At 47.3% G+C, this 71,821-nt stretch overlaps 2 long non-coding RNA genes across 6 annotated transcripts; one reads left to right on the top strand and one right to left on the bottom strand.

The window, feature by feature from the left end:
* Positions 1-12,067: 12,067 nt before the first annotated feature.
* On the bottom strand, positions 12,068-52,003 carry LOC112660795 (uncharacterized). 4 transcript variants are annotated; one of them, XR_007410090.1, is made up of 7 exons: positions 51,762-52,003; positions 51,381-51,428; positions 34,912-35,012; positions 31,900-32,187; positions 31,639-31,809; positions 12,295-12,477; positions 12,068-12,222 (listed from the first exon to the last, which is right to left on the bottom strand). It is a non-coding gene; the product is annotated as an uncharacterized LOC112660795 (long non-coding RNA). The 4 variants fall into 4 exon arrangements; XR_007410089.1 differs by having other exon boundaries at positions 31,900-32,141; XR_003137218.3 differs by lacking the exons at positions 31,639-31,809; positions 31,900-32,187 and having other exon boundaries at positions 51,762-52,000.
* Positions 52,004-52,035: 32 nt separating this feature from the next.
* LOC112660796 (uncharacterized) lies at positions 52,036-68,460 on the top strand. 2 transcript variants are annotated; one of them, XR_004815351.2, is made up of 4 exons: positions 52,036-52,141; positions 61,352-64,114; positions 64,463-64,595; positions 67,669-68,460. It is a non-coding gene; the product is annotated as an uncharacterized LOC112660796 (long non-coding RNA). The 2 variants fall into 2 exon arrangements; XR_003137225.3 differs by lacking the exon at positions 67,669-68,460 and adding an exon at positions 65,881-66,567.
* Positions 68,461-71,821: the final 3,361 nt, after the last annotated feature.

Genomic DNA, 71,821 nt, shown 5'->3' with positions numbered 1-71,821 from the left:
CCAGTGGCAGACAATCCTACAGTACAGTAATCCTACAGCAGTAGCCACAGCAGCAATACCACAAACTCTTGAGAATTCTTCTAGATGCCGAGAGCTGAGTGTCTCAGCTCATCAGGGCTTCATCACAATGGCCACAGCCTTGCACTGAGGTAAGTTAGTCTAGAAAAGAACGATGGTCCACAAAGAAAGAGATTGTATGTGCCTCTCTGGGCCAATCCAAAAACCTAAGGGAGCTTAAATGAAGGCCAGGGAAGGTCCTGGTTAGCCTAGCTCCAGGGGAAAGGAGCCTAGCTCCTGGTTTCCCCTAGCTGAATGGGGAAAGTGCCATGCATTCTGGCTCTTTTTGGACACAACTCTCTTCCCCTCTTCACAGAACTTCCTGCCTAGTTCCACAGAAAAGTTGTTTAGGATGATGGGGGAGTACAGGTTGGGGGGCAGGTGCCCACCCCCACATTCCTTGGTTCTGCTCCAAAGCAGGCCCCCACCCCTTCACTTCTCAGCTGCCATTTTGCCTGTGGGGCCAAGGTCTTTCCTCAAATGGGTGCCTAGGGTGGGGGTGGGGGTCAGGGGGGAATGATTCACCCAAAAGATATGGGAGGGCCTTCAGTAGGAGGGCACTTGGCTCCCCTGTAAACGCTTGAGCAAGGAGTGCTGTCATGAGGCCATAGCCGAGGGCTAACCCTTCTCTGTTCGGGAAAGTCTCTGTTTGATGAAGGTGTTTTCCTCATTGTTGCTGAGGTACCAGCAGTTCCTACAAGATTCCACTTGATAAGGCAGGACTGGAAGTGTGGGGTGGGAAGGGAAACACAGGGATTCTGGTTGGCAGGTGGCAAGTGGCAGCCTGCACAAGATTTTGGTGCCCCAGGCCCTCTGGCTGCCATGCGTGAGTGGCTTTCCTCCCAGAGCAGGTCTCAATGAGCACATCCAGAGAACGTGTGTCTGGCCCCATGACAAATCCTCCTCCTCAGTAGGGGAACAGAGAGCTCTGTGCGGTCAGCAGAGCCCAGCTTAACCTCAGAAGCTTCTCCAGGTGCTCCCTAAAATGACTGGCCATTCTGAGATGCACGGCCTCTGGAACCCGAACCCAGGGCGCCCAGTTACACCTGGGGCCAGGTCTGCCTTCACCAGCACTGAGCTCCCTTCCGCACCAGGAAATGCACCTCCAGAAAATGTTTGGGGGGCCCTTGTAGGCTGGGGGCCAGGAGCTGTCGCGCAGATCCACCATCCACACAGTGGTAAGAGTCCGGGTTTGGGTTGCACGTAGACAGCACTCGGCTCTCAGCAGCTGCTGGGGATGGGATGAGTGACTGCACTTCCCTGAGACTCATCTGAAAGCACAGGGGTGCTGACAGCGAGGTGACAGTGCTGTGGCGAGAACGAAGGAGTGGGGCTGTGTCCAGCTGTTCACATAGTGGCGGGCACTGGGAAAGTGCTGGAGAAACCGTGGCCGCCACCCTCACTGGTGTGAGGACACAGCGAGGCGGCATGAGGCTAGTCCCCAACCACCCAGAGCCCTGAAGTGCGGAGAACCTTCGCCCTTGCTGCTCCTGTCCAGAATGTGCTTTGCGACTTCTTCAGCCTCCCAAACTCCAGCATCTTCAAGGTCTCCCCTGGGTTCCCCAGAATTCCACAGGCAGAGCTGGTGGCGCCTCACTTCTAGTGCAGCACAGAGCTCTAGCTCTGCATTCGGGCCTCTGCCTCTGCCTCTGCCTCTGCCTCTGCCTCTGCCTCTGCCATGTGCCTCCATCCCTTGGGCTCTAGGGCCTCTGAGTCTTTCAGCGTTGCCTCCCCGGGTCCTACCCCTTCCCTGGCCCGGAGGCTCCCAACTCCACCCCGAGCGTCAGCTCCGCCTCGGGAGACGCCAGCAGCCCCAGGAGCCAGGCGAGCAGCCTCGGACGTGGCTCCTCAGCGGAGGGCGCAGGAGGCTGATGGGGGCAGAACGAAGATGAAGATCCGCCTCAGGGCCAGGCTGAACCCGCACCACACTTTTTCTGTCACCACGCGACAACCTCAGACCAGGCCAGAAAAACGGTGGGCATCGTGAAAGCTCAAACCAGGCCACCTCCTTGTCCAGGGAACGTTTGTGTCTTCGAGAGCGGAACCAAGAGAAGGGACGTCTTGTCCTCATTCCAGCTGTGCATCTCCCCATGGCTCTGCCTGCCCCCGAGGCTCAGCTAGGTCCCCGTTCTCCTCTGTCATCACTCCCTGGACTTCTAATGCCATAGCACCCACTGTAGGACCCGGTTATGCTTCGCTGTGTGAAGTGTCTGTTTAGTGCCCAGCTCTCCTCCACTCCCATAGGTAGGGACTGGCGGCGATCGAAGAGGCTCGGGTACTACGCGGTCTATAATAAGCTCTCAGTGTACTCACGTCTTCCACATGCAACATCCTATTCTAGATGTTAATCAACAGAAACAATAGACAAATGGATACTTCGTTAAATTAATACAAGACAGGGAACTGGGCTGTGTGACTGCATTAGCTTCCTGTTGCTGCTGTGACAAATTCCTACAAACTTCGTGGCTTAAGTCAAGATAAATGTATTTATCAGAAGTGAAAAATCAGTCTTGCTGGGGTAGGATCGAGGCATCAGCAAGGCAGGTTCCTTCTGGAGGCTCTGAGGGGAGAATCCACTTCCTTGCATTTTCAGTTTCTGAAGGCTGACCCCATTCCGGGCTATTTGTCCCTCTCTCCATCTTCCAAGCCCCTCTGTCTCTAAACTCTGCACATGACCCGTGGTCATGTCTCCTTGGATTCTGAACTCCCTCTTATAAGGACCCTCGTGATGACATTGGGCTCACTTGGATAATCCAGGATAATTGCCTCATTTCAAAATCCTTAACTTAATCGCATCTGCAAAGTCCCTTTCACCATGTCAAGTGACATATTCTCAGGTTCCAGGGATTAGGACGTAGACATGTCGTGAGGGGCCATTATTCAACCTGCCACAGGGACGTGTATAACATGTATTTGGAAATCTTTGAAGGAAGGAGTCTTCCTAAATTCCAGCAGGCTGTCACTCCAAACCTCAAAATGCTTTTGTAAATTGTGTGTCCCATACTTGGAAGTCCCGTCATACTCAAGCTAGAGGTGATGCTTTCTCACCAGCTCTGCATGTTTGTGAAATGTGCATGTGATATGACTACCCACAGAGGAGCAAGAGGACCCCTCCTGCATGGGTTGAATTGTGTCCCCCAGAGAGGTGGAAGTCCTTACCCCACTACCTATGAATGAGATCTTATGTGGCAATGGGGTCTTTGCAGATGTGAGCAAGTTAAGATGAGCTGCTCCTGCTGGAGTAGGGTGGGGCCCTAAACCCAGGGACTGGGATCTTTATGAAGCAGTGAGATTTGGACACAGAGACTGGGACAGAGGGACAAATGCCATGTGACGGTGAAGGCAGAGATTGGACAGGTGGAGCGACAAGCCAAGGAATGTGGAGATCTCCAGCCACCTCTATAAGCTGAAAGAGACAAGGAAAGATTCCCCCCTAGAGCTTATGCAAGGAGCGTGGCTCTGTAACACTGATTTCAGATTGCTGGGCTCCAGAACTGTCAGAGAAGGTGTTTCCACTGTTTTAAGCCACACGGTGTGTGGTCATTTGTTACGGCAGCTGTGGAAACGGAACGCACCCCTTCCCCAGCCCTCCCTTAGGGCCCAATAAGTACTCCCCGAAGACCCTGCTAGAACAACTGCAAATCACTTCTACCCCCCAGACTATGGCCCATTTCTTCACTGCCCATATACTGGGCAGCAAGGAAAGGCTCTGCAGTTAGGAATGAACCACTGACTGCCCCTCAGCAGACTCAAAGTCATCACTTCAAGTTCATTTTTTTTTTTCTTGTTTCTTGGAAAGCACCTCTCAGGACCATTTCAAGAAAAACAAATTGTGAGTTATGCTTCGGATCTGTCTAACGTGAATCATCAGTGCTAGTTCCAATAACAAACCAGAGGCTGGTTGGAGCTTTAGGACAAGACTGGAGCGTCTGGGAGTGTGCATGGCTTGAGCAGGGCTCCTGCACCCCCATCGTCCTACACACCCCCTCTTCACTGGCCTCCTTCCTAGGTTTCTGCCCAAATGGACACAGAACTGCATAGTCAGCAAGCAAGAATTTTCAAGCAGTATTGCTGTAAGGTTTACGTTTGCAAATTTGACGGGAACATTTTGAACTCAGATGGTTCCTTTCACCCAGAAATCCCACACTGTTTGGTTCTCTCCAGTTCTGTGTGCAAAGCCTCTTGCTAGCCCTTCAGAGGTTCCATCAGGTGAACAAGAACTCTCCTTCTAAGAAGAATGCACCCAAGTTGAGACCTAAAGGAAATAGAGGAGCCATGGGTTGACTCAGGAAATAGTCCCGGAAGCAGGAAGAGTGTATGCAAAGGTCCTGAGGCAGCATAAAGATTGGCCAGTGTTTAAGAAACTGAAAGAAGACCAGTGTGGCAAGAGTGATGTGAGCATGCAGGAGCATGGAGCAAGAGGGGCTGGAGAAGGGGGCAGGGGCCAGGTCATGCACAGCTTTGCTCTAAGTACAATGGGAAGCTATTGAAGGGTTTTGATGAGGCCCAGAGAGGGATGACATAATAAATTTTCCTTCTCCTTTTTGCCCTCCTCCTTCTCTTCTTCCTCTTTTCCCCTCCCCCTCCCCTTCCCCCTCCTCCACCTCCTCATCCCCTCTCTTCCTCCTCTTCCTCCTCTTTCTCTTCCTCTTCTTCTCCTACTCCTCCTTCCTCTCCTCCTTCTTCTCCTCCTCTTTCTTCTTCTCCTCCTCTTCCTCTTCTCCTCTGCCTCTTCTTCCCCTTCTCCTCCTCCCCCTCCTCCTCCTCCTCCTCCTCTTGCCCTCATCACTTTTTCTGCTGTGCTGAGGGTAACTAGAAGTGGGCAAGAATGCAGGAAAGGGGACATCTTAGGGGAGATGGCACAGGGCCCTGCACTTGGGCAGTGGCCCCAGTAAGCAGCAGAGAGCACAGTCAGGTGTGGGCCAGCGATGGATTGATAGCATTTGCTGTGTCCCGGGCAGAGTGGCACATCCAGCACACCAGCTAGTAGGTGACCCTGGGTAAGCTGTCCTGAGCCGGCTGTCAGAGTCCCACCCAAGCCTCACTGTCATTCATCAGGTCGGATAGCTCTACTATTCTAGAGTTCCAGTCTGGTACAGGACGCATCAGGAATATTTATGTCCCACAGGATAGACACTAGCTCTTCAGATGAGATGGACTCCTTGTACACAATAGAGCCACCTTCCATTGTTTTAATTGGCACTAAAAATCTTGCCTGAGAGTAGCTCCCCGCCCTGAGCAGGGTCCTACCTCCAAATCAGTGGTGAGCTGCTGAACCAGCTAATTGGTGAGGGAAAATGAATCCCTGGTTTGTAGATTTACCAATTTCTGTGGTGCAAATACTCTTACTGGGGCCACTTTCATGCTATCAACAGTTAAGGGACTCATAGGATGCCTGAATAGTTGACAGTTGGTTCTGGCCAGCCTGCAGCAGCTGGCTCTGTGCAATACTGCATGACTCCTGGTCCAGAAGACTCCACCAAGCAATCTCCTCTGCTCTCAGCATGCATGGCTACCCAGACCAGAAGCAGAGTTTCCAGGAAACATGGTGACATGCAGTCCATGCAGGCCAGGGAACACCCAGTAACTCCTCTCATGCTCAAGTGTGTCTGTATAAGTTCGCTACAAAACCACACCTGTTACTCAAGGTGACGTCTTTCCACTGACAGTGAAGAGATTGGCCTAGGAGAACATCCCCCATGGGTAAGTTTAGGGCAGTACACAGAGTCAGGAAATCTGGGTGCTGGCTCTGGCTCTACTGCCAGTTGGCTAAACAACTCCAGACAAGTCACTTAACCTAGGTGAGTCTCAGCCTCCATGACTGCAAAATGAGAGGTAGAAGATGTCTGTGGACTCCACATTGCCAGGTTTCCTGGAGAATCTGCTCCTGACCCAGGCATCTGGGGCCTGAGAGGCTGGAGAAGATTGATAAGCACAACCTTCTGGGCCAGTGGCCATGAGTATTGACTAGAGCTGGCTCCTACAGGTGTCCCTTCCCCCTTGACATGTACTCTGGGACCCAGGGAAGGGCTATGGGGACGGGAAGGGAGAAAAGATAGCCAGCTTAGGGAAGGATAGCCAGGTTTGGTGACCAGGTGAGCCTGGGAAATGGAGACAAGTAAGCACTCTAAGGTGGCTCTCAAGGTTGAGCCAGCAAAATAGTTTCCCGTGTAGACTGTGTGAGCACCTTTTGGATTTCTCTGGACAGTGAAACTGTCAATGACTGTCAGAGGCGATGAAGAACCTCCTAGAATGTCTTCCAGTACCCCTCCTATGAGATAGACCAACACGGCTCTGTGACCTCTGTGACCTCCAGGTCACTGGACCTGTCTGCCCCCACAGATGACTCCCCACCCCCCCCCCATTCCTTTCTCCTCCCCAAGTGCACCCTGAGCGCTCCCTCCACAACCTGCACACCCACTGTCCTCTTTCCTCTACAACCTGTGTCCTCTGCCTTCAAAACCACAGAAGTGAAAGCCAGTAAAGGTCAGAGGAGGGGACTGAAGGTGTTTAAACACCTAGGGGGCAAGGACTGAGCTTTCCCCTTCCTTCCTTGCTCTCAAACTCGTCTATGTATACTGGGAAGACTGGCTGTTGACACATGAAATATTAAGGCCACCTTGTTTATGCTCTTGGCACCTTATGTGGCTGAATGCGCCTTTTCAAAAATCAAGATGTTCTGGGCTTTTTAAATAAGAAAATATCCCCAAACAGAAAGGAGTAGTGAGGGTAACCATATAAAAACAACTTAAACTGAAAAAAAATAGCACACTCCCACCCAGTCCCAAAGAGAACCTTGGTTTCCAGGAGATGTTAACAAAGTGTCAAGCTCCTAGCAGTGGGTGGGACGGGACACTAACCCTCTGTCCAAATAAGCAAACTTCCTCCCTGAACCCAGAATCCTTGTCCCACATGCCTGGTTCCAATTTGCTTCCTGTTTTTGGCCCTCCCAGAAATACATCTTACGGCTCTTTTTACTTGCAGCTCCTCACCTTGAAAAGCACAGATTTGCAAGTGTGAGTAGCTTAGCAGGGAGACTAATCCAGCAGGCATTCAAGACACTCAGGCGCGAAGAAATTCATCTCCTCGGAAAATTTCCATCGCTAGCACTTTTTTAAAAAGTTTCCAAGATAAATGAGTTTTTACTTATAAGACTAAGGGCTCCATTATTTTTCACTTTGCTGCTTCCAAGGAGCCAAGAAAATTGGTCATGCACCTGGCCAGCTGATCCAACCTCAAAAATCTTCTGACCTTAATGAAAAGGGCCCGATTTTTCCTCCCCTTTAATGAATGTTGCTTCTCTTCTTCCCGGCAGCATTCAGCGTGTGGGGCGGACAGGCCCGGTGGCCAGGTCATGCAAATGGGCAGGAACACCTGATTCTCCAGGATTCCTCTTACTGCCTTCAATCCAGGGGTCCCCCGCTCTGGAGGGCTTGGGAAGGGGAGCAGATGACTCAGCACCCATCTCCAGGGGGCCAAACAACAAGTACATTCTGATGTGGATTTGAATGTTTATATAGGTATGTGTGCGTATGTGCGTGTGCGTGTGTTAAAAGGCCAAAATCTTAGAGACTGCTTGAAGGTGTCATAAAAGCTAATTCAGGTGGGAAACTCCCTGGAAAAGAATTCTCCTGCTCTACAGATGCCTCCATCCTGTCTTTCAGAACCTGGGAGAGCATAGCGAGGATTTGGGTTGTGGCCTACAGGCAGAATTTGCAATTTCCCAAAGAATAAATCACAGCCCCCCAGGCTAGAACAGGCAGGTGCTATGAAATCTGTCTGATAGGTCAACTTCAAGGTGATCTGCCTGCCACATCTTCCCTCTGCTCAGCTAATCTCCCAGCACACCTTTGGTGCCTGGTAAAGGTAAATCATTATGACTAAGTGTATGAAGCAGGAGGGTCTTTGCACACCTGTAATTACTACCCGACAAGTCTCTGCACAACCTGGGAGTTTCCCAGAGGTACAGCGGGGCTGTTTCTGGAAATGGGAAGTCAAGGTGGGTCCTCCAGGCAACATCTGGCTGCAGGTACCAGAATTCAAACTTACAGAACTGGATGTATGTTTTGTTACATGGCTGGAAGACTCAGCGTCGAAGTTCCCAGGCTTGTAAGCTGTGATAAACCTGACTGAGATGCTCACCTCTACCTGTAAATATCTCAAAATAAATAATGCATAATTCCCTTAAAGCAGCACTGTCCCACAGAAATATAATGTAAGCCACAGAAGTCATTTTAAATTTTCTGGTACCTATGTTAAAAAAAAAAAAAAAAAAGGAACAAGCCAGGGACACCTGGGTGGCTCAGTAGTTGAACATCTGCCTTTGGCTCAGGCCTTGATCACGGGGTCCTGGGATCGAGTCCCGCATTGGGCTCCATGCAAGGAGCCTGCTTCTCCCTCTGCCTGTGTCTCTGCCTCTCTCGTGAATAAGTAAGTAAGTAAAGTAAATAAATAAATAAATATCTTTTTAAAAAAAGGAACAAGACTAATTTGAAATGATGTAACTCTATCGACAAAACATAAAAATATTTAATATAAATATTTAAAAATCATTTGTGAGATATTTTTATCCTTTTTTTATTCCTTTTTTTTTTGTTTAAATCCAAGGGCATGTTATATTTATGTCACATCTGAATTTGGGCTAGCCACATATCAAGTTCAAATAGCCAGCCACAAGGGACACATGTACTGTGTCACACAATAGTCTCACACGGTGATATTTCTACCTTACAAAATTTTGACTTCCTGTGAATGTTTCATATAGAAAAAAGAAATTGTGATCACATGACATTTTATTTGATTTAAAGTCCTAGTGCTCAGGATGCCCAGGTGGCTCTGTGGTTGACTGTCTGCCATGGGCTCAGGTCATGATCCCAGGTCCTGGGATGGAGTCCCACATCCGGCTGCCTGCAGGGAGCCTGCTTCTCCCTCTGCCTGTGTCTCTGCCTCTCTCTGTGAGTCTCTTGTAAATAAATAAACAAAGTCTTTCTAAAAAATAAATATATAAATAAAATCCTAGTGCTCTTAATAAAATAAGAATTGTGAAGCTTCTTTTGACTAGTACCAAGTAGGTCTGAAGCCCAGACTTGGTGAGCACTTTCTTTCAAGTGCTGATAATTGCAGTCAAATCATCATGACTTAAGCTAATCATTGTGTGTCTCTTGCAATAGTGAAATAAATAAAACCAGGTTCCAACTGCGTGATCCCTTAGGGCTGTTCACCCGCGTTTGGTTGAGTACATGTGCTGTCTGCCTGGGACCCTGGGCACGGAGACTGCGCTCAAGGAGGTGAGAGTCTGCAGGGATATAAGACTCTGGGTCTGGATCCTTTTTTTTTTTTTTTTTTAATTTTTATTTATTTATGATAGTCACACAGAGAGAGAGAGAGAGAGAGGCAGAGACATAGGCAGAGGGAGAAGCAGGCTCCATGCACCAGGAGCCCGATATGGGATTCGATCCCGGGTCTCCAGGATCGCGCCCTGGGCCAAAGGCAGGCGCTAAACCGCTGCACCACCCAGGGATCCCTGGGTCTGGATCCTAAAGCGTGACTTAGAAGTTCTGCCAGGAGGAAGGCAGGAAGGAGGAGGACAGGAAGGTAGGAGGAGATACTGAGCCTGGAGCCACCCTGCAGTCAGGAAAGTGCAGGACTAGGAAGCACAGACAGAGCAGTTTGTAGAAGGGACAGTCTAGAGCCTCGCTGTCTCACTGCAACACAGCACAAGCCACACGTGACAATTTATAGTAGTTACCTTAAACACTAAAAAGAAATGGGTATGTGAATTTTAATAACATTTTATCTAACCACTTTATAGAAATTATTGTTTCCACACGTGTCATATTCTACCTTAAAAAAAAAAGAGTTTATTTTTTATTCATGAGAGAGAGAGAGAGAGAGAGAGGCAGACACACAGGCAGAGGAAGAAGCAGGCCCCATGCAGGGAGCCGGATGTGGGACTCGATCCCAGGACCCCGGGATGACGCCCTGAGCTGAAGGCAGACGCTCAACCACTGAGCCCCCGGGTGGCCTCTACCTTCTTTGTTAGGTAAGCCCCAATGCTCTGGCCTAATGTAACTTACAGCCCCTCCCGGTTTGGAGCAGCCCTTTGTCGGCGCCCGCGCCACTGGCGGCTGGTGGTACCTTCTGTGGCTGCGCCCCTGCGCGTGGGTGTGTGTGTAAGGAATACGAGCTTCTGCTGCGAGTTTTGGGTCCACAAGGGAAGTCAGGGCAGCTTCAAAGGAGGGAGCTGGGGCTGAGAGGGAGTTGAAGTCACGCGTGTTTTCCGGGAGGGCGAGCCTCGGCCGGGCGCTGTCACTGGTGCGGCCTGCGAGCAGCGAGCTCCTCTCCCACGTTCCCGGGCGGCTGTGCAAAGAGCGTAGAGGCGAAACCGAGCGCCCAGGAACGTTTGCTACATTTTGCCAAGTGCCTGGACACCGGATCACAAGGGTGACCCAGAAAACAGCCAGTGCACCTGTGGGGGCGGCTTGGCCGGGAGCCGGCCGCCGAGGTCACCCGAGGTCACTGCCAGGCCGCGGAGCGAGCGCCGGGGCTGCCTAATGTGGAAATGCTTGGATGCGGAGCGGCGCGGCGCGGGCGGGGCGGGGGCCGGGGGCCGGGGGGCGGGGGCCGGGGGGCGGCGGGGCGGGGCCCAGCACAGGCCGCGCAGGGCCGGGAGCGCAGCGCCTGACTAAGCAGACGGGGCTGGGCGCCGGGGGGCGCCGCTGGGAGCCCCTGGGAGCCCCTGGGAGCCCCTGGGAGCTTGCCAAGACCCCGCTACATCTTTCCTAATAAGTCTGGCCCGGCCCGTGTCCTCTCGCTGCAGCTCGGCCTCTCCCTCGCCCTGATTTAAGAAGAGGGGGTGGGGTGCCGAGGAGAGGGAGAGCAGCCAAGCCGGCGAGAACTTGGAGCATGGCCCTCCTTTCCCCTGGCCTCCCCTCTCTGCAGCAGATCGGCTTTGTGAATGAAGGGAGCGTTTTCTCCAAGGTGGCTCTCTAACCCTTGGGCACGCGGGGCACGCTCCAGATGTTAAGCTGGGCTCAGCTGCTTCAGCCCGTGGGTTGGGGGTGGGCCTCCCCACATCCTTCTTCCTCCTCCTCTCCTCCAGTTCCTGCCTACCCCAGCCCGGGAAGGGCGCCACCCACCTAATTTCAGAAGGAGGTCACCCCCACCCCCACCCCCACCCCCAGCCAGTGGGTCTGGCTGGCGGATCCTGGGGACCCGAGCTGCGGCGGGGAGGTGCTTCCTAGCGGCTGTCTCAACCCCACACAAGGGAGGGCAGGGTTACAACACGTGTGTGTTTGGGTCAGGAGCACTTTTGAACTATGGCTCCAAGAAGGAACAGCCTGTACAGCCACTCTGGGTCTCCCAGCAACAAGGAATGTGCAATAGATTAGTCCTGGCTTGCAAAACAGTTTTTTTTTTTTTTTTAAAGAGGTGCAGCCTGGTCTCTTTATAGGGTCCTGGAGCAAGGGTGGCTGGATTGAAAGCACCCTGACGGCCTGGACAGCAGAACACCAGCGTCACTCCCACTCTGGGCCTTGTGACCTTGGCTAACAGCCCTAGTAACACCATCGCAGTCTGGGTTCTGCCAACCTCTAGACCGGGGTTGGTCTGAAGGTCAGCTCCCAGGGGACAAGGGCTCTCCCGCCTTTGGGAGAAGGTTACAAAGAATCATTTTCCTGCCCAAGGGCTTGTAGATGATTAACATGTTTCTGTTAACCAGAGAGTTAATAGTTATTCAAGCGCTCTTTGATAATGAGGGTGGAGGGGAGAAAATGAATGTGTTAGCCATTAATCGAGGGAAATGTCATAAAAGTTAGGATGGAAAACACAAAGTCTGGGAGAAGAATTCACAGGCAACCCTGGTGGGAAGGAGGAGGACAGAGAGCAGAGTGAGGCCATAAAGTTCATGCATACTTAGAGCGGGGCTCTTTCTTTTTTTTCTTTTCTTTTCCTTGTTTCATTGCTCCAAAGAAGCAGAGTAGAGGCTAACAAAATAACAAGCACAGGCACATTACAAATAAAGCTGGGTTTATTGGCTTTGCTGCTCCAGCCTCCCACAGCTGAGGCCTTCCCCTGTGTGATTTCTTCTTTAAGTCCCTTCGGGAGGAAGGAGCGGAACCCAGGCTCTCGTGCTGGAAGAAAGTAAGGGTGTCCAGGAGGCCCAGGCTGAAAGGGGCCATTGGCCAGTGCCGTGGTCCCTGACCCAAATCACCCCACTGGGCCCTAGAGTGACCTCACCTGGAGGAGAGGCTGCCCATTCCCTGCCCTGGAGATGAGCAGCAGTAGCCTCAGCTTCTTGCAGCGATGTCCCAGCATCCATGAATGCTTTCACAGCCAGCTTGCCTGGGAATCGGGAAGACATAGGGACAAAATTCTGCTTTGCACAGACAGCTTCCAGGCACCGCTGACAGCGGGGTGACTCTGTGAGGGATGAAGAGGAGCTTTAGAGATATGGTGTTCTTCTGGGACCACCATGCAGAATGGACCCTTCTCTCTGTGCAAAGCTAGCATAAGGTACTTGCATGATAAAAGCCAGATCCTGCCCTCAAAGGGCTTATAGTCCATTAAGGTGAGAAAATCTTTGGCAAGTCTTGGAAGAGCAGGACACACTGCTATGCTGCAGAACAAATTCAAAGAGAGGAGCCCCCCCCCCCTTTATTGCTAGGCTGGTCCTGGAGCTCATGGAGCTGCATTGAGCTGAGCTCTGAGGCTGGATGAGACTTTGACAGGGAAAAAATGGGAGAGACAGAAGAATGGCAGGACATTTTTAGGGAAGAGATCTAACTGGAGCAGAGAGGCGAGAAGAAAAGAGATGATGTTTTAAAGTGAAGTTGAGGCCTCATCTGTGAGAAAGCTCGCATGCTCCACTCCATCTACCTTGCTCACTGGAACGTTGGAGAAGGGTATGGAATCACCAAAGTGGACATGGTGAGGGAGGCAAGGCTGAAAGATGAGAACAAGCGGGTCAGCTGGGAGGCCACCAGGGTGGCCCAGACCATGATCGAGGGGCCTGGAAGGCAGATGCATTCGGTGTCAGGTGATGGCTGGGAAGTCAGAAAGGAGAGAGCGCACAGGTTTCCAAGACAGCAAGTGATGGAGGGTGCCAGCTGGGAATTGGGACTATGTCATCTCGGGGACTCAGGCTGGGGAGGGGAGCCCAAGGCTTCTGCCTTCTGTCCCCTTGAAGGGAAAGGATCAAAGAGTGAAGATCACAGACCTTTGGGAGCAACAGGGGCAGGGGGGACGCCAGCCAGGAGATCTTGAGAGTGTGATGGTGGTGTCAGGAGCACGGGGGCCAGGCCATCTGCCAGGAGTGTGGCAGGGAAGGGAGAGGGCTCACAGGTCAGGAAAAAACTTCCACAACTCCTGGGAAGGAGTCAAGTCACAAGAGGGGCCAAGGACAGCAGCTGTGGACCTATGGGCCCAGTGGGCCAGATTATCTGGCTCTTTCTAGCATCCCAGAAGTCCAGACAGCCCAGAGTAAAAGCCATTTATTTACTTCACTTCTTGAAGGGTTGACTGTGGGCCGAGGGCTATTCTAGGAAGTGCAGGGAACTGGCGAGTCAGAGATAATGTTCCCTGTCCTTGCTGAGCTCATGGCAGACCCGAGACAACAAAACAGGTGGCTGCCATCTCGGTTCTGCGCGTCAGACTGACCCCTGGAGACTTGCAGCATGACAGACTCCTGCCAACTGCCCAACAACCCGCCACCCATGCCACCAAAGGAACCTCTTAGGACAGGGCACGAGCAAGTGTGTTTTTTGCAGGCTGATTCGAATGTGCAGCCAGACTTGAGCATCCCTACAGCATAGCATCATCATGAGTCCAACTGCCTCGATTTCTGTTCCTGCCCCTTACAAAGTATATGTGTGTGGCCACTCTTGACTCCATTTCCTCATCTGCAAAATGGGATAATAACAGCATCTTTTTCATAGGGTTATAGTGACAATTGAACATAATCATTCATATAAAACCTTGAAAAGCAGCCTAACACAGAGCAAGTGCTTAGTACATGTTGGCTGTCAGCTAGATGGCAATGCTGCGGTGATGGTTGTGGGTGACACAGTGCTGGGGAAACTCAGATGGGGAATCTGCCCAAGGCCTGACAGTCAGGAAAGACTTTCTGGGGAAGGTGACTTTTGGGCTGAGACACTCCGAGAGTAAGAGGTTAGCCAAGCCAGAGTGGATGAGGGTGAGATGGGGAAGGGGGTCACATTTCAGGCAGAGGGAACAGCATGTACAGAGTTTCCAGGAAGCAAAGCCAAAAGCACAGAAGGGACAGGAAGTAGTTTGGTGAGACCAGAGTCCAGGGAGAGGCCGGACTGCAGAGGGAGCGGGAGGAGGACGGGGACCAGCAACATGTGAATTTTATCCTGAGGCCGCCAGGGAGCATCTGCATGGTTTGAGCAGGAGAATGATCTATGTTTTAGAAGCATCTCTCTTGCCGCAGTTTGAATGTGGAGTTAGAAGGGAAAAGCCTAGAGAATGAGGCGAGCTTGGGGGGCGGGGGGGGAGGTTGACATGATCCCAGTGAGGGAGACCAGTGGCCTGGACCCTGAAAAACCACAGAAGACAGTGGGGGGGACAAAAATGGGCAAACTGAGATGTCCCTGGACAGCTGATTGGACGTAGGAATGAGAGAGACAAGCTGACCAAGGTTGATGCCCAGGCTGGGCATCCTGATGGCAGTACCATCACGGTGAGAAAGGGAACATGGAAGAAGAGCAAGTATGGGGGGTGCCTGGGTGGCTCAGTAGATTGAGTGACTGACTTCTGATTTCTGCTCTGGTCATGCATGATCTCAAGGTCATGAGTTCAAGCCCCGCATCGTGTTCTACACTCAGCAGAGTTTACTTGAGATTCTCTCTCTCCCCTCTCTTTCTGCTCCCCTCCACTTGCTCTCTTTCTTTCTCTCTCAAATAAAGAAATAGAGAAATCCTACAAAAAAAAATTTTGGAGAGGGAATGATGAATTCAGTCTCAATGTGTTGAGTTTTCAGTGCTCATGAGATGTCCTGGTGGAACTGAGTGTCCCGGTGGGCAGTTGGACATCAGGGTTTGAAGCTCAGGAAATATGACTGGTTGCAGATATGTTTTGGAACAATTAGAGCCAAGGCAGGATGATGTTCAGCAAAGAATCAGGAGACGTGGGAAGGCGTTCCATGTGTTCAAGGAGCACTATTAAATGGACTGAACATCATCTAGAGTGGAGAGTGAGGTGAACAAGGTCAGAAAGAGTTTCTGGCAAGTGGTGGCAGTGATGGAAGTCTGTAGTCAGAGAGGGAGTCCTCTGAGTCCAGAATTTTTGAAGTGAGACGATTCTGAGTGACCAAGACGTAGCCACCTGTATGACCAAGAAAGGGCAGGAGGAAAGTGAGTGGTTGAACTATGATTGGCACTAAGCCTGCCCAGGACACCCAGAGAGGAAGAGTGTCCTAGATATGGCCCTCACTGGGGGTATGATGTGGTGGCCCCAGAGGATGACAGCAAGGACAAAGATTGTGTGATAATCATGGATGATCAAGACACTTTGGACAGTGGTGGCATGATACTGTGGAGGCCCCACTGAAGAGAGAGCCACCCTCCTCCCCTCCCAGACACTTAGAAAGACATGGACAAAGATATGAAAGCCTTTGGACCCAACCCCTCCATACACTTCCTGCAGGAGCACTGACCAGGAGCGCTGACTTCAGGAGGCATATCCCAAGAGCATGTGACAGTGGACTCATCTCCTGGTGTGGACAAAGAGAGATGGCTTCTCTCCTGAGCTCTGTGTTTCTGACTTGCTCCATGAATGAAAGCCTTAGATTTTCCATCTGTTAAATTGGATAGTAATTCTTGACATCAGCTTGCCTTACTTGGACGGTATGAATATAAATTTTTTCCCAAGTGCTCCGGGTTCACAGTAAAAGGAACTAACTAGACATAAGTGCACTCACCACTGTTTTTTTGTGGACACCTATCAATTTAAGTGCTAATAATAATAAATTTTTCTATCTTTGCTGAGAGATTAAAAGAGCACGAATCCCACAAGACCTTGGTTCTAGAATTCTCTGCTATGTAAAATCTCATTGAAGAAAAAGGTCTAAGGGTATACGCAGGGCAGATGGAAAGAACTATCTCTGGAATTGTTTGTTTTTTAAAATCCCTTTCCCTGAACCATCTAGACTAGAGCATTCAGCACAGAAGAATGAAAATGAAGATGAGTAATGTTTTGGGACCATGTATAGACAGAGGTAGATTCCACATTCATGCACTCATTCACTTATTCATTTATTCAATAAAAATTTACAGAGCATTTATCATGGGCTCTCTACAAAGCATCCAACCACCAAGCCCAAGGTTTGGTCACCACTGTTTGACTCCAGAACCAGCTGTCCCTGACTTAGATCTCCCACAGAATCAGGTTGTTTGCCTGGCACCCTCAGACTTGCTCACATTTTGCTCTCATTCCCCATGGTCCATGGGGCAAGGTGGCTGCCAGGTAAAAAGAAGTTGTTTTCTGGTGTGTGTGTGTGTGTGTGTGTGTGTGTGTGTGTGTGTGTGTATGTGTAAGAAAGAAAGCAGAGAGACAGAGATGGAGAGACCAACGGAGGGAAATAGAATAGAGTCACCAAAGACCACTGCTCTGGTATCGTAAGATGGGATTTCCTAGGGTGAGGTGTACAGTGAGCCTGTCCAGGTAAAATTTCCCATCTCCCTAAAGAGTATATAAGTGTCTCAAGCATAAGGATCTGAATTCCCTTGTCTTAGGAAGGGCTGTTTACACAGTAGGGGTTTATTGAATGGCAATTGAATAAATGATTGACTCAGTGAATTTGAGGAATAGATCATTCACTTTAAGCTCCTGCTGACGTAGACAGATGCCGAAGAGTCTTCCCTGTTCTTGTGCAATATGGCGGCCTATAGTTCCTTACCTTGACCAAAAGTGAAAGGCACAGAAGAACAGCTGCAAAAATGCCGTCCTTGAAGAGCCAATCCCTGTAAATCAATCCTAAACTTTGACTCAACTAAAGGGGCAGCCACTCGTCCTGGTTTGTAAAACTGAGTAGAGGAAGAACCCAAACAGAAATAACTCTTGGGTCCTGTGCCGCACCTCTTTCTGCTCAGGAGCTCAGAGAGGCTCGGGACCACCAGAGCATTCTGAACCTCTCAGGCTACCAGCTTCTGTGGCCAACGTGGGAAACCAGTGTTCCCTGGGACTCCTCTCTTGAGCATAGCCAACACATCTGTTCACTTTTAAGACCATTTTATGACCAGATCCACCCAACCACACAATGAGATGCCTCCCAAAACAGGGAGGGTGGGCCCCATATTTGCCTACAAAGTCTATGCCACCGCATGCCCAAGGCATTGTAAGAGGGATTCCCACCCTGGGTCAGTTACACCAGTCTGAAGCTTCTTTCATCTTCTGGGTTGGGGTCATGGGGCCTCTGGAAAGAATGTGGTGAGTCATAGACTGACCCCACAAGAAAGAACAATAGGATGAAAAACACAATTGATTTGGTGTTTGGAGCCATCCTAACAGATCCAACGTGTGCAAGCTAATCCAATTCATGGGTCATTTGGACAGCTAAAAAAAATCGACCGTGGCACAGTTTCAGTGGCAGTGTATAGTAATGGCCTCAATTAGGCAGAGACGGCTGGTATTCTTGTTCTGCTTGTCTCCACCCTCATCCTCCTGAGCACTTTATGCATTGACTGAAATGTGCAGTTGGTACATGATGTGTGTGAAAGGCGCTTGCATAAAAGTGATTTTATGGCCCTGGCTTGGGTTTGTAAGCCAAGCAAACAGAAAAATCTCAGGAATAAAAGGAGCAATAAAATAATCACGTAACTCTTTGAACTCCCACTAAATACCACCTTTATTTCAAGGTGCTCGGTGTGTTTTGCAAACAAGTTTAGAACTGTCATTGTATCCCCCTTTTATCAGGGAAACTGAGTCACAGCGCAGTGAGGGCTTGAGAGCGCAAGTTTTGTTTCAAGAGAGAACTTTGGGAGACACCTCTGAGTTGGGCCAATGGGAGAGCACCCTCTGACCACGTCTTTGTTCTGAGCTTCAGTGTTTAGATTCTTATCCATAAGTGTCAATTTTACCCACAGAGCCTGACATAGCTGAACTCCAGTGGGTGGTTCATTGATTCTGGAGTTAACAATAGCAGTTTTCATGCTTATTGTACATCAGACACCTGCTCCCCCGCAACTTGCCACTGTCCTGTGAGGTGGGGATTGCTAGTTTCATGTGTAAATGGGATGATGAGGCATGAGGCTATTGGTACATTTGCAAAGGACTCACTACTGAAGGGGGCAGTGCTGGGGTCTAAGCTCAGAGCCTACCACTATGAGGACCAGGGACACTGACTTTCAAGAAAGAGGACCAGGGCAGCATTTTTGTTCAGAGTCAGAAATGCTAATGCATTACTCTAGTCTTGGAGGAATATTTCAGAATATGGAGAAGGCTGGGACAGAACTAGATAGGTTTCCCTCAGAGTCCAAGGAAACAGTTTGGGAGACAAACAGCTAATGAGCAAAACCACAAGGTGAGCCAGACAAGCATTTCTAAAATTATACAGGTATAAAGCACTCAAAAACAAAGTCATGGGCAGCCCAGGTGACTCAGCGGTTTAGCGCCGCCTGCAGCCCAGGGTGCGATCCTGGAGACCCGGGATCGAGTCCCACGTCGGGCTCCCTGCATGGAGCCTGCTTCTCCCTCTGCCTGTCTCTCTCTCTCTCTCTCTCTCTCTCTCTCTGTGTGTGTGTGTGTGTGTGTCTCTCATGAATAAATAAATAAAATCTTAAAAAAAAAGTCATGAAAGATTGTTAAAATGTTGGGGAAAATTCTAAAATACACATTGTTCTTGTTTTCTGTTTGGTGTGGGGTTTTCTACCATTTAAAATTGTCCCATTGAATGTATTTTAATTGTTCAACAGAGGGACAACTCAGCAGTTACAAATTTAGATACCACTGGCCCAAGCACCAGCCACTCTGGATTGTGTGGTCCTCAGTCACCTGCTGGGCACAACTATAGCCCCTAGTGTCTCCCCATGGGACTCCAGCTAGCTGAGCACCAACTCATTTCCCTCTCCTCTGGACACACTAGCCTCCATTTCCCAGACTCCCTTGTGGTCGAGTAAAGCCATGTGACTGGTTGGTTCTGGCCAATGGACTGTGGCTTCCAACAAATGCTCTTTTAATGTTCCTGGGCAATTCGCCACTGTCTTTCATTACTGTCAATCTCCTGGGTGTAAACAGCTAGGGTGACTGGTCTTGGAAGCCATGCACTGAGGATGGCAGAGCTTCCATCAGCCTGGAGCCTTAAGGAATGGGTAGAACAGAACTCCTTCCCCGAATCCTGCTACTGATCAAACGCAGTTGATTTGGTGTTTAGAGCCATCCTAACAAATAGACCCAACATATGCAAACTAATCCAATTCATGGGGTAGAAGCTGGTCATTTGGATGACTTAAAAAAAAAAATCGAACTCAGAACAGTTTCAACCACAGTTATAATATGTTATAAAATGTCATAAAATGTTAAAGTAGCTAGCATAACCTTAAACCAATAGAGCAATTTAGAGATAAGAATCCACCCTCTCCAGGCTAAAAATGAAAGGTTCTATAACATCTCCCTGTGACAGAACAGAAAAAACTTGGGGCACAGGAAGAGCCCATTATTTTATTCCTTTGTTGAGTTACTGGCCTGTGATAACACCCAGCTTCTTCAGTTCCCCTCCTGCATACTGAAGGAAGATGACAAATTGATTTTGTCTTGAAGCCATCTCTTTGTGATTGTGAGTCACTACCTGCATTGAGAAGGATTCTGGGGCCAAGTCAGGAAAGAGTACAATGATCTAGAAGCATCCTCTGCCAAGCACATGGAAAAGGGAGTGGCTACATATGCTCTTGTGTGGGCCAATGGCTGCCCAATACCTGCCCATGGACGGATTCCTTCAGAATCATTCGGGATGCATGGTAGCAGCTCAATCTCCATGTTGTATCCCTCACCCTCCCAAGATTTGCTGAATTAAAACCTGGGTGTGGACCCTGGAAATCTGTATTTTTAAATAATATTTCCATGGAGTTGTGAGAGTTAACTTTGTAAGCCTCCCGTAGCATGCAGGCACCTACCCAATTCACTGTAGCCTAGTAGTAGACTCCCTGGCAAGTCACCTCACCTCTGTGCCTCAGTCATCTTACCTGTAAATTAGAGATAACAATAGCACCTTCCTCATAGGGTTAGTAGGAAGACCAAATGAGATTCTCCATAAGAAGCACTCAACAAATATTATCTTTTATTCTGTTACCTTCTTCTGTGAGTCTGTAAGAGGCATGTTGCCCACTGCCACTGGTATAGGTGAAAACACTGTTTCCTAAGATTTCCAGACTCCCTGGACAGCATCCTCATACCCCCAGTAGTGGGAAAGGCAAAAGCATGCAGGGCTCTGGGGCACACGTGTCCTTTTCTCCCCACTCTCCCCTGCTGCGGGCAGCCTTTCCCCAACTCCACATGCAAGCTGTGTCAGGACCCTGGTTGGGCGGCAACCTGCTGACAGGAGTCTAGAGGAAGACCAGAGATGAGTACACATTGAAGCTGGTCTAAGGCACCACCATTATGGTTAGAATGTCAGGGGCTGTGGTGCTGGTGATGACACTGGTCATGCTGATGGCAGTGAACTCTCACTCACAATGTGATGTGATAGCAATGTGCCAACCAACATCACTGATGTGGGTTCAGTGTTGTTGGAGAAGAATGAGCCAGATCATCCTCAAACACCAGCTCCTAAATTTTTGAGCCTTTTTTTCTGTTTCATGGCACATTTACTATCTGCTGTCTCACTGGTTTCTTAGAACCCATCTCTCAGTAATGTGAGGGAGAAAGGAAAAAAAAAATACCTCTCTCATCCTGCAACTTATTCCTAGCCAGATACAAACAAAACTCTTGACTCTGGTGTACTTCAGGAAGGAATTTGTTGGAAGGAAAACTGCTAACTCACAAACAATCCAGAGGTTTCCAGAAATGAGCAGGAAGCCAAACGCACCCAAGACAACAGTTTTAACCACAGCCAAGGTCATAGACAACAGCAATCTGATGGTAGAGCTGCCTCCTTGGGACCCAGACCACCCTGCTGGCCCCACAGCACCACCACTGACAGGCATGGAATGCGGGGATCTCCACCCGCTGCCAGGCAAATCCCGCTCTCCTTCCCACTCACTTGAGTCCCAAGCAGCACTGCCAGCTGGCCAGGCTTAGGTCCTGTGCCCGCACCCTGGTGCCAGGGTTCTAGAAGAGTGCATAGTCAGCATTTTCTGTTGACCCTGGTGGTTGGGTTGGTGGAGCCTAAATATAAGTGGAATCAAAATGCCGGGCAGCCAAAAACCAGGAAATGTTTACTACACCCCTCAAATCTTGGCTATTTTCAGGCAGAAAAGCAGAAGACCAATGTCTGACTGTTCTACCTGCTGATCCATCTGTGGGCCCTTATAAGCAGGCATCAAGAATCAGTGAGATGGCTGGAAGGACATAGGTGGCTGTTGGACACATGTTTTGATGGCTTTTTCAAAGCAGAGCTTTTGCCCCTGGACGGTGGTATTTCAGGAGCCAGGGGACCTCAGCCAGTCGTGGACAATGGGTTAACAGAAGACTGTGGCCCTGTGGGACCCTGAGAGGTCAGGAGCCTGGACGTGGCCAACCCCAGCACATTCTGTGGAACCGCTCACCAGATCAGGAGCCAGGGTGTCTGAGCTCTGGCCCTGCCCTGTCTTTGCTCCTGGCATAACTTTGAGCAGATCTTTCAACTTTTGTGACTCAGTTTACTCAACTGCCAAATGGAGATAATCACGTGGAGCTCAAAGGACTTTTGTAATACTCTAATGAGTGTTTATAAACCACTTTGTAGGAGTTTATAGTTATTTGAGCTGGGAAAGGAATTACAAATTATTCCGGAGTAAACAGTATTTAGACTCTGGATTTTCAACAGTCAACAGGTTTTCCTAGATATTTACAAGACCCGGAGCCTCCAGGATGCAAACTGGTTTCGTCGAAGCACTTCTCCTCCCCGAGCAGCATATTACATGCTTCGGGAGGGCCATTTATCTACGTCATGTGCATTTTGTGACAGATGAGCTAACAGAACAACTGGTTTCAGAATGGAAGCCAGATGCTCGTTTTGTGTTGTTTGTTTTGTTTCAGGGATTGGAGATGAAGAGGCAATGGATAATTCTCCCCAACTACATCCAACGTCCTACACACCTCCAAGGGAATTTGAAATGAATATGATATTATTAGATAATCCTTCACCAAAAAAAATATACATTTGTATCCCAGTAGAGTTTGGAATAGAAAAGGTAAAGTACCAATGTGCAGGGAGAAAAAGCATAAAGTACGGAAAGTCCCTGCACAAAGCTTTGTGCTTCTCTCTGCCCTTTACCTCCCTTGTTTGCACAACTTTGTGAGGGTAGATATTACTGTCTCCATTTTATCTCCATTTTACTTATGGAAACTACAGCTAAGGGGGTGAGCTGCCTCACAGGCAAGTCACACACAACCAGCCAGTGCATGACAGAGTTCATGTTCATGCCCACACACGCCATCTCTTCTTCTGTTTCGTTACTGTGGTTGCTGCACACCCTCATCACCCGTCACTGCATACACAATGGCTGTACGAATGTCCCAAACTTTGTCGTGTTCCCTGCCCAACAATCAATACCTTCAGCCACCAAGCCACAGAGGCAGGATGTGGAGGAGCAGGGGAAGAAACGGGATGCTTGTGCAAAAGTTGGCGCTCTCTGGCTTTTCTGGAGTTGGCCAGAGGAGAAGGGGATAGGAAAAGAGATATTCTTGGGACTTTTCATATTGGTAGAAAAGCCAAATTCAGCTCTCGTTTTGCCCTCCACTCCAAAGATCAGCTTGATTCAGCAGAATCATCTGCAATCTGTTTCTCTGGTGAACATGAGTCAGGGCTTCCTACCCCCGGACCTACATGTAGAAGAAAGAATAGATGGGAAATAGGGACCTATCTTCTCAGAAGATAGTGTCCCTGTCCAAAAAGCATTTTCATATCTATGATTCCAATGAAGCCTAAAAGAGCGAGAAGTCTCTGAAAAGAAAGAGAAGACACTGACCAGAAGGATTGCAAGTCCAGGGTAGTTCCCACAAACCACCCAGCCTGGCTGTCACAACCCATCATGATCTGACAAGGAATTTCAGTTCCCATCATAAGGTTATCTGTTCAGATTCACTCAGCAAGCCTTTACTTGGAACCCCTACCTTATTCGAAGTATATAGTCTATAAAATGATGTGAAGGATGGTCCCTGGTCTCGAGAAGATGATAATCTCGAAGGGAGAAAGAAAAATGAAATCCACTCCAGAAAACTCCTTTAAAGGTGAGATGAATTACCTTAAAGGTGGTGCAGTCACTAAAGTGTCTGACTCTTGATCTCAGGGTTGTGAGATCAAGCCCCGAATCAGGCTCCATGCTGACTGCAGAGTCTGCTTAAGTTTCTCTCTATATATGCCCCTCCCCACTGCACATGCGCTGTCTCTAATGTAAATAAATAAATCTTTTTTAAAAAAGGAAAAAAGGTAAGATGAATAAAGTACCCTGGAAGAACATTCCATTCTGCTCAGCTGAACCAGACTCTTCACAGCTCAAAACCTTATAAGTTCACAGCTCTGAGCCTTGGGTCTTGCCACCCTCCCTGCCTGGGGTGTCTTCCAGGCTCCCTTTGGTTTAAGTCTTCACACACACACACACACACACACACACACACCCTAGCTTATCACAGCACTGCCTCCTCCAACAAGCCTTCTGCATGACCCACACTCTCTCCTTTGAATTCTTATGACTTTTAGCTAGCATCTCCTTTATGACACCTCTTATTTTCCACTAATTTATCTTGTCTTAAGGCCCACATAGCACCACCCCCTTAAGGGCAGGGACTATATCTTACACAGGGTAGAAACTCAATAAATATTTGTGGGATTTAATTAGATCCTATTGAAAATCCTAACAAATAGAATAATGAGGGAACATAATTATATCTACTGGCATTAAGAGATTCCTATCACAGAGCACTGTTAACTTTAAAAGCTGGTAACCAATTAAGGAGTCAATCCCATTTACAATTGCACCCAAAAGCATAAGATACCTAGGAATAAACCTAACCAAAGAGGTAAAGGATCTATACCCTAAAAACTACAGAACACTTCTGAAAGACATTGAGGAAGACACAAAGAGATAGAAAAACATTCCATGCTCATGGATTGGAAGAATTAATATTGTGAAAATGTCAATGCTACCCAGGGCAATTTACACGTTTAATGCAATCCCTATCAAAATACCATGGGTTTTCTTCAGAGAGTTGGAACAAATAATATTAAGACTTGTGTGGAATCAGAAAAGGCCCCGAATAGCCTGGGGAATATTGAAAAAGAAAACCAGAGCCAGGGACATCACAATGCCGGATTTCAGGTTGTACTACAAAGCTGTGATCATCAAGACAGTGTGGTACAGGCACAAAAACAGACACATAGATCAATGGAACAGAATAGAGAACCCAGAAATGGGCCCTCAACTCTATGGTCAACTAATATTCGACAAAGCAGGAAAGACTATCCACTGGAAAGAAAGACAGTCTCTTCAATAAATGGTGCTGGGAAAATTGGACATCCACATGCAGAAGAATGAAACTAGACCATTCTCTTACACCAGACACAAAGATAAACTCAAAATGGATGAAATATCTAAATGTGAGACAAGATTCCATCAAAATCCTAGAGGAGAACACAGACAACACCCTTTTTGAACTTGGTCACAGCAACTTCTTGCAAGATACATCTATGAAAGCAAGGGAAACAAAAGCGAAAATGAACTATTGGGACTTCATCAAGATAAGAAGCTTTTGCACAGCAAAGGATACAGTCAACAAAACTAAAAGACAACCTACAGAATGGGAGAAGATATTTGCAAATTATCTATCAGATAAAGGGCTAGTATCCAAGATCTATAAAGAACCTATTAAACTCAACAGCAAAGAAACAAACAATCCATCATGAAATGGGCAGATCACATGAACAGAAATTTTACAGAGGAAGACATACACCATGGCCAACAAGCACATGAGAAAATGCTCTGCATCACTTGCCATCAGGGAAATACAAATCAAAACCTCAATGAGATACCACCTCACACCAGTGAGAATGGGGAAAATTAACAAGACAGGAAACAACAAGTGTTGGGAGGATGTGGAGAAAGGGGAACCCTCTTGCACTGTTGGTGGGAATGTGAACTGGTGCAGCCACTCTGGAAAACTGTGTGGAGGTTCCTCAAAGAGTTAAAAATAAACCTGCCCTATAACCCAGCAATTGCACTGTTGGGGATTTACCCCAAAGATACAGATGCAGTGAAACGCCGGGACACCTGCACCCCGATGTTTCTAGCAGCAATGTCCACAATAGCCAAACTGTGGAAGGAGCCTCGGTGTCCATCGAAAGAAGAATGGATAAAGAAGATGTGGTTTATGTATACAATGGAATATTCCTCAGCCATTAGAAACGACAAATACTCACCATTTGCTTCGACGTGAATGGAACTGGAGGGTATTATGCTGAGTGGAGTAAGTCAATTGGAGAAGGACAAACATTATATGGTCTCATTCATTCGGGGAATATAAAAAATAGTGAAAGGGAATAAAGGGGAAAGGAGAGAAAATGAGTGGGAAATATCAGAGAGGGAGACAGAACATGAGAGACTCCTAACTCTGGGAAACGAAGTGGAAGGTAGTAGAAGGGGAGGTGGGCGGGGGGACGGGGTGACTGGGTGACAGGCACTGAGGGGGGCACTTGACGGGATGAGCACTGGCTGTTACGCTATATGCTGGCAAATCGAACTCCAAAAAAAAATTAATTAAACAAATAAAAAATAAAAATAAAAGCTGGTAACCGGCTAGAAAGTATGGTACAACACGCCATGTATGTACATACAGGTATGTATGGTTTTAATCGGGCCAGAAGCAGACTCCATCCCATATGGTTCCTATAAAGGAGCTTTTGTGAAGGGACCAATTCAAGAGCTGTGGACAGCAGGGGTATCCCCCAGCAAGAGGGATGGTGATACCGAGACCAGCAATGGTGGGAAGCCATCATGACCCCATGAGCATGAAGAACAAGGAGGAGATAGTGTGTCCTGGTCCTGGCTAGGACTGGAGCCATGCAGGAGGGGCCAGAGGTCAGGCAGGACAGTTGACCTCTGGGAGGTCATGGCGAAGGAGCAGTGTACTGACTTCTGTTCCTGCCACAGGCTTCGTTCTGGCCAGTGCCTTCCCCACCATAACAGGAAGGGGAGTAGGGTGTGCATAGAAGCCTGCTATCTGCCATGATAGGTCAGTCTCCTGGGCACAGAGCATGGCAGAGAAAGGGTCTGGGGGCTCTGAGGAAACCTTGCCGAGTACACCCAGGGTGCTCTGGAGAGGTAGGTGTGCTCACAGAGACATGGAGGTGTGGTGATAAGGACAGTCAGCCTTTTCTTCACCTCGTTAATTAAATTTTTTTACAATGAGCATGTGTTGTTTCTATAATCAAGGCGGGGGTGGAAATAGGATTTTTCATTTAACACTCTGAGCTTCTATAAATCCATATGGGCAGTAAAAAGGAAAAAAAAACTGAATAGGCACATTTAATAAATAGTGATCCAGACTTTAAAATCTCCTTAAAACTTTTTCAATCTCTAACTTGTCAAGTCAAAGTCATACTTAACTATTCATATACTCATCCATTCACTGATTTATTCACTCAACAAATATTTTTGAATATATCTTGTGCTGGACCCAGGAAAGAAGGCTCAGCAGACACAGCCTGCATGTACAAAGCCTAAAATCTGGCAGAGGAAATAGGCATGGAACCTGCAACTATATGACAGAAGGGAAGGGCCCCAGGTGACAGGCCAGAGGGTGCTGAGAGGCTCCACCCCACCAGGAGACATGTAGCAGTGTGGGACAAGCAACTTGGTGGCATCTTTCCTTGCCCTGAGAAAGGACATGGGGGGCTGCTTCCCACCATCACAGTAGATAATACCATTTTTTCCCTCTGAAAGGTCAGAGGCACAAAGTAAGTCAGCATCTCCATTTCTATTGGATTAGCTGTCCCAACAGACTGGGTTCACATGGCATGAAAATGAGTTTAGATAAAATCTCATTTTTTAAAAAATCTTTTTAAAAGATTTTTAAAAATTTGTTTGAGACCAATAAAGTGGGACGGGGCAGAGGGAGAGGGAGAAGCAGACTCTTCACTAAGCAGGGAGCCTGACATGGGCCTCGATCCCAGGCCATGATCCCTGAGATCATGACCTGAGCCAAAGGCAGATACTTAACCAACTGAGCCACCCAGGTGCACCTAAAAGCTCATTTTAAAAATCACCAAATCGGGCAGCCCCGGTGGCTTAGTGGCTTAGCGCCTGCCTTTGGCCCAGGGCCTGATCCTGGAGACCCAGGATCAAGTCCCACGTCGGGATCCTTGCATGGAGCCTGCTTCTCCCTCTGCCTGTCTCTCTCTCTCTGTCTCTCTCTCTCTCTCTCTCTCTCTCGGTGTCTCTCATGAATAAATAAATAAAATCTTTAAAATAAAAAAAAATCACCAAATCAAGTGGGTGTTTCATAAACATGATGCCACAAACCCCACAAATGAGTGAGCTTTTCCCAGACCTCATTACATAGAAGTCTCTCCTAATTCCTGCTGTCCTCTTGCTGGGCTCCCCCATGCAGGATGCAGACGTCTGCCTTGCTGGGCCTGGGGTTTCAATGGTTTGTCACCATATTGACCTTGGTTCTCCTCTGTATTAACAGCTACTATATCTCTATATGGGAACCCCTTTGTACATGGCTTTGTAAACCCCCAAAATATGGCAGACTCTCACATGATAATGGTTGTGTGTTTAATTTTTTTTTAAGATTTTTATCCATTTATTCATGAGAGACACAGAGAGAGACACAGAGACATAGGCAGAGGGAGAAGCAGTTTCCCTGCCAGGAGCCCAAATCACGTGCCAGGGATCACGACCTGAACCAAAAGCTGAACACTCAACCACGGAGCCACCCAGGTGCCCCTAATATTTCTTGATTAAGAAAATACATAATGACAAAAGCTCATAAAGAATTCAGGTATCCCAGGACAGCCGGGTGGCTCAGTGGGTTAAACATCTGCCTTAGGCTCAGGTCATGATCCCAGAGTCCTGGGACTGAGCCCCATGTCAGGCTCCCTGCTCAGTGAGAAATCTGCTTCTTCCTCTTCCCCTGCCCCTCCCCCTGCTCATGCTTTTCTCTCTCTCTCTCTCTCTCTCTCTCTCTCTCAAATAAGTAAATCAAATATTTTTTAAAAATAATTCAGGTATGCTTACAAGCAAATATATATTTTATTAACCATAATCATCTACATATAATTTGACAAATAATAGCTCACACGAGTGGGAGGCAATAGTTAGCCTCTGCAGGTTTGGCCAGCACAGGTACCTCAAGTCCCTGCAATGACTCTGGCGGACCCCTTCCTCCAGGGACCTGAAGCTCACAGGTTAGAAACCTGAGAGTGACAGAAGTACCCTCACAGATCAACCCACCTCGGTTCCAGTCACCTGCAAAGAATCCTTTGGGGCCTTCTCCAAGGCAGAAGGGGAACTGGCAAATCCAACAGAGATTTAGACCTCCAAAAAATCTCTGGCTAATTAAAGAGGTAGAGAAATGCAGGAAAATGTGAGTGAGGCCTGGCTCTGCTACAGACTATGGGCCACTGTCTTTAAGCCCTCGTTTCTGTGTCTACAAAATGTATCCTCATCACCCTTACCTCCATCCCTGTTAACCATCCAAAAAACATCTGTGTAGCAACTTCCCCGAGTAATAGGATGAAGAGTGACTGAGTTTTCTTCTTTAATTCTATATTGTCCATATTTCTGACTACTGTTATGTACGGCTTGGTACTCAAAAAAGTATATGCTATATTCAAATGCTTTGTAAACCATTAAGTGCTTTCTCTATGACTGTTTCCTCATCTGTGAGGCAGGGATGAAAACAGCACAGAACTCCTAGGGCTGCTGTAGGAATGAATGTGTGAGTCCTGGTATTTCTGCAGAGGTCCTGCTGTGGAATCAGAATGGAAATCACTTACCACAGTGTCCGGCATGTAGAAAACATCCATGATTTTATTTTTTGGTTTGCTGATTGACTGATCGATCATTACTGCTGTTGGCACAGGAGCACAGAGATACTGCCCATGGATCACAGTCCACTCTCTCAACTTTGTTTGGACAGCTCCCCATGGGTCTGTCAGGGACCGTCCAGTCCATCTCCCAACCACAAGAAAGCGAAATCACAGGTTAGGCTCCTAACACCAACATAGTCAGGATATTGGCTTCACAGAGGCAAAAATGCAGCACTCTGAATAATCATTTTCAGAGTCAGGGTGCCGTTTGAGTCCTGGCAGCCTCAACCCAAACAAAGCTTGCCCTGTAGGCCTGCTCAAGGGGACCCGGCTTTTGTGACAAGTCGCTTTCCCTTTGCATGTGAAGAGGACATGAACCAACATTTGCTGGAAATATTCCAGGACTCTGGTAATGCTCCAGACTGTGCAAAGGGCTTTTTCCTCCTTTGTTTCATTTTAGCTAACAGCAGCTCCATGAGACAGGCGTGGTAGCATCCCATTTTTCAGATGAAGGACCTAAGGATTGGAAGGTATAAGGAATTTTCCCAGAGTCAAGCAGTTTGTAAGAGGCCACGCTGGGATTTTTAACCTTGGTCCAGTTAATTCAGCATCCTACACACCTTCGTCCTAATTCCACATACATACGTGGTGAGGTCACTCTAAATGCTGATCCTAATCTGCAAAGCCCCTTCCAGGCTTCACATGGAAGAGTCCACAAATCCTGAGGCATCAGGCATTTTGCTCCTTTCTTCTTCAGCATCTTTATCCTCTGAATGACAAAGACGAATGACCTGCCAAAACAGCAAATTTCTCTGGGGGTGCGGAGGCCCTGGGTCAGTATGAGACATTCTTTAGTCAAAAGGTAATGTGCATGAAAAGCTCCACTTAGTCTTCTCCAGTTAAGTCTTCTCCCCATTTAATTCCAAGAGCAAATTGAAGGAAGCACAGGTGCCCAAGACAGGCTTTTTCAGAAAGAAGGATGAGGGATTTATTTCAAATAAATGCTAGCCAATTGTGAACTTTAAAAAAGCTTTGAAGGATAGAAGTGGCTCAGTCGGTTGAGCATCTGTCTTCAAAAAAAAAAAAAAAAAAAGCATCTGTCTTCAGCTCAGGTCATGATTTCAGAGTCCTGGGATCGAGCCCCACATCAGGCTCCCTGCTCAGCAAGGAGTTTGCTTCTCTCTCTCCCTCTGCCCCTCCCCCTGCTTGTGCATTCACGCACTCTCTCTCAAATAAATAAATAGAGTCTTTTAAAAAAAATCATTGAAGGATAAATGATAGGCATTGAGCCTATCATTCAGTATTTATAAATCTGTGATCAAACTCCACTCCACAATCACCCCGTCTTCCTCCTAACTGGGATCTACTGAGGTCAATTAAAATTCTCAAGCCAGTAATCCCTCAGAATTATGTGCTAGAAAAATAATAAACTCCTTTATCAGCAGAGATCGGAAATTTCCTAACTATACCAAACCACAAAATGTTAGTCCATTAAATGTTGCCCATTAGAGGTGACAATGGGAGTCAAGTGACTTCCCAGAGTCTTGTTGCTGGATTTCAGAGATGTTGGTGCCTAAAGAGAATTAAGCTAAGCAAACAATGCTTTCTGATGGCCACCTGTCCAAAAGTCTTGTAACACACAACTGTCAGGCACCTTGATAATTCAATTCAGGACGAATGAAAGTAACTATTCACTTTTTGCTAGAACCCTGCATTTCCTTAGATAATAGACTCTGTCATAATCAAGGCCATCAGAAGTAGGCTTGGAAGCCACAAGGAAGAACTGGGGAGAATGGCAGAGCCTTCCACTCACACCATGTGCATCCTCCCAAAGAGAGCAGACTGAACTGTCCACAGACCAGAGCAACATCTGGAAAGACAAGTATGAGCTGCTGTCCATCTCAAAGCCAACAAGATTCATTACTGATGTGCTTTGTCCAACCCATCAGCTTGGAGATGTTCTAAAAGATCAAGTCAACTGTAGGACAGCTGAGGTTTGGTCCTTTTGAAGGCTGTCCCAGAACATATTTGGACAACATGAGTTCTCAATTCCAAAAGTTAAAATTATTATAAGTCCATGGGGTGTCATGTACAGCCTACAGTACTACACTGTACTTCATATTTGGAAGTTGTTAAGAGAGTAAATCTTAAATGTTCTCATCACAAGAAAAAAAATTCTGTAATTATGGGTGGTGACAGATGTGAATGAGGTTTTTTTGTGGTGATCATTTCACAATACATACAAATATTGAATCATTATGCTGTACACCTGAAACTAAAATAAGGTAAGATGTCAGTTATAGCTTAATATAAGAAAGGTAACTCTCTGTGATTTCTATGGTGAATAGGAGCTCAAATAATCCAAAGGGCAGATAATAATAGAGCAAAAGTTGTCTGACCTGAAAATGAAGTTATGATGTTTATACAGAAGCTTCAGCTTTCAAATTATGTGTTTATCCAGATGAACATGTAAATTGTCTCTTGGTACAAAGCATCCGATGCAGAATGGATGTGACCACATGCCTCCTGGGTGACAGTGAGACCCTTCCTCCAGATGAAAAATGGGCATCCTGGGTAAAGCGCCAAGCGGGATATTACAGGGATAAATCCAGCTGTCTGATTAGTGAGATTTAGTTACCCAACTTGAGTTAGTGACTCACCAGGAAATCGATAGATGTTTGTTTGGAGCATGAACATGGATGAAACTTTGTCTTCTCTTTCCATCACTCCTCTTGGTTCTCTGTTTCAGTTGAGTAAACGCCCAGCCTGAGCCAGCAGCAGTCCTGTCAGCACCATCTGTGGCTCCTCTCAGTGGGGTTGGACAGCATCTTGCGCTGTCATGTGCGCAAACTCATGCGAACACCCAGACGCCCTGCCGGTGCTTGGTCACCCCAAGTGAGATCTCACATGGAGCCAAAGGGGAAAATGAGAGCCTCTTAAGGAAAAGTCTGTTGAACCCAAAATAAAAAATGCCTTTGGAGACCTAGACCTACATTGATACTTCAAGGTGTGGCCAGGGGAGGAGAGGAATGATTTGGGCAGACTGCTAGAATACTGGAGCTCACAAGTATGTTAGTAGGTAGGGGAAATGTTCCTGAATGTCATCCAGTAACGCAGCCCCTGCCTCATCCACCAAGCTGATAGGGATCAGCATCTCATGTAACTGAATGCAAAACTAACTGCCAGGATTCCAAACTCCCTACAAATTCCCAGGGATGCCAAGCATACATCCAAGCGCTTCACTGAATCCATCTAGAATAGTCTCTCCTCTGATGTTGAAACCAAAGAGAAAACCTGTTCCCAGACAGAGCAGGGGCTTTAGAAACTAGGTGACTATTCCCCGAGGAGACATTAAGGACATTTGCCTGCATGCAAAATAAATCGTGATCGAGAGGAATCAATTATGGACCATCTGCAGTTCATTAATATGATCTGTTGAAAAGGAGGCCAGATTCACCAAGTCAATCCGAAAATCTAAAAATAGAACTAATGTGAGCCTGGCCCAGTGCATGCAAAGCAATAAAAAGATGTCTACATCTGCTAGAGCTGGAGTCCCTGGGCGCTCCCTCACTCTTTACTACTTATCCTCAGTGGTAATTGGGAAGGGAGTCATTTATTCGCTTTCCAGAAAAAGCAAAAAATATTCCATGAGGATCACTGTGGCCAAAAATACCATGCTGTGCTGATGCAGGAGAATAAATGGACATTGTCTTCTTATTGTGCAAATCCTACGTGATTCAAAGATCTCGGAATGGTCTCCTCTTAAATTGTTCAAAGAGATACATCTCCTTTAAAGAGATGTGGGAGTTCCTTGGGCAGCAATTGCCAAAGCTTGGTGTGGCACTGAGGTATGAAGAGCGATTTTTTAAAGAGTTGATTTATCATGATGTGTTTATTCAAAAAAATATAACTGAACACATACCCAACCCAACTCTGAGACATTGCTCAGGATTAAGACAGACCTAAAATGGTTTGTAGGTTTAGAAGTGAAATTGTTCGGTATATAAATGTTAAATAAATTAGTAAAGGCTGTATGCAAAGATGGGAAAAAGGAAATCAGAAGGTGGCACATGGATGTGTGAAAACAATATCCTAGGGCCGAAGTCAGATGGGTTCCTGTGATGTGGATGAGTGACATGGTGCATAATCATTGAACGCAGAACCACTATCGCCCATCTGGGACTTGAGCACGGTTGCAAGAACCTCCTGGTTTCCTCACTACATTAAAAAGTCTTAATCCAAATGAATGGAGCAGCAGAAGAGGATTCCTTTTCTGATCTACCTTTCTCTGGGCCCAGATCTCTGAAGGTTGAACCAAGTGTGCCCAGTGCCCTGGAGGAGACAATAAAGATTGCTTTGCTATTTTGAGCCAGCTTGAGGTTACAGGCACAGGGAAGGAGTTCCTGCAGACTTCTGACAGTTTATTTCACCCCGCCCCCCATCCCACACTCCTCCCCCCACCCCTGTGACTTCATCCCTGAGAGAATAAGCAGGAGCTTTTAAACTACACTTGTTCAAGTCCTGGGATGTTGAGGGATGCCCTGGTAGGAGGCACGTGAATCCCAGAGGCACCCATATGGGATTGTGATTTCAGGGGGCACCTGCAATTTGCTGGGGAGGTCAGCTTGGGGAGTTAGCCATCAACTCACATGGACAAAAGGAGAGTTTGATGCCTTTTTACTGACAAATAAAGCTCTTGCCTCTGGTTAAATAAAATAAACTGGGGCTCAGGCCATGATGGAATACTGTGTGGCTGTTAAAAGCAGCGAGTAGAGCAGACAAGGAAGCAGAAAAAGGAGTTGCGGAATAACATTTTAGCATGATTTGCTTTTGTGTAAAAAGAGAGGATTTAAATATACTTGCATATAAACACAGAGTATTTCTGGAAGGATTTGCCGAAAGTGTTAACGATGGTTGCTTACCCAACAATGGTAGGAGAAGAGGCACTAAGTGTGGGAAGGAGACTTTTAAGCTCCACTTTCTAGCTGTCTGTGTGTTGGCAATTTTTGCAGTGATCTATATTGCTTTGATAAACAAAAGTCTTTTGAGAGGTAGCAAACAATGGGAAAATATTCCAAAGCTTATGCCAATGCCCCAGGAATATTAGTCCATGGGACATATGTTAGAGTAAGCCATTCACTGGCACTTACAAAATGATCACAATACCTAATACATATTACCTAATAATCATTATGACATAGACTCACATTTACATAATAATCATGATACAGAATGCATATTGCATAACCGTCTTATGTATGAAACCTCTTTGCACAGAAGCACAGGATAGACAGGGAGCCCTTGCAGTAGTTGGGGCACACGTGAGCCTGAACCACCCTGGCTCCAGCAGATGAGACAGGCCCTCTCCCACTGGCTGTAATTGCAGCCCCAGGTGGAGGGCCCTGTCCACGTCAGGCTCCAGCTTAGCCACATCACGTATGTTAGCACTTGTCCTCATGGTGACTCTCAGATGTAGGTTCAATTTCTGTTTACAGATGAGGAAATTGAAGCTTTGGAAGTTTATCCCACTACTGTGACAGGGAAACTAACTGTCCATCAACACTGGCACCGTCCCGGCCATAGCACAGAATTCTCACTGGGATTACATCTCCCTGTTCTCCAGTCAATGGAATGTGTCACTTCAGGCTAATGTAAGCTTAACTTTCTCTCACCTTCAGTGCAGAGATCTTCAAGGGCCTAGGAGACCGCAGAGCCACAAGCTGGAAGGAGCCTGGGTTCCTGCATCATCACCTGAGGACGGTCACCCATGAACCTGAACAGGACGTAACCATCAGTGTTAAGGCTCTGGTGCTGGAGGCTTTATTTGCTACTGCTGCTACCGTTCCCCTAAGTAATGCAACAAGCAAAAGGAAGTGCTAGAATGCCGTTAGATTTCAAAGAATAGAGGGGAGGGCCAGGGCACCAAGGCCATTCGCTTTCGAAGTACCCTCCCTTGCCACCATGCTGAAGTACTCCCAAACCATCCTATGTACTCAGTGTTCTGTGATGTCAGCCAGTCACCTGCTCAAAGTGGGGTCCAGGGACCCAAGCCAAGTGGACAAACAAAAGTGGTCAGTGCAGGTAGCACCCCAACCATGCAACTACCTCCCAGTGATCTTTCTCTACACGAAGGATGACCTGAGGGTGGGGATGACCTCCCAGACAGGCTGCCACAGCCAGCAGTACATCAGCAGTGTCATCAGGAATCATTACTCCAGGGAAGGCTCTGATCCCAGGTTCCCTTCCCATCACCTGCCTCAGCACCTGCTCTGCATCGGCTGACACAGAAAGCACTGCGCTTCCAGCCAGTCTGCCTCCAGGAGGCTGTGGGGCCTGGTCAGTGACAGCCTTCTTGACAACCCCTTCCCACACTGCCCCGATCCCTTAGTCCTTGTCTAGTCACAGGTGAAGGGGTGTGATGAGGCCCCAAGAATCTGAGGAGGTGGCTGTCTAGTCCAAAAGCGACTGGGGATGTGGCGGTCAGGATCAGAGCTCCAAAAATATTCTACATTTTTGAAGATGTCTTATCCCCAGCATGACGGGTGGCCCAGAAAGATCTGTTGTCCAGGGCGGGGCCTTGTACTGAGCTGTGGGGAGCTGGAAAGCCAACATCTTTGAGGAACATGGAATGCTGCTTCAATTATAGGCTTAGTCTTTGGCTTATTTGTCCAGACATGATCCCTGCAAGTACAAAAGCAACGTGCACTGATAACCATACAAATAAAAGGAAAGAAGAAAGAACTGCGAGGATTCCTTGATGACATTTGTGGGCATCCAGACAGGAAGTATCAACCCCTGCTCTGTTCATAAGCCCCTGCTCTGGCGGACCGCACGGCTTCCCTGCACCCTCTCTGAGAGCAGTGCGCTGGTGATGGACTTCACATCTGTGCAAGGCCCCAGAGGAGTCATGGAGAATCACGTCACCTTCCACTGCATGACTTCCATGAAGACAGCATGGCTGGCTGGTGGTCAGAAAACAGAAGTGAGGCCCAAGCCCCAGAGACAAAGGAAGAACTGCCCACTCAAAACCAATCAGAGTCCGTTGGGGAATGAAACAGCATGCTTATGTGGTAAGCCTGTAGAGAGTCTATTTTCTAATGTTTTCCAAGACCTCAGCTTATTAGGGGTTTTGTTATTGTTGTTGTGCGTGTGTGTGTTTTTTTTAATAAAATCCTACGCAAGAAAATGTTACACAGAGGCCCTGTTATAACAATTGCTTCACAAGCGCAGCATCACATTCTCAGAGACAATATTAGCATTTAACCATATTAGAGAACCAATAGATAACAAATATCCTGAAAATTCACGTAGTTAATTTCCTCTTTCAATGCTAAGTGTTTCACTGATACATCCAGAAGACTCCACAACATTTGTTAAGAACAAAGTGATGTTATTTTAGGAGAAAACAACTAATTTTTTTAAAAGAAGAAAAACATTTATTTTTCCTTTCTAGTTTTTTTTTAAGATTTTTTTTATTTATTCATGAGAGACACAGAGACATAGAGAGAGAGAGAGAGACAGAGACACAGGCAGAGGGAGAAGCAGGCTCCATGCAGGGAGCCCAACATGGAACTGGATCCCGGGTCTCCAGAATCACGCCTTGGGCTGAAGGCAGCGCTAAACAGCTGAGCTACTCAGGCTGCCCACCTTTCTAGTTTTTAAAAATTTTTTTTAATATTTTTAAAAGATTTTACTTATTTATTTAAGTGAGAAAGAGTGAGACCACAGAAGTAGGGGGGGAGCTACAGAGGGTGAGGGAGAAGCAGACTCCCTGCTGAGCAGGGAATCTGACATGGGGCTCCATCCCAGGACCCTGGAATCATGCAAGCCAAAGGCAGATGCTTATCCAACTGAGCCACCCAGGCTTCCCCCATTCTAGTTTCTTAAAGAACTAGGTAGTTGGGGATATTTCTTGATTAAGTAGCTTGCATGGATGCATTTAATAGTGGTATTATTTTCTGGTTTCTAGCAACATAATTTTCAGTATGTTGATTGACTAAATATCCTGACAACGGATATCTCCTCCAGTTTGTAGGAGATATTCACATTTTGTTCCAGGCTCTTTTGTAGGCGCTGAGGATCCAGGACTGATCAGATCAGCCCTTGTAGAGCTTATATCCTGGTGGAATAAAGAAGTGAACCCCAAGAAACTGAGCCCCTTGTTCATGGCATGAAGCTGCCATGTTGACTCCTACTCAATAGACCAGACTTGCTGTAAGGTATAAAATTCAGGCTGCTGACTATCCAGGTGCCCCAGAAACACAGTGGGAAACCTGAACCAGCCATCCTCATGACTTCAGGCCTTTCCCTAACTCCAGTGAGACAAGCCAAAATGTTTCAGCTCCCAACATAGGGCAGATCTCAAATGTAACATGTGCTCAGAAGCAGTCGGTGAGATATTGACCCTTTGACGAGTGCCTGATTGTTTCCAGAGGAAAGATTTTAGACAGTCCGGTTCAGAGCACATGTCTGGAGAGGAGTCCCCAGGGCCTGGGCTTCTGGCAGGCATCTGAGCTGAGAGACTTACAGGGCTTGCTATGTGCTCACATGTGAAGCATTGTGAGACATGCAACCTGTGGAAGCCAGCAGGTCTTTCCACAGAGCCACCACACGCTATCCACCTGCAAGCTGCTAACTTCACCCCACCACCCCCTGAGAAGGGAGGCTAGGACATGTTTTCAGGCAGTGGCAACCTCTTAAGGCTATAATCATGTCAATCAACTTGAATTAACTAATATCACAACATTGTGATGGAGTCTTCAAGAAAAGATACTAAAATGGTCGTGTTATTGTAGAGCTGAGCCCATAATGGAAAGTTAACCGTCTTACTCTGGGCCAAGCCAAGTGATGAGTCAGTCAATGACAGGGTGGACATTTTCTCTTCAGTAAGTCGTATTTCCTTCGATTAAAAAGGTAATGGATAAACCAGACACAAAACGACAAATGCTGTAGGATTCCACTTATATGAGGTCCCTAGAGGCATTAAATTCATAGAGACAGAGAGTAGACCAGTGGCTACCAGGGGCTGAGGGAGAGAGGGGCGTGGGGATTTAGTGTTGAATAAAGCAGAGTTTCAGTTTGGGAAGATGAAAAAGTCCTGGAGATGGATGGGAATGAGGGCGGCACAACAGTGCAAATGTACTCAAAGCCACTAAAAAATGGGTAAGAAGGTAAATTTCTATTATGTATGTTTTATCACAATAAAAAAAAAAGTGGTAGGACTACTCATTCTGATTCTTTAATTAGATCATTTGAAGATTAATTGCATTCCATTTAGCATTTTCCTTCTGTATATGTGCTGGCCTTTCTACAAGGCATTAAACAGAGATTCTTAAAGACAGGGACTATTTATCATTTATCATTTGAGCCCCACAGCACCCGTTCAAAGCCCTAATACATAATGCCGGATGAGTGTTATTTGAAAGAAAAAAAACAAAGAGTGAACACAGGGACCCAGAATTGCCTCATCAGCAAAGGCCAGGCCCCTGCACTGTGTTTTTCCTAAAAGCATGTTCGCAGAATAGTAACCACAACAAAAACTGTGGACATTACTGAGTATTTTTCATTCAGAGTAATTAAGATTTCCAAACCAAAAAAAAAAAAAAAACAGCAACGTTAAGTACACATCTGTAGTCATATTGAAAGTTTCCTGCCTACATTTCCCACAAAGCCCTCCTCACTCCACTCTAAGAAGAGGGAGGACTGATGAATGAATGAATAAATGAATGACTTTCCTTCCTGGTCCAGGGGGCTAGATTGTCCCCATCCAGATAGCAGAACCTTCCATGCAGAGAGCCTTATTCGCCCCTAGAGAGGTAAAGGAACCATCTAAAGTTTGTCTGGTGTCAATGTCCCTTTCCGGGGCAGCTCCTTCCTCTGGGTAAGACAGGAAGTGATCACCAGCTGCCCTCCCGCTGACTCAGCCATGAAACCTTTACAGTAATCTGACTTCATGGCTCTGGTGCTTCCCTGGGCAAAGAGTTTCTCATTTTCTGGTAAAGTAGATCTCTAAGGCGCGGGAAACTCAACAGGAAGGAACAACAGAAAGAGATGTTTGCATTATTCAAAACCAGAGAGCATGCATGGCACAGGGAAACCAAAATACCTTTTTCCTCGGTTCGCTTTTCAATGCTGAGCAACCCTCCCAGTGTCCTCAAATTCCTAAGATTCTTTTTTTTTTGAAACATGTCACATTTTGGTACTAAATAAATCCAACCATTTGTGCACTCTAGTCATTTTTAGCAAAGCGTACATTAGCTGTTTTCTCTGCAGAACAAAACCAAAACCTCATCTAAATTAAAAGCTGCATATGAAAATAAGGGAATCTTCTGGTTAGTGCAGCAGAATTGCCATGAGTTTGGCCAGGGTTCCTGGCCAACTTAGCCATTTTTTTTGGTGACATTAGGTACATTCACCCTATTGTGCAACCCTTACCACTATCCATCTCTAACAACTAGGGAGATCTCAAAATATGTAATCATAGTGAGAAAGCTTTTTCTGGGCTCAGAAATTCAGAATGACATTCAGAATGACAGAAACTACCATTTGTGGCATTATCATGGAGGAGAATCTGAAAAACCTCCGGCCACAAAATACCTAGATATGCTGTACAAAAATAACAAACATGGTTTAAAAGCACAGCTGAGATCAGTAAAGGAAATCCCTGAGGGCAACTAGCAGGCTGAGCACCAGAGCAGGTGCTGACACTTTGGCTGCTGGTGCAGTGGGAGCTCTGGCAGGGAAAAAAAAAGTCACCTTGAGTTTCATAACCTCAGGCCACACTGCACACAGCCCTGGGGTTTAAACTGACACACCTGTATGGTCTGAGAACTCTCAGCCAATTAATTAACATGAAAACAGTCCCAATCTAGTAATACCACAGGGGCACTTGATGCAGCAAATGAGAAGTTTCTCTGTGGTGACAGATCCTTAACCCTGGCCACTCAAGATTCCCATCATGAATGTTCTTGGAAATAGAAGCTCACAATCAAAAACTACAAAATGCTTCAAGGGACATGAGCACAAAGAATCAGAGTCAACAGACACAGTAGACGGCATGGGTCATATCAAAAACATTGGATAATTAAACTATCAGAAGGGGCTAAAAATTTTGGTTAAGATAATTTAAAAATGTGAAAGGGAGAATCAAAATTATGAGCAAATAATCAGACTCTGCTAAAAAAAAAAAAAGACAAGGCCTATTTGAAAAAGGACCAAATATAAGTTCTAGAAATGAAATGTATATCATTAAAAACAGAAATCTAATGAGTGGGTTTTACAATAAGATTAGACAGCTAAAGAGAGACCTGTGACCCAGAAAATGGTTTGGAAGGAGATCACCTGGAGGACAGCACAAAAAGACAAAGTGATTTTCAAAGTGAAAGAGAAGTTAAAGACACGGAAGATAAACAAGAAGCTCTAATGTGCATCACACAGGAGCTCTGGAAAGACTGGAACAAGAGGCAATATTTTAAAGATAGGGGCTGAAAACTCTCTAGGATGAAAATCAGACCGAGGAAGCAAAATTGACTTGAAATAAGATACACAAAACCAGACACATTATTGCTAGAACTCATAGAGCAATTCGGTAGCGTGGCAGGATACAAAATCAATGCCCAGAAGTCAGTGGCATTTCTATACACTAACAATGAGACTGAAGAAAGAGAAATTAAGGAGTCAATCCCATTTACAATTGCACCCAAAAGCATAAGATACCTAGGAATAAACCTAACCAAAGATGTAAAGGATCTATACCCTCAAAACTATAGAACACTTCTGAAAGAAATTGAGGAAGACACAAAGAGATGGAAAAATATTCCATGCTCATGGATTGGCAGAATTAATATTGTGAAAATGTCAATGTTACCCAGGGCAATATACACGTTTAATGCAATCCCTATCAAAATACCATGGACTTTCTTCAGAGAGTTAGAACAAATTATTTTAAGATTTGTGTGGAATCAGAAAAGACCCCGAATAGCCAGGGGAATTTTAAAAAAGAAAACCATATCTGGGGGCATCACAATGCCAGATTTCAGGTTGTACTACAAAGCTGTGGTCATCAAGACAGTGTGGTACTGGCACAAAACAGACACATAGATCAGTGGAACAGAATAGAGAATCCAGAAGTGGACCCTGAACTTTATGGGCAACTAATATTCGATAAAGGAGGAAAGACTATCCATTGGAAGAAAGACAGTCTCTTCAATAAATGGTGCTGGGAAAATTGGACATCCACATGCAGAAGAATGAAACTAGACCACTCTCTTTCACCATACACAAAGATAAACTCAAAATGGATGAAAGATCTAAATGTGAGACAAGATTCCATCAAAATCCTAGAGAAGAACACAGGCAACACCCTTTTTGAACTCGGCCATAGTAACTTCTTGCAAGATACATCCACAAAGACAAAAGAAACAAAAGCAAAAATGAACTATTGGGACTTCATCAAGATAAGAAGCTTTTACACAGCAAAGGATACAGTCAACAAAACTCAAAGACAACCTACAGAATGGGAGAAGATATTTGCAAATGACATATCAGATAAAGGGCTAGTTTCCAAGATCTATAAAGAACTTATTAAACTCAACACCAAAGAAACAAACAATCCAATCATGAAATGGGCAAAAGACATGAACAGAAATCTCACAGAGGAAGACATAGACATGGCCATAATGCATATGAGAAAATGTTCTGCATCACTTGCCATCAGGGAAATACAAATCAAAACTACAATGAGATACCACCTCACACCAGTGAGAATGGGGAAAATTAACAAGGCAGGAAACAACAAATGTTGGAGAGGATGCGGAGAAAAGGGAACCCTCTTACACTGTTGGTGGGAATGTGAACTGGTGCAGCCACTCTGGAAAACTGTGTGGAGGTTCCTCAAACAGTTAAAAATATACCTGCCCTACGACCCAGCAATTGCACTTTTGGGGATTTACCCCAAAGATACAAATGCAATGAAACGCCAGGACACCTGCACCCCGATGTTTATAGCAGCAATGGCCACGATAGCCAAACTGTGGAAGGAGCCTCGGTGTCCAACGAAAGATGAATGGATAAAGAAGATGAGGTTTATGTATACAATGGAATATTACTCAGCTATTAGAAATGACAAATACCCACCATTTGCTTCAACGTGGATGGAACTGGAGGGTATTATGCTGAGTGAAGTAAGTCAGTCGGAGAAGGACAAACGTTATATGTTCTCATTCATTTGGGGAATATAAATAATAGTGAAAGGGAATATAAGGGAAGGGAGAAGAAATGTGTGGGAAATATCAGAAAGGGAGACAGAACGTAAAGACTGCTAACTCTGGGAAATGAACTAGGGGTGGTGGAAGGGGAGGAGGGCGGGGGGTGGGAGTGAATGGGTGACGGGCACTGGGTGTTATTCTGTATGTTGGTAGATTGAACACCAATAAAAAATAAATTAAAAAAATAAAAATAAAAAATAAAATAAAATACAAAAAAAAAAAAAAAACCAGACACATTGTAAGGAAAAAGTGTGCCAAAGGGTGAAACCAAGGGTGGGGGTAGACTTTGACAGTAGACTTTTCAGTAGTGCCAATAGAAGCCAGTAGTCGGTGGAATCTTTTCAAAGCACTGAGAGATACAGGATGATCTTACCCCATTTACAAGCTAAAAATAGCAAAGGAACAAAGTCAGGCTAAGTCATAGATCACGCTTAGGGTTAGTCATAAAAAGTTCCTCTGTAGGAATGACAGACTTCATGGGAGTGTGATCTGTACAGTTGCAGAGTCCCCATTGGTGGCCCAATGTTCTGCTGTCACCAGCTTGAAATTCCTCATATCAAACAGGGAAGGACTCCTGCAGTTCTAGTTTCCACTGGACCCTACAAATTATACAGCTGCTCCTGTATGCAGGCCCTGAAGACTGCATACAGGATTGCACTCAGAAGCAAGCAGGAAACATCCTATCCAATGTGTGGTCAAGTTCATTAAAACAAAGCAAACATCATGAGAGAAAATCTAAGTCTTGTAGTTTGAAAGACAGAAAAAAAAAAGGATTTATGCAAATAGATTTGACAGTTTTTCAATTGCAAGCATTTAAGTCCTTTGTACATGGGGACAAAAGGGGAAACCAAGCTCTGTCAGTGATGGCATCAGAAAAGAGTATGATAAATCACCAATAAGCAAACACCTGTTAAGCCTGGTGACTTGCACAATGCACCCAGGAGCTGAACAAAAAAGAGTGGATAGAGGGATAGAGCCTATGGTGGTGGAAAGAAATATATCTTTCTCGAACACATCCATAGAAGCACTCCACAGCCTCACTGGTGAAGTCTAGATATTAGTCCAATCAGACACAGTAATCCTAATCAAAACAATCTAGAGGAAGTCTCTCCTCTGCTCCTTCAGATTGTAATAGGTAATGACGAGGAAAGGCTGCTTTAAAAATTGTCATGATGAATCTCATTATTTAATTCTTTCATTATCAGAAGATTCTGGTAATATCAGAAAGTGCTTTAAAAGGCAGGAAAATGTAGCAATACTGGTATGAAGCTACCTGATTCATTATTTTTTCAAAGGCTCAAGTTTAAAGCCTCAAATGATAGTGGGCTCTCTCCATTAAAATAGGTTTTCACTATTACCCTGACTTCTGAAGAAATGCAGAGTTAATTAAACCACATGCTTTGTATATTCAGCCATCTTGTTCCCTTAGACCAAAAAAAAAAAAAAAAGTATCAAACCTCTAATAGAAAGTACCATTTTTGGACTAACAATTCAGAGTCACAAAATAGATAGCCTCGTAATGTCAGAATTAAAATGGAAACTCTTCTTCTGTAGTTTCTGAGGTTATGTGGGTGGGATGGAGAACGATGGTGAGCCACGGTGAAGTGGTAGATGGGAGAGAGACACACACATGCAGACAGACACGGAGACAGAGAGAGAATGATGGCTGCAAGTCTATACTGGGTCCTGGGGGCCATGTCTATAGTTTTTCATCTGGAGATAGTTTTTTGGGGAATGGCTTACGACAGTCCTTGTGGAGGCAGAAAGTGAAAATTTTCTAGGATATGAAACTACCAAGCACTGGTAAAGAACCTAATTGGATATAAATGCTGATCTTCAGCCAGCTGTCCTCCCACTGGAAGGGGGGAGTGCAGAGGGCCCTTTGGAAGCCTTTCACAAAAATTTAACTCTTTGCTGGTCCAAGACACTCCCTCCCAGATGGAATCTTTGTGGGGGTGGATGGGAGGGATGAGTCCAGAAGGAAGGCTCCCAACTGGCCGCACCCAAGCATCCCAGAGTCCACACACATCTGTGTTTCTCCTTCCTTCTCATTCCTTCTGAGGAATGGCTCTCTTGACAGGTTTCTTTCCCTCCCAGGACAAGCTATGGGGGGAGGTGGGGATGTTCACACATAAGAGTTTAAACAGAGATGCCTGAGATCGGGACTTGCCTGAAGACACAAAGAATGGCCTTCTCACCACAGCTTCCGCCTAGATTTTTAAGCCGCCTCTTCCTTTAAAAATTCCTCCAGTTGGCTTTGATGGCCAAATGTCCACTCCTTCCTCTTTCAGCCTTTGCAGGCATCTTGAGTAAACAACGACACTATGATCCAGCATGTGCTTCTCTGTATGCTTTGGGGATGTACATTTTGTGGAAATAAAAAAGAGAGAACCTGTCCCTGCTGGTTTCCCATGCAAGGAAGTCGAAGGTTTGGCAGTGGTTTGCTTGTTGATTTCTAGCCCGATGGCCCTGATGAATCACACGGATGGGTCCTTTCATCAGGATGAGCACACCACCTTTGCTAGTCCAGTGAATCGGACCTGATTAAAATACAAGGTGAACACACAGCAAAAATGCTAAGAGGAAGAGAAAGAGAACATGACTGGGTACAATGGGCCATTAAGACAATGAAGACAAAGGGAAGGAGGAAGGAAGATTTTACTGGAGGTACAGTCTAGAAGGGTCTCTGTCTAACCCCCTTCTCCCCTACAGGTCCTGCTGTGAGGACAGCAAACCAAGGACTAAAGCATAGCTCAGAACAAGCAGCCAAAGTTTCCAAGTCAATATCTTTTAAAGATCTGATGCACAGTGCACAGAGGACATTTTTTCAGAACACGGTACAGGTATACAGGAGATATTTGAACACTTCCAGAACATTGCTCGTAGTACAGATCAAATAGCAAGTTCACCCTAACATTGATTCCTTATTTATATTTAGTATATTTATTGAATGTGCCTCTTGCATTACAGTCCATGGTCCTGTAAGAGGAATGATAGTTTGTTTGTTTTTTTTAAATGGGCAGTCCCTGCTCTTAGGACTCATTATCTGAAAATGCATGCCAATGCAAGAGGCAGAGTATTGCCTGCCTGCCATTAGACAGCTTTACTTGCATATATAAAGAACTAGAAAAATGTGGGAATGGTTAAGATGCAGGCCTCACCCAATGATCAAGTATACGCAATGGAAGAAGTATAAACCCCCCATCCCCTTGCCCCCAGTGAGGGCATCCATGAAGGGGGCATCCACTTTCCCCTTGCAGAGCCAAATGCAAAATGAAAATGCAGGTCCTTTTTTCCAAAGTTATTAAGAATTTCAAGACAGCAACAGCAGAGCATCAAGGGCCCTTCTGAGCATGGGGCTCTTCTGAGCATGGAGCCTGCAGGCACAGAATGCACACCCATGAAGCCAGGCTGGCCTGTGGGACCTCACAGAAGCCACTCGCCCAGGGAATTACCTGAGATGCTCCCCTAACTTCACTGGCCTCCCAGTCTGGCTCACCCCACCCCCTCCAAACGAGTTTCTCCAGGAATCACTTGTCCAACATGTCACCTGCCCACAAATCCTCATCTGAAGGTCCACTTCTGGGACCCTGATCCAAGACAGGGCCTTGGACATGCTACGTTGAAACTTCAGTTTCCTCCATCTGTAAAAGTGGGAGGAAAACAGTGTCTTGTTGAGTGCTGGAGAAGCATGTGAGATAATGCATGAAAAGTGCTTAGCACCATGTCGGGCATCACGCATGCTCCATGAACACTAACTAGCTAACAGCATTTTTACTATAATGACGAACAAAAGTAAGTGCCCTTGCCTTCACAAAGCAACTATGAGTATGTAGAATCCTGCCTGTTCCCTCTTTCCCCAGCTCTGAATCCCACACCTGAGCCTGTGGTTCAAGTTTGATCGCTAGGATTTGACAAAGACAGAGGCATCTGAAAATGGAAGCAAGAGAAGTCTCTTTGACAAAATAATTAGAACAGAGTGAATCCAACATAAGGGTGCTCACAGCCCTAGCTTCCTTGGCCAAAATGAATTATGTTTATGATGAGATTTCTTGACAAGATCCTTCTAGAATTGCAAAGTGTCATCAACCCCGTAAGTTCTGCTGAAGCAGAGATGAATGCATGGCCACCATGGATAGCAGAGGTGGTTGGAAGAGAACATTCAGTGATTAGCATTCTCTTTATTGTCACCCACACTCCTGTCAACATTACAACTTAAGCAGACATCTTATTTGAAATCCTACATTTTCCCACACAAGAATTTCCCAAAAGCCATGATTGGCCTTCCTCTCCAGCACCTTAGACTTCTCTAAGCCAAGGTGGGATACTGGGATTGAGCCATTATGTAAAGAACACCCACATACTATTTGTGCTTTAGAAAATTCTCCATTCCCTGGAGAGTATATCCCTAAAATACACATTCAATCACAAAACCCCAGTGAGAGCCGAGACTCCAACCAAATCAAGACATGCTTAACCACTTAAAGCCTAACAAACAAAAGCAGGCTTCAGGACAGCAGAACTTGGTTTGACTTTATCAAATGTGTATTGATTGACCGGATTGGTCCTTGCTCTATGTGAGGTATCTAAGGAAACCAGAATATCTAAGACCCAGCCCAGCCATCAAGAAGTTCATTGGTTCATCCAACCGAGTCAGGGAAGCCCAACTTTTCTCAGACTTGCAAAGACTTGATTTTTGGATGACCTGTATGTGTCAAGTGACATGTGAATAAGGAATCACTTCTGCCCTTTGCCCTTTGTTTCTTGACTCCTGAGACAACATGTAGAAATGCCTGGCTGAAGCACAGTCCTCCCTGAGTATCTTGTAGCACTGTCCCCTCCCTCCCACCCAGGCACCCCCCTCACTGTTGCTGTTCAGATCAAGAGAACAGTCTTGGCATCCGTGGTGACTTCCTGGTGTATAGCAGGCAATGACTGACTTAATAAATGAATGAATCCATCGGTTCATTGGCCAGTCAACCTACCAACCAACAAAGATACTTGGAGTGCATTTTTCCCAAAGAAACAGCATGGGGGGTTGCCTGCTTGCCCACACACAGCCCAGGTGTTGCTCACTGCCAGGTGAGTATCCTCAAGGCAGTCCCACACCCTGATTCTACCATTAACACAGCAGAGGTGCAGCTGGGAATAACTGGTCCATTCCAATGCTCCTGTTTAACATGTTCCTCTCAAACGAACTCTGGGAGCGTGCATTCACACATAGCAGACTTGCTTAAAATATGGGTCCCTACCTGACTTTTCCTGGCCAAGGCTTGAGCAGAAGGAAATGCTGTGTTTTGAATTGGCAAAGCTTCAAGCTTTCTGTGAAGGTATCCCTGAGGTTTAGCAAGGGGCCTAGAGAGACAGCCAGACTCGCTGAGTGACAAATCTGTTTCATGGAGCAGCCTTGTTCAGAGGAAAACTTTGGGTTTTATTTGACTCTCGCCTGGAATAAGGTCCAAGTGCTTATCACCATAATGTGGCACTGAGGCAACTGTCCCCAGTTTGGAAAAGCTATTTTTCCCCTTTGATTTGCTTGTAAAGGCTGTTGTTGTAGCTAATTGGGGTGGGTAAATTATAGCCAAGGCCATTTGTAGGCTCCTCTCACAGGGCACTCTCAGATACCAGCAGAGCCCGTCAGAGGCTCTCCTGTCCCTGGAAGTACTTTCAGCTACTCCCTTGTGTCCTTGCTTGTCCACCAGTCCTTACACCATTCCCATAGCAGCCTTTTCTGTGTCTCACCAGAGGACTGGGATAGGACGCCCTCACCATCCCTGCAGATGGGGGCACCATCTCCGCAGATGAAATGGGTAAGTGCCAACTCCTGGCCATGACACTTCAGAAAATGTTTCTCTGTGAATAGCAAATTAGAAATGCTATGCCTACCATTCAGAGCTGTTGCAAGAATCATCACGTGCAAATTTCCAGCCCAACTCCTGGCATGACGTGTTTTGTATTATACACTGGAAGTGGTGGCATGCGGTAGGATGGATGAGCCTTCCTGCTGGAAGGAGGGACCTTATCCTTTCCAACTTACCAACCATGAGCATGTAGAGATCCGAGCCCAGGACCAGGGTCAGAATTTCTGAATTCTCAGATTCAACTCCTTTCTCACATGCCATGAGGATCACATAAGAGGTATCTGCATTACAGAAATCCTACAGAAGATTCTACTGTTCTCAAACACCTTTGTTTATGTTCTGGCCACCTGTTTACAGAACTCATTTGCCACTGAAGAATTTCATTACCGAGGCTCAGAAATACAACTTTTCCCCCTTGCATTCGACAGGGTTCTCCAGAGGAATAGACCAACAGGGCATGTGCATAAAGAAAGTGATTTATTTTAGGGAGGGGGCTCACACAATTGCAGGCAAATCTGAAACCTGCAGGGCGGACTGACAAGCTGAAGACCCAGGGAAGAGTTACTTTTGCAGTCTCAAGCCTGGAGGCAGAAGTCCTTCTTCCTTGGGAGCCTCAGGTTTTCCTCCTAAGGCCTTCAACTGATTAGATGAGGCCCCCCAACATTATGATGGGTAATCTGTTTTCTTCAAAATCACTGACTTAAATGTTATTTATACCTAAAAAATATCTTCACAGTGACATCTAAACTAGTACTGGGGTACCATAGCCTACCCTGGCTCATACATAAAATTAGCCACTACATCCCTGTAGTATTTGTTTGTAATCCCTGTAGCTGAGTGAGGTTGATGTAGCTGTACAGAGGAATGAAGTGTAGGAGATGAGGTATAGAACCTTATAGGGCAAGACTTCTTTTAAAACATAAGCCCTTGGGATTCCTGGGTGGCTCAGTGGTTTGGCACCTGCCTTCAGCCCAGGGCGTGATCCTGGAGTCCCGGGATTGAGTCCCACATCGGGCTCCCTGCATGGAGCCTGCTTCTCCCTCTCCTGTGTCTCTGCCTCTCTCTCTCTCTTTCTCTCTCTCTCGGATAAATAAAATATTTAAAAATAAAAATAAAATAATAAAACGTAAGCCCTCATTGACTGTAAGGTACTAGAAAGGAAGAGCCATGCTGGATTGGATTCTCATCTCCACTGCCTGCCAAGCCCAGGGCACCTGAGAGATGTTTCATGAATAGTAAGTACATCCTAGACTCTAGATCCAAATGGCCTGGACCCCATTCCAGCTCTCCAATAGACTGGCTGTGTGATCTTGTTCTGGTTATTTAACCTCTCTGTGCCTCATTTTCTTATGTGAAAATAGGAATAATAAAGTGAGAACAATAATTGGTATAAGGATTAAATAAATTAGTATTTGTAAAATGCTTGCACCAATATCTAGGTGTTTGGGTTGGGTTTTTTTTTTTAAAGATTTATTTATTTATTTATTTATTTATTTATTTATTTGAGACACAGAGAGAAAGGCAGACACACAGGCAGAGGGAGAAGCAGTCTCCATGCAGGGAGCCTGATGTGCGACTTGATCCCAGGACTCCAGGATCAGGCCCTGGGCTGAAGGCGGCGCTAAACCGCTGAGCCACCTGAGCTGCCCCTAGGTATTTGTTAATAGAATACAACTCTTCTCCAGCTGTGGACCACAGATGATACATCATTGCTTATTTTGTTGCAATCCTCACCAGTTTGAGCCTATTCCCATCAAGCTTGATGGAAGGTCCTTGCATCCCCTAATCCACAACAAGAGTATAAGGGTGCAACACATGGCTGCTTGGTTCTGAGCACACCTGCTTGCTCACACACAGCCCAGGTGTTGGTCACAAAATGCTGCCATGCTGCTATGGAATTCTGCCCAGACACAAGATCCTCACAAGCTGTAACTGCTTCCAATCACTGGAGAGAGCAGAGCACAGTGTTTTCTAAAGATTTCCTTTATCTTTGCAAGGAATATAGAATAAATGAGCTCCTCTCTGGATGGCCATTTTCCCTATCTCCAAAATTTGAATTTTCTGAAGGGTGGTGTTGGACCTAGCCTATTGAGCTTCTCCTATAGAGGCTGAATATTTAATTCAGCATGATTTTATTAGTAATGGTGGTGAGAATAATGGGGCTGGCTTCCCCCATCCACATTAGATTCAACCCAGCTTAGAAGCCAAAGGGGGTATCATCATGATAATAATGATGAGGAGGAGGATGATATTAAAAATGTTTTTATTTCTAGTATTCTAAAACACCTTTGAGTAGGATGATAACAGAGCACCAAGGCCCCTTGGTTATTAGATGCAAAAGGAAATTCAAACTCTAAAAGTATACAATGAGCTCAAGTACCTTTAAAATTCCCTCAACTTGATTTGAGTGATTCCTGAGTTTCTAGTTCTTCCAAAGACACTGCTGAGTAACTGACACAGCTGGCTGGAGGACCCTTTGGTTGTGATGTGGAAGAAGAAGGGAGAGAGTGCCCACAACAATGTCTCCCTATTATACCCCTTGGGGAAAATGTCAGCTTTGCTCCACTGCTGGGCCCTCCAACACGGCGCTGGTTGTGGCAATGGGTTGGAGGACCAGACTGGGCTGGGCAGGTTATAGAATCACCTTTGCAACTGCCTTAGCTCTCTCTCAGTCTTGAGCTCCTCTGAGCTTTCAATTCCCAGTAACACCCTTCAGTGGGACCCCTCAGATCCACTAGGATCCAGTAGGAGCAAAAGTAGCAGGAGTGAGGTGGGGGCAGGGCAGGGAGTCAGGAGGTGCTGCCAATTCAACACCCCCAGGATGGGGGATAATGAGAAACAGAATGGACCTGTCCAGACAACACAGACTCTTTCACAGTAGAATTCATTCTTCAAACCAAAATGTAATGGGAGCAACATAGGTGAAGGCAGAGCTGTTTTCATTAAAGCAAGGGGAAGAGGGACTCCAGAGCTCCGCTCTTGTTCTCCTCCCTGGACCCAGCATCAGTCACTTACCAGCCAAATGGCCTTAGGCACGGTGATTGCCCCTCCGAGGCTTCATTCCTACCAGTAGAACAGAGAGGTTTCAGAGGACTTGTTTAGAGGATTACATAAAATGACATACAAATGGCACCAAGCATTATGCACAAGTACTTGCTAACAGCTCCTTTCCCTTCTCTCTTTTTTTAAGATTATTTATTCATTCATTCATTCACTCATTCATTCATGAGAGACACAGAGAGAGACACACACACACAGGCAGAGGGAGAAGCAGGCTCCCCACAGGAAGCCTGATGCAGGACTCAATCCCCGGATTGGGGATCACACCCAGAGCCTAAGGCAGATGCTCAACTGCTGAGACACCCAGGCACCCCTCCTCTCCCTTCTCTTACTTACGGTGGGTGAAAGTGAAGAAGCAGCTAAGCTTTGTTCCCTAAAAGGTTCCAGAGTCCCAGATGAATCTCTAAGCCCTTGGCCGGATAAACTATATGGGAGACTGCAGAGGCATTAGGGTGTTGGGGCTGGGCCTGCCCTAGACCGCAACCAAGATAGAGTGTAAGGTGGTAACTGTCCCTCACCAGGTCATTTCACAGGCCACCTGTTAATTCCACTGTCCTTCCATCTCCAAGGGAACAGGTGCGTGATGGAGCTCTATTCTATCCCCTGTGTTCTAAGGTCCTTCCGCTGATGGGCTCTGGTGAGTGGTTCTGAAAGCTAAGGATGCATCAGCGGCCAATGCCCCTGCAGTTCTTCTGTAGTCACCAGTTTTGTAGCAGGTAAGAACCTTGCATCTCACTGCAATCAGCCTTGGGCATTCTCCTTCTGTGCTTTGAGGCTTGAAGGAATATCGCCACATACGAGTTCATCACAAATTTATTTCCAGGTAACTGGTTCTGCTTTTACATCTTTTAAATCTTGGTCTAAAATGGAGTTCTGAAATTGGATTTCATTCCCCCAGTTCCACCTTACTGAAGGGAATTCAGTAAGTCTCAAGAGACACACTCTTTAGCATTCCCACCCCAATTATGGCTTTCCCCAAACCCATTTGTGGCTGCCTTCTTGTGATTGCTAAAACATCCATTTTGGATAATTTCCCAAATAACATTGTTATTCTTTAAATTAAAGGTTTTCTGGAAAAAGAAACTACAAACAATGAGTTCATTAATGTAGCTTGGTATACAACTAACATACTAAATAACAGAAAAATTGGATATCCTTCAAGAGTTGGCTTTTTTTTACAATAGCAACACAACAAAATATCTGCAAAAAACTTAATAATTTCTGCAAAATGTTTCAGAAAAAGACCTTTAATAAATGCTAAAGAAGAAGGGTGCCTGGAGGGTTCAGTTGGTTGTGTGTCCAACTCTTGATCTGGGCTTAGGTTTTGATCTCACAGTTGTGAGTTTGAGCCCTGCATTGGGCTCCGTGCTGGGTGTGGAGTCTGCTTTAAAAAAATGCAGGGGCATCTGGGTGGCTCAGTATATTAAGCATCTGCCTTTGGCTCAGGTCCCAGGGTCCTGGGATGGAGCCCCACATCAGGCTTCCTGCTCCAAGAGGAGTCTGCTTCTCCCTCTGCCTGCTGCTCCACCTGCTTGTGCTCTCTCTTTCTCGCTCTTGCTCTCTGTCAAATAAAAATAGTAATAATAATAATAATAATTATTATTATTATTATAATAAATAGTTTTTTAAAAAGCCAAAGGAGAGTAGAACCAATGGAAACACACTACGTTCAGGAAAATTCATTACCATGTCAATTCACAATCATGTCAATATCTTCATAATTAACATTATCGTGTCACTTATGTTAATATATAAACAATGTGATTTCAATGCAAATATCTGCTTTGTTTTAACTAAATAAGCAGATTTTAAAGTTCATATGGCAAATTAAGCAATCAAGAATACACAGGAAAAGAAAAAAGAGAACAAAAAAGGAAAAAAGGAAGGAGAAGGAACAACCACCTCCCATGTCGAAGCATGCCATAAAGTCTCAATAAGGAAAATAGCACTGTACCAGCTAATGGACAGACAGTCCAGTCAGTAGAACAAACTAGAAATAGACCCAGTTCTGGTCAGAAATTTAGTAAATTACAAAGATGACATGTCTAATCATTGAGCAATAGGCCAGTAAATGGTATCAACACAACTGAAAAAGAATTAAGCACACCATACCTTACCTCCTATTTTGACACAGCATCAACTCCAAATGGATGAAAGAGAGAAAGATTTTTAAAAAATGAAACCATAAAAGTACTAGAAGGAAACGTGGCAAATTCTTATAGAACCCTAAAGAACGGAGAGCCTTTCCTTTATCCAGAATCCATGAAAAAAATTTTTTTAAAGATTACAGTATCCTACCACCTAATTTTTTAAACTTAGACATACACAACATAAGCAAAATAAAAAACAACAATGTGGGGTAAATATTTGCAACTCTTACACAGAGAGCTGATCTTTTCTTGCCAGGAAAAGAGTTCCTAGAAATGATTAAGGAAAAAGATCAAGACAACAAGACAATTTTTGCTTAGATGGGCACAAGATACGCAGAGGCAGTTCATGGAAAAGGAAATGCAAAGTGGCTCTTAAATGAGTGGAATGATGCTGTCTCACTGTTATAAGAAGAATGCAGATTAAAATTGCAATGAGGGGCACCTGGGTGGCTCAGTCAGTTAAGCGACAACTCTTGATTTTGGCTCAGGTCATGATCTCAGGGTGGAGCCCCAGGTGGACTCCGTGTTCAGCAGGGAGTCGGCTTGAAAGATTCTTTCCCTCTGCCCCTCACCTCTCTCAGTGAGCTCTCTCACTCTCTCTTGCTCTTTCTCTAAAATAAGTAAGTAAGTAAACCTTTAAAAAAAAAAAAAACTGCAATGAAATGTCCATGTGGCGAGGCTGTGGGGAAAGAGTTCCCTCCTCGGTTACCAGAGTCTGTGTATATTGTACAACCCCATCCAGAGCATCTAGAAAGCCCTGTAAATATCAAAAACACACTTCTTTTTGACCCAACCATCCTACTCACTGGAATTTATCCTACAGACATACCTGCACAAGCAGGAAATGTCCCGGGCTGGCACTGTTCATAGTAGCAAAAGATTGGAATCAACCCAAGGGTCCCTCGATAGGAAACTAGTTAAATAAATTTATGGCGTGTCCATAAATAAGACACTATAAAGCTGTAAAAATGAATGGAGACACTCTTTAGGCACTGATTTGAAAGGTCTCCAAGATATATAATTAAGCAAAGAGAAGAAATTCCAAGCTCGTTTGTGTAGAATGCTAACTTTCGGCAGCCTTGCCACCAGGGTATTCCGCTGGAGTTTCAATTTGCATTTCTCCTTCCTTAAGTGAGACTGAGGATCCCTCCATTCTTTCATGAGCCATTTTCATTTCCTTTTCTGTAAAGGCAGGAAAGAAAAAGAAAAAAACTACACGCGCACACACACACACACACACACACACACACACAGAGGCACAATAAACATGCCCAAGAAATTGCTCTAAGCGTTCACTTGGATTGGGTTGATGGGAGCAGGGCTAGAAGACAAGCTTTTCACAGTTTTGATTTTTGAAGCGAGAAAATGAATTATCCATTCAAATATAAACGCAAACTAAATTAAATCTTTCCCTACCAATTCCTCAGGCTCCCGCTAAGCCTCTCATGTTCCCATCTGCCAAGTATTTTTCCCACCTCTAAATCTGACTTTGGAGGACGGGGCAAGGTCAAGGGTGAACAGGCAGCGGGGGTGCCCGCGAGACCCATACGGATCGCCCCATGTGAATGGACTCCTGCCCATTTGTAGAAGATGAAGTCAGCAGTGGGGCTATTTTTGCCACAAGGGGAACAGTGCCTGCTTTGGGAAGAAATGGGCCGCTGAGTTGGGGCATCCAGGCAAAGCAACTTCAACCATGGACAGCATGTTCCTGCCGCCAGCCAAAGAGAAGGCTCTCGATCCCAGAATATTTCCTCTCCAGCCTTCTGTGCTGCAGCTAGACCCAGACCTGACCTGACTTCCCCGTTGTGCGGAGAGCTTTGCCCGGATTACAAATGTGCAACGGCTCTCAAGCTTGGCTCAGGAATCTGCATTTCTCTTGGAGCACCCGGAATGGCAGCCTGTCACCCCCAGCTTTAAATATTTTCCCCGCCTGAGGGACCCCCGGCCACAGCTTTGTTTTACCTTCCTTTGCGGAAGAACAAGAGCCAGCCAAGGCTCTGCAAGATGAGCCAGCACATCTGACGCACACGGAAAGGAAAAAGCAAACTGGCGTCTCTGACATTGCTGGTCCCCGCAGGCCTGAGCACTTGCAGCTCCCCCTTTGATTCCTCTGACTTTATGAGCTCAGAGCACAACAGGCTGGAAATTAGTAGAGCAGCTGCCCCAGGAAAGAATGTGCTCCTTCCCCCTTTGGAACTTCAAGGGAAAGCACTGAGGGGTGCGGGGGCGCAGGGAGAGGGGAGACGCCGTTTCTGCAGCTCCCACCAGCCTGACCGCTGCCGGGTGGACGAGCCCGGGGGGCCTGGGCACGAGCCTGGGGAGGCCCCATCCTCGGGCTCCTGGGGCAGGCTGCAGAGGCTGCATTTGCTCCGTGGCTAGCCCAGGGGACAGATTCGCCCCCGCCCACCCGGGGCTGCGGGACACGAGGACACTGGCCACCCGGCGCCGGCCGCCCTGGAGACAGAGGGCCGCAGGCTGGGAGCCTCGAGCGGTCCCTCACGTCCACGCCCACGTCCACGTCCACGACCACGTCCCCCACCCAGGCCTCGGCCAGGCCACTCGGTTTCCCTAATTAAAAACCGCACGGGAGGGAGGACTCGGGCCTGGTTCCCGAGCTCAGCGGCACAAAGAAGCTGCCGGGCTCGCTGGGGTGGGCACCGCGACGTCTTCCCCGCTCTCTGCCAAAGCGCCAGGGAACCAAGGACCCTCATTCGAGGCGAACGCGCCATTGCTCCCCGAGGGCAGCACCTTCCTCCTCCCAGCCCGAGGCCGCCCCACCTCTCGGAGTGTGGGCCACCCGCCCGGGAGGTCCTCGGCTGCTTCGCCATCTCAGCCATCTGGCTGGGGCCTGGCGACTCCGGGGCAGCCGTTCATCCCTCCCTGAGGGCTGTGGTGTCCCTAGCATCTGTGATGTCCTTCTTCGGGACATGTGGCTCTCAGAGTCCCTCCCGCCCATCGCGAGAGGGCACGGGAGGGCCCGTGGGTGATGTCCAGACTATGGTGTGTCTGTGGGTCTCCCTTGCAGAGTAGGAGTCCTCGGAGCTCCACCAGCCTCCCTCACTTGTCACCAGCCCCATGAGTCACCCCTACTCACTCCAACTTTCCCACGTCCCTCTGTAAGTGTGGGCCCCACAGTGCCATCCCCTCCGCGGTGTTCTGTGACCAGGGCAGAGGCTAGGAGAGCGTGGCTCCTCAGTCACCAGTTAGCTGGATGTGTGCCAAGCGCTGGGCCCCCCACGCTCGTCAAGTCGGGTTTCTAGTGGAGGATGTCTCTGCTAACTTGTGGACAAAATATGTCAGCCCCATCTTCTCCAGGTTGAAACTCAGAGTTCTTGGTCCCTGAAAAGTACCCGTGAGACCAGGCTCTCTGTGTGCCTGAGGTGGCCTCCTGCAGCCCGTGGAAGCACCGTGGGAAGTGAAACTTCACAAGGAGGAGGTGGGGAGAACTGAGGCCGGGGCTCTGGAAGCCCATCTGCTATCGTGTGCGTCCTCCTGCCAACCTGCTGGCTGACTTCACGGCCCCTCCATTCTGTCTGTCCACAGTCTGAGGCCTTTGAGAGTAAGCCCTCCAGCCCCCACCATGCGCCGCTGTGAAATGAGCTCCCGAGCCTGGACTCCTCCTCAGTGGCCCAAATAGCAGTAACACAAGGGACCAAATGCCGCTCTGCCGCCTGCACAACAACAGAAACAGCACAGGGAGAAAGAGGCAGATAGGCAACGGTGTTGGAAGAAAACACAGGAAAATGTAACCTGTGCCAGAGTCCAGACGGGCCCATAAGTCCATGTGTGCATACCATGGATGAGTTATCCGTTGCTGTGTAACAAATTAGCCTAAACTTAGCAGCTTAACACAGCAATGGCATTTCTTAAGTTACAATTTCTGTGGGTCAGAAATCCAGGAGTGACCTAGCTGATTGGTTCTGGTTAAGGGTCTCTCCTCAGATTGTCACTAAAACGTCAGCAGAGGCAACAGTCCTCTGAACGCTTCACCAGGACGGGAGGGTCTGCTTCTAAGACGGCTCCGTTGTCACACGCTGGCAAGTCATTGCTGGGAGGAGACCTAGTTCGTCACTACGGGGGAACTGTTGGTGGATCTGTCCACAAGTGTCCTCTTGTGGCAGCTGGCTTCCCAGAGGGACTTATCCAAGAGAACAAGGCAGAGAAGCTTCTGTGTCTTCTATGACCCAGCTTCAGGGGTCAGACTAGTTCATTCCCATAATATTCAGGTGTGGGAGGCGACTCCTGAGGGCCTGACTGCCAGGAGGTGGAACTCTGGAAGGGTGGGGAGTCATTCAGAGGCTGTGTGAGGACTGCGATGGGCGAGCCAGACCAGCAGGAATAGTTTGACCCACCGTCAACATTTGTCTCCCCAAACACCTCTCTACAGCTCTACTCCCGTATCCCTTTGGTTTGTTTTTGTAACAGCACACCGGGTATCAAGTGTGTGTCAAAAGACACCCTAGCCTGTTCAGCAGAGGGCAGAGGGACTGCAACTCATTCAGGAATAATGCAGTGCATGCTCCATTCTGCAGTAGAGCTGCCACCACCACAAAGAGAGGGCACAGGCCGCATCCAGCCCGCCCTCACCCCCACCGCCACCAAGGGCCTGCAGGAGTGTGTGAGTTTAATACAGAGACACTGGCCAGTTGTCAGGGAGAGGGACAAGTTAGGATGCAATGCTGAGTGCTTTTGTATGTGCTGTCTTTCCACACACCCTCTGGACTTTGTCCTAAATTCTTGGAGCACAGGGGACATTGAAAGAAATGGCATAAGTGAAATTCAGGGTCGTAATCCTGAGAAGAGTGTTAAGAATTAGTTGTGTTCCGTAACTGAGTAGGAGCTGGTACTTTTAGGGGAGGGAGCTGCCCCTTATTCCCATCAGGTGGCATGGGACCGTGGAGGACATAACACTAGGAAGACAGCAGGAGAGACCTCCGTGTGGCAGTGGCAAATCTCAAGGTCCCTTCACCAGCATGACAGGAGCTCAACAGCACAGCAGAGGCCTGGACAGCAGAGCAAAGGACTCCTGAGTGGCAGCTGCTGTGCCAAACTCTCTACACGGCCAAGGAGAATCTTTGAGTCCTCTTGGGACCCTTACCTTCCAGGGGAAGAAGGTAGGGCTTAGGTTCCAGAACTTATGCGGATAGAACTTCTAGCCACAAGCTGCTATTAGAGGAAGGCCCTGTCACTCACTGAACATAGACCCCTCCACAGCCCGGGAGACTCAGGTTGCCGTGGCCACTGTCCAAACTGGTGTCAGATCCAGAAGCAGCAATAGAAAGCTGATCTGGAGCCGCCTCAGTTTCTCCATCTGCGGAGAGGAAGAAAGGGGAAAAATAGCAGCTGTTCTTCTGCTGGAGAAGCCAATGCCCCCATGGCCAGCAGGGTAGCCCACCTCGAATCTGACCACAACCACTTTTGTTAAACATCTCAAGGAAATACACAAAACTGTCCACACTACTCAAATCAAAACTTCTTTTTTTATTTTTTTTTATTTTATTCCACTTAAATTTTAAAAGAGTGTGCTGTGATGGAAAGAGTTTTGAGCCGAGAGTACAAGTGTCTGGTTCCAGTTCCAGCTCTGCCACTAACTGGCTGTGTGAACTTGGTCAAGTTTCCGAGCCTAGAATTTCTTGACCGCACAAACAGGATGATAACAGCTAGCTCACATGTTAAATATTTGCATAAATATCCTGCGATCTATATGTTTTTATGTCATTTTTAGTTATTCCTGTCACACTGGGCTTTTAGGAGGGCAGCGGTCACATGGCCTCCACACGAGGCGGGGCTGTAGGCCCAGTGAGTGCCATCTCAGGCCTGGCATCAGGGAGGTCTCAGCCCTCAGAGATTGGAGGAGCATAGGAAGTACTCGATGGCAATTCATGGGTTGAGGGGGCAGAAAGGGACCCAGGCACCATCAGTACAAATGCCCCTACCCCCTGTCACAGATGGGGAACCCAGGGCCAGACTGCTCAAAATTACATGACCACTAGGCCAAGCCTTCTCTTGAGCACTCTGTTTCCTCGTCTACGTTCCAGAAGGCAGCCCAGGGAGCCAATGAACAAGGTGCTGACCAGGTATGTGGGTACTTTCCCTGGGGAAGACAAGAGCTTCTCACTCTGGCACTTCATAAAAATTCTTAAGACTAAATCTTACTGGGACACCTGGGTGGCTCAGTGGTTGAATGTCTGTCTGTCTTAAGCTCAGGTCATGATCCTGGGATCCTGGGATCAAGCCCCACATTAGGCTTCCCACAGGGAGCCTGCTTCTCCCTCTGCTTATGTCTCTGTCTCTCTCTCTCTGTGTCTCTCATGAATAAATAAATAAAATCTTAAAAAAAAAAAAAAACAAAAAACTAAATCTCACTGTGGGTCTGCCCTGTACCCTGAGGCCTTCCCTCCTGTCAGTGCCTGTATCCCAGCACAGCTCCCAGGGGTGGCAGCTGCACCGATGCCCAGCGATGATCCCGCCCTTCTGCCCACTGTCAGCCACCCCGCTACACAGGGCAGCACCCCCCCAACCCCCTCCTGCGGGCTGTGCTGGTTCCCTCCCGGCTGCCATCCTGAGCCCACTCCGCTCCTCCTTTGTCAGCTTCCGACCCAGTGAAACCTTTCATCCACTTGCCTTCCATCCTCTATGCTTCCCCCTCTCTCTCCTCCCTCAAGAGCTGTCTCTGCAGATGATGCCCCCATCTATATGCCCAGCCCCCACATCGCTCCCCAGCTGCCCCATCTCCCTGGAACCCGAACACCAGCACGCCCTCTCCCTGCCAAGCCAGCTCCTCTTGCGCTGGTGAGGATACTTCCCTGTGAGTCACCTCCTCCAGCACCTCAAAGTCATCCTACACCCCTCCTTGACCCCACCCTCCCCGCCAACCCCACATCCAATTATTGCATGCTCCTGCGGGGGGCTTCCTTCCTAATGGATCTCATATATATTTCTTCCGTTCCATTCCCACTGTCAGTGAAGAGCCTCCAGAAATACTCCTTTCCCGTCACCTTCCCTCTTGGGAAGCTTCCAGATGTTCTCCACTTGCAGGTATATCATTCAGGTATATCAATCCGTGAGCCCACCATCCCGATGCATCAACAACCAATCCCAACCTGCGTTTCCACTTCCCTACTCCTCCTTGAACCCCTCACCTTAGCCCGACTACCTGTTCACTTGGGGTTTCAAACTGCTTCTTTTATTCCTTTCCCTAAAGGACTAATAACAGGAGCCCACATCTCCATGGCAAGTCCCATGTTTCGGGCACTGCTCTAACCACTTTCCACACACTCAGTCATGGAATTGTCACACCAACACTATGAGGCACAGAGAGGTTAAGTAAGTTGCCTGAGGCCACACAGCCAGGGAGCGGGTAGAGTCAGCGTTCAACCGAATGCCATCTCTGGCTCCAGGGTCACTGAACCAAGATGCCCATGTTGACAAACACACCTGTCTGTGCATAAGCGTTCCCTTACAGTTCAGTATTTTAACATTAACCAAGACCGGCACAGCATTATGGGGATTTTGAAGTGTAATTCCTGGAGGAAAGTTTTCCCACTGACCTCCAGGCCTGGGAGAGGATGATGAAGCAATAAGTCATCCTGCCATTAAAATTAAGTCCAATCACCCCTAATGGAATGTCACCTCTGAGATAGCCATTAACGCCACCTGGCTCACGCACTGACAGGGGGTCTGCATATATCACCATTACCTTGTCTAACAACCATTGTGTCCGAGGAGCGGGGAGACCTGAGAAGACACCAAGTGAACCCGGGACCCTCCCTGCAGGTGGCACCAGGCAGAAGGAAGCCTGCTGCTTCGGCACCGATGGAGGCGCCCACGTTTCCGTGTGGTGGAGGCCGGAGGGGCAGCCGAGAGACCTAGGCGGGACCCGCACGCAGAGCGCTCACTGCCTTCCAGGGAATCAAGCTCCAGGAAGAGGTGGCCTTGCCGGGTCCCTGGGCAGGATGCCAGACCCTGCCACTCCCAGCCCCACCATCACAGCATCCTGGAGGGCCTAGGTCCCCACTAGGCCCCCCGGCCCTCGGGGAGCACTCACTCTGCATCAGACTGCGGTTCTCTAACAATTTTGGTACCAAGAGCCTTTGCATGCGTGATGAGATAAGGTGGTCATTTTTATCCCATTTTGCAGATGAGATGAACGAGATTCGGGGAGGGGAAGGGACTAGCTAGAAGAGAGTGGGGTGCAGGGAGAGAGCTGGTTGTCAGGCACCCCACAGGCGTTGTTTCTGTAACGCCTGCACTTGGCCCTGTAAAGCAGATAGCGTGATGCCCATTAACAGAGGGGAAACCACAGACTTCACTGGGCCGAAAAAAACTGCACATCCAGCAAGTGGCTGAGTGGGACGTGGGCCTGCCCTCTTCCCCCGAGCGAGCGAGCATGGTGCCCTTCACGTGTCGTATTGTTGCTGCCACACCAGCCCCTCTCTCCCCAGGACCCCCATCTTCACTCGCCAGAGCTGGAAAGCCCAACCGCCCCAGTACCAGCCTGGTTTCCAGCTCTGCCCTCATTTGCTCCTGCTTGGCTTCGCTGGTCTCTGAAGGTTTCTCCCTGGGTCCACTCTGACCCTCAAAATGTGGCTCAGCAAACCCTGCCACGTGCGCAGTGCCCCCACTGCTCGGCCTGGCCCACTCCCGCTGTACTGACCAGCCACCTCCCTGGCCCTTTGCCCGCCTGCCCTGCAGGTCCTGCCTGGCTCTCTCAGCCCAGCCTGACTCTGGGCCTTGGTCTGTCGTCCCCGGGCGGCAGGTCCACGGTCACCTCACAGCCCAGCGGATGAAATTACCGTCTCGCCTTCGATTTCTGGGCAAGTCAGCTTTGACACGAGCCTCGTTCTGCCCACGCTGGGGCTGGTTTGGCCCGTCTCAGCAGGTGGAGGCCTGCCCCTGCTTGATCCCCCAGGAAGCACCTTCAGCAACCTGTGGTATCACGGCATTCACAGACGTTTCCAGCTTTTAATTATTTTCTGGAGCCTTTGTCTCCAAAACCAGGTGTTTTTCCAGGTCTGGCTTCTCTAATGGATTTTTCCTGGACTGACCCCTTGAATCCTTCCTGTGAGGAAGGCACCACGATGCTCCCATGCACAATAGGAACGCTGAGGAAAAGGTGCAAAGAAACTCGTCCAGAGTGAGCAATCTGCTGGAGTCCGGGTTCAAACCCAGAGAGTCTGATCCCAGGGCTTAGTCTTGGCCATCACCTCACCATGTAATCATGGTGATCAGGGAAGAGTAGACTTCGGGGTCGGAATTCTAGTTTGCTCCTTATTCTGTGAAACTGGCAAGTTATTTAACCTGTCAGAATATTGGTTCCCTCACAGGTAAAAATTAGACTAATAGTGACCATATCAGGTAGGGCTTGTTAACGAGAATTACAGAGCACACTGTGTGGAAGTGTCTAGAACAGTGTCTGGTACGTGCTGGGTTGCTTCCCTCACTTCCTCTCAGAGAGTCTTCAAAGCGCCTGCTGCCATGGTGATCACTTCAGAGCCAAGTACCTCAGGGTCAAGGGGTTTTTTAAAAAGCTCATTGAACTGTTCTAGAAAAACACTTCTAAGTTTCCAGAGATTTTTTTTTTTTTTAATCATCTGATGAGGAGAAGAGAAGAAAAATCTTGGTCTTCCTTGAGATTGTGGCTGGATTGACTGCATTTACTATCATTTCATGTATATGTAATAAAACACAGTGGTTTTCATATAATATATAAACCGTCAAATAATCCTATTTGGTCAGTAGTCTGGTATTTCTAGCTTGTCAGGAAGCCAACATGCAACAGTCTGTGTCGGCTTCAGGAAGAGAAACTTTTCCATTCTCTCTGAGATAAGGCTTGTTGTCCTTGGTTCCCGGTCCCAAAGAGGACTGTGGGGATGTTGGGGGGAGGCCGTAGGTGATTCCTCTCACGTGTAAACGAGGCCTGAGCTCCTTCCAGAAGGCAGCAACCACGTGCTCCCTGAACCGAGCACTCCTTGCACCGGGCCCAGCCCTCCTCTGATTGGCACAAATGAGAATTTCGGAGTTGCTTCACAGAGGGATGGGTCCTACGTGGGCACAGAACAAAGCCAGGAGCTGAGCTGCTTTTCAGAGAATCCGTGGCCATAATTCTAATTCTTCTTCCTTCCCTTGGGCCAATATTTAACCTCCCCAAGGCCTATTTTTTAAAAATCATTTGAAAAGTTTGAATGACACTATAAGTGTCTCTGAAAATGCAGGGTAAAAAAAGATGCAGAGTAAATACAACTTCCTTTTCCTTAGGTTATTCTGTATCCTTGGACTATATCTGCAATGTTCTTCCCTCTTCTTCCCCTTCCTCTTTTTCCAGCAAATTCCTATGTATCCTTTAAGGCCCAGCTGAGAAGCTGCCTCCTCCAGCAAGCCCTCCCATATTCCAGCAGTCTGATAATGGCTGTCCTTCTCTGTCTTCATAAGGCCCAGACTTCTTTCTATCAAGGCACTAATGACCTATTCCATTAAACAGTGAACTCCTAGCTGGTAAAATGGGCCTTGGTCACCTTTGGACTCCCAGAACCGAGGCAGGTAAGGCCTGGCACATGGTAGACTCTCAGAAAAAAAAAGCTTGCTGAACCAATGAATCATAAAGCTGAATTCCATAATCCAAGCCCTATTTTCTCATTCGCTCTCGATACGACATACAGATTATACCCTCTAGAAATAAACAAGTCAAAGGTTGTGAGATCAGGGAATTAGGTCAAAAAGCAAGGTGAGGGGCAGGAGGTGCCATCACCCAAATGCACCAGGCCCTCGGCTCTGGGCAACCTTACTTAAAATGACCCAGCCCCACGGAGAGAGAAGGATAACCTTTCTGTCCCTTGCCAAGCTGTAAAAAGTGATGGCAAGAAATCATGCCCTAATTTTCCTCCTCAGATCACACCAGCTTGTGGAATTTAAATACGAGAATGTTGATAAATCCCAGAACAAAGTTTGGAGGACGAAGTCAATGTCCAGCACCTGCCAGATTCTGGATCCCAAAATTGCAGAGTCATGCTGAGTCGTAAAGGTAATCCTGTCTGCCCTCTGCTCTGGGTACAAACCTCTCTGGATCCAACGGTCACTCCCAGGCGTGGGGGTTTCTAAGTCTCAAGACTGAAGTTTTAAGTGGCAAAGAGAAAAGTCGCTCTGATATGGTGACATGTGTGAGAATCAATGGCATGCTTATTATGCACAAAGCACCACGTTGGGCATGAGGGCACAGAGATGAAGCGCATACATCATGCCTGCTCTCAAAAAGCTCGTGCTGCGGAGAGTCTAAGGGCCAGGGCAGCAGTGGCATAATTGAGGGCACCTATAATAAAGGCTGTAAGACAAGCATAAATGGGAAGAGGAGGCAGAAGCCACGTGTGGGAGTTCTGCAGAACAATTGGCCCCATTCCTTCAAAAACTCCACCGAAGCAAATGGTAGACTTGATTCAAAAGAATCGACTGTTAGCAAAAAAAAAAAAAAAAAAAAAAAAAAAAAAAATTGGGACAATTGGAATCTCAGTATGGATCGGGTATTGGATGATGGCAAGGAAAGGAACTGTTGGTAATTTCTAGACCCATAACCATATCATTATGTCTGAAAATGCCCATACTGCTTAGAGAGCAAAATCTAGTGTGCAGAAGTGAAATTACATGCCGCTATAAAAAATTCACAAAGACAGAGAGATGAAGTGAGTGTGGTAGAGTCTTGATTCCAGGTGACACACGGGTGGTGCCCATCGTACTCTGCTCTCCAGTTTGGGGAATGTTTGAAACGTTCATAATGCAGAAAGGTTAAAAATCAGGGTAGGGAAAAGGGAGCAGACAGCAGAAAAGGCATTTTCAGCGGAGTCTTGAAAGGTGAGCAGGATCTCATGGGTGGAAAAGGATAGGACCATTATTTGGGGATGGGGTGGAGGTGTGGGATCAGCCCAGCAGAGGCCCTGGGGCAGGAAGGGCCGGTGGTGGCTAGGTTGCCCTTATGCGGATCAGAGTTCCAAACATCGGCCCAGTGGGTAAAAAGGGGTGACTGGGTGATGGGCACTGAGGGGGGCACTTGACAGGATGAGCACCGGGTGTTATGCTATATGCTGGCAAATCAAACTCCAATAAAAAAATATACAAAAAAATAAAAATAATAAAAATAAAAAGGGCCACCTGCGTGTTGACCTGTTTCTCAAGGATGTGGTAAGTGCTGATCAACAAATAAGGCAAAAGACACGGAAAATGCTGCCCCTTGAATGCAGGCTGAGGGGGAGGGTGCCAGATGATTTTCCAAAACAACCTGTTTGTTCTTAACGGGTTGACCCTTGCCTCGAGGACAGTCCCTGGCACTCGTCACTGCTTACATAATGGCCCCTCCTGCTGGATCCAGGCTCCCTCTACAGAGACCACCAGCCCCGCGTGAGACTCACTGCCTTCTTGGGAATACAGTTCCTGTGGCCCCTCATTCTGTGGATTGGCCAGCATCTCTGGAGAGAGCAGATTGGAGGTGACCACATAAGAGCACACCTGTCCAGGAGTGCATCCACCTGCCTCTCCCCTCCACCTACCCTCTCCACCCCACTCAGCTCTTCCCACTCCCCACCTGGATCCCTCTGCTGGAGCAGGATAGGTTTTCAGGAACTGACACGATGTCCTCCCTCATCTCTAAGCCTGATCTGCTTCTGGCTTATCTGGTTCTGCTGAGATCATGGAAAAATGAACCCCAGTCATATCTACAGAGTGGCCTCAGTGTTCACCTCATGGGGTCATTCCATTTGACAGCCTGAGAGTGACTCAGAAACTGCCCTTGGTTCACTAGGGCCAGATGGGAGGTTCCTCTCTTGCAAGCTTATCTTCCCTTTGCAGCCCTGGTCTCTAACTGCCGTGGGTTGCAAAATCAAAGAAAAAATATTTACAATGAGAGTTGACCTAAAAAAGACTTAGATGGGGGTCAGCATACTTTCAGCTTGGCTTGACCTCCTCCTGACAAAGCCCTGGGGAGAGGGGGCACTGTGTGGTGAGAAGAGTGTGGGTTTCAGAGTCAGCCTGAGAACTGGGTTTGGATCCTACCTCCCCACCTACTCGTTTAGATGACAGAGCTAACCTCAGATTATATTTCCTATCCCGGAGGGTTTTGCAGACTACCTGAGATGCATGTGAGCTAGACGCTTGGCGTGGAGTAGCACACGTTGCCTCCTCCTCCCACTATGGACATCAGGTTCTCCATCTTTCAGATAAGGGAGTTGGAGGACGTGAGTCTCAAGGCCAGTTTCGCTCCATCTTTCTGTCATTCCATGAAACCCCAGGAGCAGTGAGTCACTTTCCTTGGAGGGCCCTGTTGCTACTGCATCTGTCATCCAGCCTGTCCCCATGCCTTGGGCACAGCTGCTCCTGTAAAACTACAGAAACACAGGGACCTGAGTGGACCGTTAGCCTTCCATCCAGATAGGCTCTTGAGCTCCCCTTCTCCATCCAGAGAAGCTTCTCTGTTCCACAGCACAGTGGGTTTCTCCTTCCTAATTCCCCGCACTGCCTTGAAGGTCACTAATTGGGTAGAAATACGCTGTAAGAAACTCGGACCTTAGCCATGTTTCTGGTTAGGTAGCACGGATGGAACATTCCCTCAGACAGATGCTGGGAATCGAATCCACTCCCCACAGGCTGAGGGCTTTGGGCCCATCTATGATAATCTGCCCCAGGCCCCTTCGGATGGTTGGGTGGGGTTTCCCGATTATCCTGTGGACCCTGTGAAAGAGCTTTGGAAAGTGTAAAACCCCAGGAGAATGCACAGCAGCATTAGGATAACCCCAGTTTGGGTCTTCACACTGGACCTCCAGACAGGGCCCCTCTACCCGCAGGGTAACAACCGTTAGTCCCTTTCTCACGGCAACCTCCTGCTGGCCAGCCCCTCTTCAGGCAGAAATGGTGGGGCTCTTTCTCCCTGTGCACTAAGCCCTCGTGAAGTGGCCTGGTCATACTTCCATGGGAAATCCCATGGGCTAAGCTCCTCTACGAGCCGCTCACGACCTCCGAGGCTGACCACGTGTCTCCTTTACCCACATGGTCCCAGTTCATTCCTACTACCCAAAGTAATTACTAGTAGCACTTCCTTTCATTCTCAAAAACAGGTCCCTCCTTGTATGAGAAGGTGTACAGTCACCCTACCTCCAGGCCACGGGGCACCTCCGCACATCTGCCATCTCACCAAGCTGCATGACCTCAGCACCGAGACCATTACAAGGTGGCTCCCTCGCTTTAGATATCATCTAACGTGGATGTGACCCTCTATTTCACTGTTGCCAAGGGGAACACAGCTGTCAATCTAACAGAAGAAGATCAGAAGGCACAGGGCCCAGGTGTGTCCACTGTCATCATTGAGGAGGGATTCCACTCTGTTGGGCACCCCTGGGAGAACCCCGTTCCTCCTTTTCCACAATTCTATTGCCCAACCCTTTATCTGAAGACATAGCTCCACCATATCAGCCCTGCTCACCTAGGGCTGCCCCTGGTGGTGGCTCCTAAGGCCTCGGAGTGGCTTCCCTCTGAGGAGAGGCACCTGGGAGCCAAGGTCGTCGTGTGCCAGGCAGATTGAAGCTCCTCATCCCTCAGGCTGATTGTCCTCCGCGGTTACCACAGCATGACAAGAGAAACTTGGTGGAAGTGTTAGGACGCCACAGAGAGTTGAACTGCCGATATTTGGACTTTTTTTTTTCTCTCCTCAGCCAGCACTTCTGTGGTTTTTCTCATTGGGCTGGAGAGGGAGCAAATGCCTTCTAGAACACCTCATGCTGGCAACAGTCTATAATTCTGTTCCTCCCACTGCTGGGTGCCTTGGAGGTACATCAAGGACGCAAGCACTGGTCCCATTTTACAGTTGGTGAAACCAAGTTCCAATAAAGGGAAGAGATGTTGGTCTTTCAGTTGACCTAGCCAATCAGGCATCCTTCTAGAAATAATCAAGCCTTTAGCCAAATTGTACACACACACATACACACACACACACTCACACTTCATACAAACTCTACCGCTCCCCAGGGGATTTCATTTGATTTCCCAGCTCTGGTTTTACTCATGATACTTTCCTACTTCCTGGCTATATATATATCAAGGTCAAACCTGCCTCAGTTTCACTCCACCAGCCAAAGAAGCAGTTGCTCCAAAGCAGACAGCAGGGAGTAGCCAACAAAGGAAGAGGCAACAGATTTGCTCCATCCATGACAGAGGCACAATTTGCTTTCTATTTGGCCTTTTGGATGCAGCTGCCAGAGTGTGCTATCCAGGGGACCAGGCCCATCACATGCTCCTGTCCCTCAAAGGCCAGGGCTGGGCAAGCAAGAGTCCGAAAATCACTCTCCTTTGAGATCCCACCTGCCACAGACTGGCTAAGGACAAACCCCTCATTGCCATCCATGGGCCCCCCTGTGAAAACCCACCATTGTGAGCAGCCCTTTCCTCTACTCTACAGAGTAGATTCTTCCTCCATTCCTCATGGACTTTGAATCAGTATTCCTTTTGTTATTGTTGCTGTTGTTTTTAATTCAGATACAACTCTAGCAGCAATATTATTACATAGCAGTGACATTAGCCAGTGCTTACTGGGTGCTTGCTATGTATCCAGTACCCTGCATTCATGATTCTATATAATCTTCTCAACAGACCTAGAGTATAGGTACTACCGGTAGTAGTACTGTTATCATTGTCACTATACCGATAAGGAGACCAGCCCAGAAGGTTGGGTCATGTGCCCAGAGTCACATGGCTACTAGGTGTGAACTGAGGTTAGCCAACTCTGTCCTAAACCTTACCCACTATCACATTATGCGCCTCCTCTCCCAGAACATCAGTGGTCCCCATGTAGCTCAAATGGAATATGACTACCAACAGGTTTTGACAGTTGCCATCTGACCTGAAAGGGGTGAGGGATGGGGATTCTGGATCAAGTAGATTCCAGAAATAGTCTATATCCATGGTTTTCAAACTGTTCAGTCTTAGGAACCTTTTAAAGCCCTCAAAAATTTCTATTATGGAAATCCCCAAAGGGCTTCCACTTACGTGGGTTATGTCTGTCAAATTTACTGTCTTAGAAATTGAAAAAACCTTAATTTATTTAAACTTAATTTAATTTACTATCTATTATTTTGCTTAAAAACAACAATAATAGGTACACCTGGGTGGCTTAGTGGTTGAGCGTTGGCCTTAGGTTCAGAATGTGATCCCAGGGTCCTGGGATCAAGTCCCACACTGGGCTCCCCGCAGGGAACCTGCTTCTCCCTCTGCCTATGTCTCTGCCTCTCTCTCTGGGTCTCTCATGAATAAATAAATAAAATCTTTTTTAAAAAATAACAAAAATAAACTTCTTACATGCTAACACAAATACCATACTTTTATGAAAGATGACCCTATAACAAATTAGTGGAAATAGTGGCATTATTTTACAGTTGTTGTGAATCTCTTAAGTGCCTAGCTTTAGGACCAAATTTTCATTTCTGCTTCTGAAATCACTATTTTGCCCAATCCTGAAGCCTGTGAGAAAATCCACCGCAAACTCCATGGGAGAGCAAGAGCAAGAAAGGCAAATGATGCCTTAATGTTGGTTTCAAAGAGCTTCGACTTCCCAGAGGCCACCCTAACAACTGGGTTTTTTTACTCTTGGCACGATGGGAAGCCATGGAAGGGGTGAAGCAGGGAACAACGTGTTCTGAGTTACATGTTAGGAAGTTCACGTGGGTGCAGAGGAGGGACAAGGGTGGAAGCAGAGGGACCAGCAAGGAGGCTCTCAGAATAGACAGGGCAGAGATGAGCATGGCCTGAGCCAGGAGGCTGGCAGAGACACCGCTGATTCCAGAGAATGCTGGATGCCTGGCTCCCCGGGCCCGAAGGGGAGACGTGCAGAAGGGAGGGAAGCCTTTAGTGCCACACTCAGAGAGGCCTGATGCTGGCAAAGGACTTGAGGGAAGTACCTCCTTGGATGCATGGCTGGCTGTGCCCTGCCAGGTCCTGAGCTATGCCCAAAGCATAGACATCAAATGGTGGGCTGGCCTCGGCCATAGAGATGGGCCCACCCTTCCCTGAGCAAGAAAAGGACAGGCAGGGCCTCAGTGGTCCACTCCATGCAGCATCCCAGAGCCCTGAAGAATGGTCAAGCTCATGCCCGTGCACACTCTGGATGCTGGAGTTGGCATGCCATGGGCGCCCAGAGGGCCCAAAGCAGGGAACCAGCATCTTCACAGACCCTGCACGGAGAAGCTGCTACTCCTGCCCAGAATACTAAAGTAACTCATGCTTACCCTGAACTGGGGCCTCCTGCTGCCCTGGGCTAGCATCCTAAGCTCTGTCTCCCAGGCCGCATCATGCTCCCCCAACGGTCTGTGCCTGTGAGAGTTGCCCATGGTGTGGTGGATTACATCATTGGCCCTGTTCCTCCCTCCCTATGCCTGTAGCCTTGCCATTGAGGAGTACCCTTCCCCACCCGTTGGCTTCAGGCTTGGCCATGTGACTTGTGTTGGCCATGGGTATATGGACAGAAAGGCCATTGTGCCAATTCCAGGCCTGGGTCTTGAGAGCTCTGTGTATTTCCACTTGTTCTTTCGTTGCTCTGTCATTATCAAAAGAAAAGCCTACTGACAGGTCATTGTGACCCCTCAGCCTGAGACCTGGGATGAACCACCATGGAATAAAATCAGCCCAACCAACCCTCACAGAGCCTACAGCCTGAAGTGGAACCAACCCAGTTAACCCACAAATCCATGAAGATAAATGGTCATTGTTAGATGCTACTGATATTTTTGCAATTATTTGTTACATAGTGCTAGCTGGCTAAGACACCTGTTTCCTTGCCTATATCTCTTTAAGACTATATATGCTATATGAAGGCTGGGACCACATTTATTTTTCATCTTGTTTCCCAAAGTGTAGCACACCACAATTATTTAGTAAGTGCCTTTTGAACATATGGGGAAATGTACAGATGCACACCTAGACTATTCCAGGAACCAGGCAAGCCTTCCAGGAGACCTCTAACCCAAGGATGGTCACAAAAAAGACTAAAGAGAATATCCATTAGGTACCTCATGGACACACACACATCCACACACCCAGGGCTGGACCAGCGTGAGGCCAGCCGTCAAAACAGTCAATGGGCCAGGCAATGCCATTGGGATTGTACTTAGCTGTTCCTTGACTGAACTGGTGTTCTTGACTATGCTCTCAAGAGTCAGAGCCTCATGAGAGGCTCCCTTAAAGGCAATCCCTAATAATTGCTGGCCACTCTGTGCCCCAAAT

The sequence above is a fragment of the Canis lupus genome, chromosome 4 (genome assembly GCF_003254725.2).
Source record: "Canis lupus dingo isolate Sandy chromosome 4, ASM325472v2, whole genome shotgun sequence".
Taxonomy (NCBI): domain Eukaryota; kingdom Metazoa; phylum Chordata; class Mammalia; order Carnivora; family Canidae; genus Canis; species Canis lupus.
Note: the sequence above shows the minus strand (reverse complement) of the source record. Positions and strands in the feature narration are given on the sequence as shown.